Here is a 70,925-nt window from a genome sequence, read left to right as displayed (position 1 = left end):
AGAAGCTTTTTCTGCGCTTATCTTGGTTAGTTCGTGGCGTTCAGCTGCATTTGCCAGCACTGCTTGGGTCCATCACCAAAATGGGACTCTGGGGGTCGTGCAGACTGTGCTGCGTATGGTGCCCACCCCAGTATCCAAGGCAGGATCAGCAAGCAGGGAAGACAGCACCAGGGTTATGAGAATGTGTTTCTGCCATGGAAACCAAAAGCCACTGGGCAGGAGGAGGGCTTGAAGCAGCAGCTGCAGTTTGCTGAGGGTCATCATCCTCTGACTTGGAAGGTGAAGCAGTGCCCAGGGATCACTGGGCATCACTTGCACCACTGTTGCTTTTGGCAAGTGGGTCTGCAAGCAGTGGCAGGAGGGCAGTAGGATGGCCAGAAAGCCATGCCAGAAACAAATCTCTTGCAGCTCTGCGGGTTGGAACTGGATGATCTTAAGGCCCTTTCCAACCCGAACCATTCTATGATCCTGTGATGCCAGAGGCTGAGGTGCTGCAGCTCCAACTACTTTGCTTTCCCCGCAGCAGCAGAGCTAGTGCAGCAGCATCCTGCCCCAACTGGGGCAGACATCTCCATCACTCACCCTGAGCACCAAAACCCACCAGGCATCAATAACAGCAGCTACCAAACTCGTTATTAGTGCCCCTGTAGTGCTCGGCTCCCAAGACACCAGACACAGGAGAGCAGGAGGCAGTACAGGGGCCTCTGTTCCCACATCAAACACACAGAGGATCGCTCTGCGCAATGAGAGGAGCATCCGGTGCTTCCTCCCATCCATCCCTTGCTCCTCTGCCTCCTGCCTTAGCAAACACGCCCTGGCCTGGCCATGCAGCCAGGGCGTGAATTGGAGATGGAGAGGATGGCAGGGACAGGAGAGCCTGGGCTCGGCGGGGCACAGCCACCGTCATTAGCTCTGCATTGCATCGGCCACTTCCTCTCAGGGAGAAAGGCTTTAAAATGTCATCATTTAATGCTTTTGTGACCCAAGAGTCAGCCACGTGCTGAGCGCTGCTTGCATTGCAAGCTCAAGCGTGGGGAGGTTTCCAGCTCAGACCTTGCTTGTGGGGATTGCAGGAGCAGGATCATGTAATTCCAATACCCTGCCACAGGCAGGGACCCCTTCCACTAGAGCAGCTTGCTCCAAGCCCCTGTGTCCAACCTGCCCTTGAACACTGCCAGGGATGGGGCAGCCACAGCTTCTCTGGGCACCCTGTGCCAGCGCCTCAGCACCCTCACAGGGAAGAGCTTGTGCCTAAGAGCTCAGCTCAGTCTCCCCTCTGGCAGGTTAAAGCCATTCCCCTTGGCCTGTCCCTACATCCCTTGTCCCAAGCCCCTCTCCAGGTTTCCTGCAGCCCCTTCAGGCACTGGAGCTGCTCTCAGGTCTCCCCTTCAGGAGCCTTCTCTTCTCCAGGCTGCCCCAGCCCAGCTCTCTCAGCCTGACTCCAGAGCAGAGCTGCTCCAGCCCTCGCAGCATCTCCATGGCCTCCTCTGGCCTCACTCCAACAGCTCCACGTCCCTCTTGTACCGGGGACCCTGGAGTTGCCTCAGCCCTCCTCATGGCCTGGCTTTCTGGGCAGAAGCTGCTGAGTGCAGCCACAAGCCCTGGCCCTGCTGGGGATGGAGACCTCGGTGGCCCTTGGTGCAAGCAAACATGCAAGCAGACTGCTAATGCCAGAGGCTGCTGCAAGAACACATCCCTCGAGCAGTGATGGGGCCAGTCAACACAGTGGCTGCTCTTTAGCAGCCCCTGGCAGGGAGCAGCAGCTCTCCCAGTGCTATGTGCCAGGCAGGCAGCCCCTCATCTGCAGGACGGGTTAGGGGACAGACAGACAGGGTACCCCCCGCTGCCACCCCTGCATACCGATGGCAGCTCTGCTGCACAGCTGCAGCAGGGAAATAGATGGGGATGAGGCACAGGGACCAGGTCGCACATCCCACGCGTGCGGTTTAAACCCATTGTGCTGCTCAGGGGTGTGCTGGACGACAGAGTTGGCTTCCATAGGACCCCCCAGTTCCAAGGCCCCACAGGGTTCCACGTGCTCGCTGGACACTGCACAGCACAGTGGGACAACCCGCAGCTGGACCAGGGAGCAGCCCTGGGCACATGGCAGTGGGCTCATGGCATGATGCCACCAGCATCCATCCACACCAGTCATGTGCAATCCCACTGTCAGCAGGAGGCAGATGGACACCAGGGTGTAGGCATTGTGGTCAGGAGCAAGAAAAGGTTTCAGCTCAGCACCCTGGGTTTAAAGTTAATCTGTCTGGATGCAAAGCCCAAACCAACAAACCAAAGCTACCCAAATGGACCAGGGATTGCTCCCAGAAAGTCCCATGTCCATCCCATTGCACAGTGGATCAGGGTAACTCCAGCACTGGCTGCACCATAGTTCTTCAAAAAGCCCTTTGGGATGGTACCACCTCTCCACAGCATTTGCTCTTTGTCTACACACATCCCTCTTTGCAGCACCCATGCTTGGTACCCAGCTCTTCTCCACACAAAACCCCTGCATGGCACTGAGATGTGCTGGTCCAGGGATGTGGCCAGCAGCAGGGTCCTTAGGGACCACGCATGGGGAAGGGGAGCCCAAGCAGCCCAATAATGCTCCCATGGGCAAGATCTTCAAAGGGACCAAGGAAGACAGGGAAGAGGGACAGCAACATTTGTTAAGCAGATTAACTTTGTGCCAGAGTAGGAAGGCAGCTGCTGTGCCACAGCTGGAGCTGGGAGCCTGCCCTGAGCAACACAGACCTTACTGCCATACAGCAGGTATCATTTGACCCTCACTGTCTGGGTACCATGTCTCCCCCCATCCTTTCAAAGAGACAAAGAGAGGAGACCTGTCTCTTCTTCCTGAAAGATAAATGCCTCCAGATTGTAGCCACTCGACAGGTCCACTGAAATTCATCAGTTCTGACTTGAAATGAAAGCTGTAATAAATCTCCCCGTTGAATAGGAGATCAAAGGCAGATCATTAGAGCTCTTGGATTACCCAGTGAGAGCGCACTTCCATCAGCTGCTGTGCTGCTGGTTCCCCCGTGTCCAGAGCGACCCCTTCCACGGTGGAGCTTTGAATCTAAGGAACAGGACAATTTCCCCTTGAGGAGGTGTGCGTTGTGCCCTTCTCTGCCCTCCTCTTCCCTGACTGCCCCCACAGAGCTGCATGGCTCATGGCCACATCCTTGGCAACCACACTGGTACGAGCACAGCATGGAAGGGGACATTGCTCAACCAGAGAAGACCAAGCAGAAGAGCTTGGTGTTGGCCCAGCCCCCTGGGGAAGCTCTTCCCCACATTATAAACTTCCTGCATCTTCTTCCTAGAGAAGGAAAATCCACCCCAGGCTCTGGGAACGATCCCAGCTTGGTTGCCCTCCTTTAATTAAAGACAGACCTGAAGCTGCAAGGTAGAGCCCGGCAGCACTTCAGTGGGACCAAGCATCCACATCACCCCGGCTCTGAAGAGACCTGTAAGGATGCTGTGTTCACTTCCCACTACACTCTATGGCGAGTCTCAATGATAAGTTGGCTGATCTGTGCCCACCAGGGATCAGAAGCCACCTCTATCTCAGACCCAGTGGTTGGTAGTAGCCTATAGCATGACCATGGTCTTCATGGGCTGCACAGGGAAAGCCGTCCTTTCCTAAATCTGTGTGGGCTAACCCATTCGCTCTTCTTGGACCACGAGGTCAAACTCAGCCATGGCTTCTTACTCCCCTCATTTCAACCTCAGCAGCCACCTCCTCCATGACACATCCAAGTTGGCATCTGCTTGTGGGTGCAGGGGAAGGCTGGGTAGCAGGAGCAGAAGGTGAAGGAGGCTTTAAACTGCAGGTGGTGACATCCATAAAGCTGCTGGTCCACCCTTCCTGGCTCCTTGGTCCTGCTGGCGATGATCTCCCAGCCTAATGCTCATCTGGTGAGACAGGTGCCCCTGTGCCAGCTGGAGGGATGCTGGAGAGCAGACACCCCAGGGTCAAGCCTGATTCTCTAAAGTGCTTTATTTCTCTAACAGTGTAAGGCAAGTTGCTCTTTCCCAGTGCTCTGCCCTTTGGGACGTCAGGTTTTCACCAGAACAAGGTGGCAAACACCATCTGAACCCCTCACTCCAACAGTGCTTGGGGAGCCGAGGAGGACACTGGTGAGGGACAGGTCCATGCTCCATGCAGAAGCCAGCCAGAGGAGGGAGGTTTATCTCCGTGCAAAACTTGCCACACATGACAGAGTGAAATTCATTCCTGGAGAGATATTTCCCCTTGCTCTCCCCCCGCCCTGAGACCAGGTTTGCTGAGCTTAGCTCTGAAATGAGGGACCATAATAAGTCCATTAGCTTCAGAGGAGTTATCCTGAGCACACAGTTTGACCTGTGATCCCTCATTTTACAAAGGGCTAAAAGCAGAGAGGATGGAGCAGTGGAAGTAAGTGAGAGACCCTCGGCCGTACTGCACACAGGAGGACACGGCTGTGATGTGAAAATCAGTGCTGGGGTGAAAGCAAGGTTATGTGGGGCTTATTTCACCATCTGAAACGTGTGGTCCTGGCAATCGAGCTTCTCATGTTATAGCTGCCTCTGTGCTGCGGGATGGGGCATGGGGCATCTCACACTGAAGGGTGTCTGCAGACAGGGGGTACATGAGTCAGGGAGTCCCGCAGTTGGGTGCCTCTTATCTTCAAGGTGTCCTCAGCCGCAGGGCAGATTGGAGGGTCCACCCCCACAGCACGGGGTGTTCTGAGGATGTGGGTGTTACAGCATCCCAAAAAGAGCCCCTCTGGCTTCATTTTCACTAGGAACAAGCCTGGCTGGATGCAGGGAGAGGTCTGCAGGGGAGAAGAAAGCAATAACAAGGGTCCCAGCGCTGTGGCTCGGACGATGAAGAAACGACCCTGCAATTTGCAGCTGAGCCCACAGTTTTGGAAGCCCATCTCATGGCTTTTGAAGTGCAAACCAGCACAGCACCCTCCCCACTCACCGCGGACACAGCCCTTTGTGTCACCCCCATGGCAGGAGGTGTCCGGGACCCCCTGAGCAAAGCCCCCCACTCCTGCAGCCCAAGCTGCTGGGCAAGATCAAACACAACCCATTCCCCAGGCTCCCCCCGCCTCCTCCAGCTGCCCGGATAATCCCTTGGGCTGAAAGGGAACCTGAACCCTGAGTGGTTTCCTGCAATGGGAAACGGAGCTGAGCCCCCGAACCCCTCTTTGTGCCGGGATAATGGTCACGGTGCCTCACCACGTCCCGCGGCGCTTGGCTGGGAAGATGAGCTCCGGAGCATCCATCCAGCAGAACCCAAACTTTTGTGTTTAAGGTAAAAACCGAACCAAACCAAACCAAAAACCAAACCCCAAAAGCAGCAAAAGGCAGCGCCACGTCTTTGATCTTGAATAAAGCTTTTATCACGGAGCCTTCAGTCCCGCTGAGCAAAGGGGGATTATCTTTCTCTCACACAAAAGTTCACCTCCCCATGCAGGTCACAGGAGGAAGATTTCACTGGAGTTGGAGGCGTTTTCTCCGGGGCCTTCACCCCCAGCCCTGCAGGCAGCAGCTCCCAGGGAAAGCTCTTTATGAGCTCACCTATGGCTTCGCATCCTTTCAGCTGCAAAGGGAGGAGAGGGAAAAGCTTCCACAAGGAAGAAGTGGGTGCGAACAACCTGACAATCACCGCCGGCCTCACTTAGCAGGACAGACCCCAGCCCAGCATCCTGCCGGCTATCCCACCACCCAGAGAACAGCTGGGATTCGAAGGAGTCACTTGAGGCCATGTCCTGACCCAAACCCCAGCCTGGCTGAGGTTAGTATGGATAGGAATATGGTCCGGACCTGGCTGGGGCTGTCCCCGTGAAGCGGCTCCTCACACAGGGCAGGCTGGAGCCACAGGGTCATCCCTTTCCCCATTGATAGGGGAAAAGGTGCTCGCTGCCTGCACTGAGGGTAACTGCTTTCATTACCGGGCTCCCTGCCTTCATCTCCCTTGCCCACACATCACGCAGGCAAGTTATCCCGATGCCAGGATCCAGCAGGAGCAGGAGGCAGCATCACCACAACCTGTCCCAGGAGGGCACACAGGCGCCTGCAGCACCCATCTCCACACCCCTGTGACAGTGGGGAGCCGCAAGGAGCAGAGCTCCATCCCTGCCATGGCCGCAGCTAGGAAGGAAGGATGCGGGGAGGCCACATTCCCTCCCCGCTCTCGGGACATTAATCGAAGTGACAAATACGCCTTGACATCAATTACGTTGCTTTCTTGTTCAGCCAAGAAGTAATTAACTTAAGTGAAGCAATTAGGTAAACTTATCAAGTGAGGTTTGCCGTACCTTAAGCAAACAGCTAATTGGGCTGAGGGATAAAAGGGGATGGGGACAACACACACCCAAAGGGGATGAGGGCGTCCCCAGGGATTGAGGGTGCCACAGGCACCCGCTCAAGGGGTAGATCCTGCTGCAGGATCGTCTGGAGTGGAATATCTTTGTACACCCAGAGCAGGTCACATCCCCATCGCTGTCCCTCCTGCTTGTCTCAGGACATAGGCGAGAGGAAAAGACACAGCGATCGATGGGGACCCCCACCATGTACAAGGGATTCGGACAAATGGGTCTCAAAGTGTTTGCTGATAATAGCAGGTGAGGCAGAGGATGGAGACTGATGCTCAGTGATGCTGGATTCCTGCAGGGACAGCAAAGACACGGCTGTGTCTCACTCCCAGCCTCCCACACCAGAGGAGGAAGAGAAAGGGTTGGGATGCTCTGCTGGGACAGACATGTGTGCAGTGGCAGTGTCCCAACAGGGCAGTGACATGGAGAGAGATGCTGGGCTTGGAGCCCCCATGGCCCAGAAACACTGCTGGAAGCTCCCAGGACCCATCCCATTATAAAGAGACTCGAAACTCTGCAAAAACTGACTCAAGAAGAACCACCAAGGGTCAAAGCAGTCCCCCATGCACCAGCCTCCTGTCACGAGTGGACATGGATCCTGTGCTGCTGCTGTGGGTGCATCTGTGCCATGGTCTTGACTACGGTCACTTTTCAAAGACCCATTAAGGTTTTCTTCTCCATGGTGCATCCAGCCCCTTTCCCCACCTTTCAAGCCAGTGAACTACCACATGTTCAGGCTCAATTCCCAGACTTCAGCAGAACCCCCGGCACGAGTCGCTTTTACAGCTTGCTAAAGGTGTCGAATCAAAACGCAACCCTATAAATCATTAATGCACCCCCGTGTCGCAATGAGGCTGGAATATTTTAATCACTGAGTAATGAAGTCAATACTCACAAATCCCAGCTGTCATTAAAGGAGCTGCTTGCCTCTGTGCGCCCAGCACGAGAAGGAATTCTGCAAATGGACTGGATTTGCCCACTGGAAGGGCAGCCGGGAGTAGTGCAGGAGCAGTGGGACACAAGGGGATGGGGTTTGCATCCTTTGTGGCTCCTGATGCTGTGGGAGCAGCACGGTTCCTGAAAGAAATAAAGTTAAGCTTCACTGCTGCATGGTTCCTGGGTAGGAATAACGGTGACCTGAGCGCATTATGGCTTGGGTGAGCAATGGGTTCTCAGTGTGACCACCACCAGGCTGCTTGCCTTGGTACCACGAGAGATATCTCCAGCCCCAGTGAGGACAGACTGAAGCATGCCTAGAGTGAGAATGTTCCATTTAGAGCTGGAGAGGCCCTGGAGACCAGGCCAGGTACCAACCTAGAGCTGGACTGACCCTGGAGACTGCAGCATGGAGAGTATCAGCAAGGGCAGAGCTGGAAGGTGCTGAACAGAAGGCAAAAGGGCAAAGTTAAAACAACTCTGCAAACGCTGGGACGTGCCTGCAGGCAGCAAGAGCCACCGTGTCCCCGGCACAGATGGAGCATGTGGATTAGAGCCACAGCAACGGTGCGGGGGGGAGTACCACAGGGTTCCATCAGTACGGTTGGCTCTGCCAGAGGAAAGGGGGACGGGAGTCAAACATGACTGAGAAAACACGGCTTCCCCAAAGAGAGGAAACCCCTAGAAGGGCAGCATCAGGCTGGAAAACAGCCACAGCCAGCACGGATGCTGGACACAAAGAGAAGCAACTGTATGTCTGCCCGCCCCCAGTTAGGATGCTCAATGGGATGCACTGCTCAGGTGCAGCACACAGAGGCACAGCAGGACATCCAGCCAGTACTCTTCTATGGGTGATCATCAACAGGTCTCAACAGATGTGACTTCTGGTTCACTGTGTTTGAGGCCATGAGGGGCTCAAATTTAAACAGGGGAGATTTAGGTTAAATACAAGGCAGAAGCTCTTCACTGTGAGGGTGCTGAGGCACTGGCACAGGGTGCCCAGAGAAGCTGTGGCTGCCCCATCCCTGGCAGTGCTCAAGGCCAGGTTGGACACAGGGGCTTGGAGCAAGCTGCTCTAGTGGAAGGGGTCCCTGCTCGTGGCAGGGGTTGGAGCTGGATGGGCTTTAAGGTCCCTTCCAACCCCAACCAGGCTGGGACCCTGTGACTGTATTTCACAGGTGGAGCATCCTGTATGTCCAGAACTGGTCCCCTGAACACAAGGGGCCTGGACAACTGACCCCTAAATTCATTTCAACCTGGACAACACCCATAGGCTGCGCTGCACTGTGACAGTTCTGCCCTCCAGAAGGGATGACCAAACCACTCATTTAAAAGCTCAAGGGGGTACAACAATGTTCCAAAGGGATTTCTTTCCCCATCAGGCTGCTGCAGAAGTGTTTGCACGGGTGGCAGAAGATTTTCACCTCTGGGGCATGAGACTGGGCGCTTCTGAAGTGAGGACCCCGAGCGAGCTGGCCCAGCGTGGCAAATCCCATTTCCTCATCGATTTTCTTGAAGGATGCTCTGGAGGAAGCTGGGTGTATGCACTCATGTGAGCAAGGGATATTAGAGACTCATGCAGTGAGATTATAACCGACACCGAAGGTCGTTCTCTCCTAAACCCCTCGTTTCAGGCATTAACAACTTAAAAAATAATGGGAAAGGATTCTTTGTGCTGGAGCTGTCTCCGGCTTCATCACAGATGAAGGTTTTTGGGGGGAGAAAACCGAGATGAAATCTCCACGGATGTGTTCTGCATTATTTGAGCTTGGAAAAAAAAAAGGAAAGGGAGGGGAAGTGCTCCCTGGTAATTCTGTTTGTCGTAATCCTCTTCCTCCATCATCCTGCCCAGCAACAGCCTCTCTGTCCTGCCACTGCTCCAGCCACCGATGAGTAGAGCCAGGAGAATATGGATCAACCTATTGATGAGCAGAGACCTGCCCCAAACAAGACCAGAGGATGGGGACAGCTCCCCCCTACCCCAGCCCTCATCACAAAGACCCCAAGACAAACAATGTCTGCAGGTTAAACTGCCAGGCTCCAGCCCCCAAAGGCCTGCCTGGGGTCGCCAGAGCACCAGCATCATGTTTCCTCCTCCCAAGACACTTCCCATCAGTCCCACGACACAGTGCACTGGTTCATGGTGGTCTTGGCAGTGATGGGGTAATGGTTGGACTTGATGATCTGAAAGGTCTTGTCCAACCTGGTTGTGTCCATGATCCTCTGGGGGCACAAAGGGCCAGGGCAGCAGAGGAGCTCTTGGAAAGCAGAGGGCTCTGGAAGTTCCAATGTCTGAGCCCTAAGGGCCTGGGCAGTGTCCCCAAGGGTCAGGCAGACCCTACTGCCCCTGCTGCAGCCCATCATGAGCAAGGAGCTGCCTCCATCCCCCTGACTTGCAGCCACTGATCCCAGCTTCCTTCAGATTCTTTCCGCTTCCCATGGGGGAAACAGCTCAGCTCCTTTCACATTTAAACCAGCAGCAGTTAATTCCCCCACAGGTTACAGGTCCCCAGCCCAGGGAAAGGGATTGTTCCCAACAGGACACCTCTCCTTCAAAGCACCAGGTTTGAGCACAGCCCCAGGAACAGGCTTGGGACAGGGACAGAAGGAAACTGTGTTCGACGGCTTTGCCACAGTGAGCTGCAGCTCCCAGAGGGAAAGGGATGCTCCGGGTCCCTGTGGGCTGTGGAGCTTTGGCAGGGGGAAGCAGCCAGGCAAGGCTGCAGAGGAGCGCATGGAGGAGCACAGGGACCCTGATCCCTGCCCCAAGCAGCTCCAAGATGCTCAAAACAATCTCTTGGGCATTTGCAGTTCTCTGCCAAGTGCTGAATCATCCTCCTGCAGTGTTTGCATTAGGCATGCAGGAGCAGTAGAGCCTTTTGCAGCGAGAAACAGGGAGGGGGAACAGGTACCAACACACAAGTAGTAATGCTCTTTCAGTGCTACCTGCTCCATCAACCCCAGGCTGAGCAGAGGATGGCATCGCCTGTGCCTGTCCCATAGGGACATAGGCAAAGAGAGCAGGGCTGATGGTTTGCTCAGCCACTGTGAACCCCCAAAGCACGTCCTACCCATCCTCATCCTCCACCATGGCTGCAGGCAGCCCCAGCACCAACTGGGCAAAGCTCCTGGGATCCCCCATCACATCACCTACCACAGGGTCCCATCAGCTGCATCACCAGTACTCTCACTGAGTGCACCAGGTGAACAGCAATGCCTCACCTCTAAGAAAGAAAAGCCCTCTCCAGCCACTGAGTAAAAGGGGGTTATTTATTTAGGCTTTCAATAGAGGTTTGACAGTACCCTGCACTGGGGGATTGAAAATCTCACAACCTACCCTGGTTACGCACAAGGACACCAGAACTTTTGTGTGTTTAATAGATCTACAGAGATGTGGCAGATAGCTGAGGATTATCTGGGTTAGTCGATGAGAGAGGCTGTAGGGAGCTGCAGAGGGAATTCACTGCTAACAGAGACCAGATCTGCTGCGAGGGAAACGTACTGTTGATAAATGGAAGTTCACACACGCCACAGGGATCATCTGACCTACTCTTGTGTATCACCAAATTCACTGTCATCTACACCCTGCTGGAAGAAGCCCTGTGTGTCACCGGACAGCTCAATACCAACCGCTCGGAGCCAAAAGAAACAAGGTTTGCAGTGCAATGAGCTAAAACCAATGGCATTATTATGGCATTAAGTATCAGCTGACAGGGCAGCCCTGCTGTAGATACTGCCTCAGTTGTAGCCTCTGAGCTGGAAGGAATTAATACAAGTCGGATAAAGGGAACGACTCACACGGTTGTAATTGCCAAGGGGTCCTTCCATCCATCCCACCCAACTCAGAGCCCTCCTCACAACTCCTGCAGGAGGCCAGAATGGGAGTTATCTACCAGCAATTGGAGACTTCCCAGATGTGCATCCGCACGTAGTCCCTACAGAGAGCAAAGCCCTGTGTGGGGCTCATGGCAAGTGTACTTTGAGATGCACCATGTCCGTGGAATGGGCCTTGAGGAAGATGCTCTGAGTGATGACAGACCAGGTGAAGATGGTGGAGGGCTGGGGAGAACCTGCAGGGAGACCTTGTCCAGGTGAAGCACAGCAAAGGGCAGGGATGAAGGCAGCTGACAAGGACTGGAGCTCAACTCTTCCCTACCAAAGTGCTGGCCAAGGCAGCCAACACCATGAAGCTGGTGGCATATGGCCTTGGCCTCCTTGGGCAGAGAAAGCCAGATTCACATGTCAGGGAAAGCCATCATCATACCCAATAGCAGGCTCGGCACAGCTGGAGCGGCACGGATTATCTCCACAGGCAGTTTGAAACCTAAGGCAGGGCTCTGCTCACCTCCTTACAGCCAAGAGGAGGAGAGCAACCTCCATCAGCGGCAGGAAGCCTCCAGTGGCTGAAGACCTGTGGGCTGAGATGATTTTGCACAGCACGTAACTAGATCTAATCTATCTGCACAGACCCATTTGTTGGCAGCTGCTTTGTGCTCCGAGTGAGAATGTGTGCAGCAGACCCACCCTGGCCAGCCCTCCCCATCTGCAAGAGGCTCTGGGGCCAGTGGGAGAAGGTCTGGGTAGCACAAAGAAGAACACAAGCAGACAGCCTGCCCAGACCAGGCTGCCCATATGCTGCAGGGCTCTAAGGATCCCTGATCCAGGGGATGAAGGAAATACCAGCCAACAATTTGACCCTGAGCTCTCCAGGAAGAAGACAGGGACCGACTGCTCCTGTTAGAAGTGAAAAGGTCACTGCTTGAAAAGGACTGCCCTCAAAGCTGGGCACCTCCAAGGCATCCAAGAGGGGAAGGGACATAAGGCAAACCTAAGCATTTGTGCTGTGCACAGATGGACCCTTGCTAGCATTGATGCCCTTCAGCACTTTGCCTTTGCTGGAGTCCAGAGACAGGAATGAACACAGTCCCCAGTACAGGGGGTAAAGACTGCCCCAGGTCACTCCTTACCCACACCAAGCAATTACTGCTGCTTCGCTCTCATGCAATAAGGCAGATTTTCCAGCTCCTGACTCGTGCTGTCAGTTGTTTCCTCCACAGCCTCCAGTTTGTCATTCACTTGTCTTACACTGCTGTGGGTGAGCAGCTGTATGGGACTGGCATCGAGCCGCAGCGGTGCTCAGAGCAGGGGCAGCAGTAAACACTTCCTGACTCCTGCCAAAAGCAACTACTAAAGCCCCCAAACGTCACTTACAGCTCCAGTTACCTTGAGCACACCTAAGGATGCCTTCAGACGTGCTGGCCCTGATCCCCTCCCTCTTTCCATGCACCAGCATCACCTCTTCCCAGATACACAGCCTGACATGTAGTGATGGTAAGACACACACAGCTTGGCTGCGCCCGCGTGCCTGGCAGTTTGGATCCCCACTGCTCCTTATCACTCCTCCAGCCCCTGTCTCCTCAACACGCTTTGCCAACAAGGACTTTCTGTTTCCTTGCAGGTCATAGAAACAGGTGCCATGGTCTAACCCACGGGTGCTTCCCAACCCCATCCCATTTGTAGATGAAGGCTATATACAGCAATTTAACAGCAGGCACCATGCAGCATCCGTGTGCCTCATATTAAACAAACTAAGAGCTACACTTTATCAGGTTTGCTTAATATGATTAGAAACCTGGGCAGATTTCCTGCTTTCAGTGATCATACATGGTGCAGGGAAGGCAAAGTGAGAGCTTCTGCTTTTGCTCTCTGTGCGAAACACCGGCTGGAGACCTGATAAAAGGAATTGCTGCTTTAACACAGGAAATTAGGAATCGTGGCAACTGACTGCAAGGAAGCATCATACAGCTGACTGTGCCGGGGGATCAGACACATTAACTGATGCTGGAGAGACAGCCGAGCCCCTCCATCAGCAGCCTGCTCCTCCCCACTGCAAAGGTTACTGAGCCCAGCTCTCAGGGCAGCTCCTCGGCTCTCCCTGTGTGCAGCAAACCGCTGGGTTCAGGAGAGGGAATTGCCTCTGGCTGCTGAAGCATCTCATCCCTGCCCTGTGGAACACCGCATGGCGCTCACCGAGCTGGAGCCCATCGAAAACATTATTTCCTTCCTCCAGTGCTTGAATCCGCTGGGCATGTGCCAGCAGCCTGACAGATCCATCATGAAATCTGCCAGGAGCAGCATCAGTCAAGGGCTTGCCCTACTCACAGAGGGTTTCAGGCTGTTGGTACCTGCTCTCCTCCTCTTATCCCCCAGGAGGGGCCTTCAAGCACTGTGTCCCCCCCCATGCTCCTGCCACCTCCATCCCTTGCTCAGGGGCAAGGCAGCAGCACTGAGCTTGCACACACTGTGTTCAAATAACACCCTGCAAAAGTACATTTTGCATTGGGAAATGCCAAGGGAGGGCTGCTCACAGCCTGCTTTTTTCCAGAGGATCCTCCCATGAACAGGGCAGATGCCAGGTCAAAGTTGGGCATAGAAACAGACATTTCCTAACAGCCACAAGCTTAGTCCTGCACCCTAAACACTACCAATTAATGCATGGAGATAGAGAAATCATTAACTGATCTAATGTCCTCATGGATGTTACTCCCAAGGCTTCTGTTCCCAAAAGCATGTGGAGGGCAGGATGGCCCCATGCTTCAGTCTGAGAAGACATTAGCTCCTCTGCTCCCTTACAAGGGATGGCACCAAGGTCAAGAGGGCCACAGGACCTCACAAACCCCAGTGGGTCACTCAGCACCTAGGATCACATTCTCAGAAACAAGCCCTTTACCTTCCAACCAACTGCTTCACATGACAACCTGTAACCACATCTTCCCTTCCCCATCTTTTATTTTTACAGAGGAAAAAAAGAGAGGCAGCACAACCAGAAATCTCTAGCGATCAGCATCTTCAGTGTTACGCACATCAGACCAGGATGTGCCCTAGGAAACGCATCTTCCTCCCAGGTAGGACATAGGTGTTGCTAACACTGCAATTTGCTCTGATGTGCACATTTCATCCATCAAAAAGAAACTGGAATGGGGGAATCTGAGTTGTTATCTCCTCATAATGATATGGGAGATGCTTGATGGTGTCTGTACAGCTGCGGAGCGCTCACTGGGTGTTTACTGCTGGCAGGACTCTGCCAAGGACATGTCATCAGGGCAGGAGAAATGGCCCTAAATGAGACACATGAGCCTGAACTGTGCCTGATGTGCAGTTGACACAGTTCCCCTTCACCTGTGACAATGCTTGGTCAACAGGGACCAAATGGATCAAAGCCAAAATGCATCCCTAGCCAAGCTCCCTCTGCCTTATGAGAGGTCTATATATAAGGCAGCTTCTCCACAAGCCCTGCTAAACTTTTCCACTTCCTTCAGATTTTTTCAGGAACAAAGGCAAATCATCCTCCACCGTGCAGATACTGGCTCTCAAACGAAGGCCAGGACATCTGCAAAGCACTGCCTGGACAACTCATCCCTGCTTCAGAGCACTCATGCAGCCTGTGCAGGATTCCCACAGCTCCCAGCCCTAGGGTGACAGAAAAGGGGGAGCAGCTTCCACCTCCATCAGCCCACAGGACAAAATCCACTGTCAACATCCCAACACATCTGCTCTGAGACCATCAAGATGTACTTGCTCACCCTGTCATTACTCCCATGCTCATCCTAAGCACCACACAGAGCTCATCCGTGCTCAGGCATTAGATGGTCTTCAGCAGTTCCACCTCTGTTCTTCTCCTGGCCAAGGAGGGTCCCAGCCTTTAGCACTGCTTTGCCTCAGTAACAGATGTATTTCCCCCCCTCCACAGGTGGCCACAGCCCAGTTGCAGCCTCTCATTTAAACAGCAATATCCAGGGCTTGTAGGTGTCCTGCCCAGGGCTTGGAGCTGTCCTTCAGCTTTGCACTAGCTTAAGGACTCTCCCTGCCAGTCCAAGGAGCTGGGGAAGGCCTGGGAAGGCCAAGAGGAGCTTCAGCAAAGGTGCAGAGGCACCTGCCCATCAGCACTAATCCTCAAGACCTTGAGCACCATCTCCTGGTCATCCCTGGATTCAGTGGCAACTTAACCTCATGCTTCCTCCATTTCATTTCACCATCACTGCAAAGTCTGGGGGACAAACCGTGCATGCAACTGAGGAGGAGAAAGGTGGGAGCCCTTCAAGGCAAACGCAACACTTCACCAGTCATTTGCTGCCACGCACACACCCCAAATCGGCTCCACCAAGCCCTTCTCCTGGGAGCACCCCTTGCTGTTCACCTCTCCCCAGACTGTAACAGGAACAAACTCTCTCATAGCACAGCCAGCTCAGCAACCATCTCTGCCTGGTGCCTGTGAGCAGCCAGCACGAGAAGCTGCTGGAAAACTCCAATCTGTTCCTCTCCTGTGCTCCCGTGGCTCTGGGCAGTGCAATGGAACAGGGCTGCTCAGGGATCACTGCTCAGTATGTAAATACCACAGTGGCAGAGTTCAACCTTTTGGCATGAGGGAAAGGAAGATAAATGCTACCAGTCCCCTCAGAGCCACAGGAACCCTGCATCTATCTAATTGCACTTCATAATGGATTCAGCAAACCATTAATTATCAGATTATATTTTAGGAAACTGAAGATAAAAAAGCTTTATGAAATTTAGCCTTAAAGGGGCCAGTGTGCTACAATGAAGCTGTTGCATCGGGCTGGCACCAGAGAAGCAAACTTTACAGTAGGTATCTGAATGCATTTTACAAAGCACTGCCCTGCGTGCCAGGGGAACATCTGTGTGCAGTCACTGCAGCTACTGCACACTCAGACATAAATACCTTCACTAGTAGCAATCTATTGATAGCAGCAGCAAGGGGCCCTGCTCCTTTCTCAGATGTGGCAGCTTCAGCATGTCCTGGTGAATCAGAGGGGGTGGGAGGTCTCAGGGATGTTTGCCCTGAGAGGACATGGATGCCCAGACATGCCTGTGACCCTTCCTAACAGACAAATGCAAAACATGGATGGGATAAGACTTGTGCTACACAAGGTATTACCTGAACAGCTCCAGAGCCATTTAGCACAACTCAAAAGAAGTCTTTGCTTCAGCAGAGAGTCCCAAATGTCAGCTCTGCATGGTAGGGCTTCTCTAGCTGGCACAACAGATAGCACAGTGGCACAGGGGAGAGCAAGAGAAGAAACAAAGCAGCCCTTACACACCCTGCAGAGCAGCAGATACCTGCAGAGCACATCACTGCTTCAGCCATAAAAATCTCCACCCCAAATTCTCAGGACAGCTTTTTCTTCGGTTTCACATACTCACACCACCCCAACTTTGTCCTCATTAGTCTCCTCCTTCCACTCTTGTCCCCAGCAGTGCAGGAACACAGGTGAACACCCTCAATTTCCATCTTTTCCTCTGCTGCTTTATTTCTCTTGAGCTGGGAGAGATGAGTGGTCCAGCTCACCTGAGCTGCCAGGTGCTGACTGCAGAGAGACATCCCAAGCCCATGTGAATGTCTACAAACCTCTCCTGTCCTTGGCCATGCTGTACTTCCTGCATGCCATTTCTTTGCAATGTCACATCCCCAGGGAAACCCTGAATCTCCCTGCTGGAGCAGCACGTTGAGGCACAGCTCCTGAACGAGGCCGGTGGATACCAGGGGCCCTGCATGGGCACCCGCTGCTCACTCTCACTTGGTTTCTTCACAAATCAGCATGATTTTGTCATCAAACAAGTCCTCCATAGTCACTGCCACCAGCTCAGAGCCAGTTTGGCTCACTTGAGATTCAGGCAATGTCACAAAGACTTGGGAGCCAGCGAGCTGGGCGTCATCGAAAGAGATGATGTGCTGTGCTGCTCCTTGCTCCGACGTCTGAATCACCTGCGTGGAGGATGACCAGAGAGTCAGCCACTTCCAGCACAACTTCCCCCCATGCCCACTCTGCTGCTCACATCCTTCCCAGCCCCAGCTCTGGTAAGAACGTTTAGCTTCACACCAGAGGTCTGCAATTACAGTAGGTGTGAGACTAGTGGGAAACACTAAACCACACACACCGAGGATGCAAAAGAGAAGACAGGAGAGCAATTTAAATATTTCTCTCCATAAAATCGCTATTATTTAGCTCCATAAGCAATGGCTGACAATAAACACTCTGTGATTATCTGCTGGAGGAATGCCAGCCCAGGGAATCACTGGGCTCCCTCATCCAAGGAGCTACTCTTCACTGAAGGCTGAGACACAAAAGAATCTGGTTCAAGCCCAGCATTTGGCCTCCAACAAAACAGCTATAATGTCACAGGGTACGTCACTTGGATTTTAATAGCCTCTCAGTGACCAAGCACCTCTGCACACACTGGTGGTCCCTCTTCCTAAGCTCCTGAAAACCAGGACTAAGCTCCTTCTCCTTCAGTGAGCCCACCTCACACTAGCACAGAAATCCTAGAGCACTGTGGGCTGGAGAGTTCACACCCTGGACTCCTCCAGGAAGGGGGAATCAGGGAGCAGAAGGGGTGGATCTGGGAATGGATCTGGGAAGAAGAAGCAGGTTGGAGGTGGAGGATGGATAATAACTGTGGGGGCTGAGGCACACAGCAGTCTTTACCTGTACAATCTGGGCTGTGGTGGCATGGGAGAAGAGCACCTTGGGATGCTCAGCACTGCAGTGCTCTTCCAGCTCGCCCTGGGACGGGAAGAGCTCCCCACAGAGCTCGCAGGGGAAGGTGCTCTCCTTCTGCTTGAAGTGCTCGCTGGTGACGTGGTTCTGCAGGGCCCCTGGGAGGTGGAAGGATGCAGAGCAGTACAGACAACGGAAGGGCTGTGAGCCTGGGAGGAGAAGCAGCATCCTGAGCCTAGGATGGGAAGACCAGGACCAGCCCAAGGGCACAGGGAGCTGCAGATGCACAGCCAGGACATGCAGGGCTGAAACCCACCAGGGACTCAGGCACAGCATCTGCCAGCATCCCTTCTCCTGCTGCACACAGCTTGTGGCTGTTCAGGTCCACTTTAGCTCTAGCTCCCTGCAACACCATGTGCAGAAACAAGGCTGGTGTATCTGGCTGTAGCTGTGGCTGTCCCTTCTCACAGTAGTCTCTTCTCCCTATTTCCTGCACCACTCAGCACTGCTCTTTATCGGCCTAGCTTGCACCTCCTGATGCAGCTATTGCAAACCCAGTATCCACCCCAGGGGCTTTCTCCTCTCAGAGAGAGCTAGGGGCAAGTCTCCTTCTTCCCCACTCTCCTGGCTGCTGTTGGCTGCCTCCTCCAATGTCTCCTGATCCTGCTATCCCACGCACAGCCCTGGAGACCCACCTTTCATAGTGGTCTGGTCTGCCAGTTTACTGCCCTCACAGCCCAGGTCCCTCTCTGATCTTTCTGGTGCTCAAATCCCTTTTTCTTCAGTCCCTCACTACCTCCATCCTCTGCAAACTCCAATGCTCAGGGCTCAGGTCCTTGTTTCTCTGTGCTGCTGTCTCCTCACCTATACTTAGCTTTCTTCTATGCTGTAACAAGCAAACCCAGAACCCTCCTTGACTCCAGTGGCTCCAGAAGATTAACAAACATGCCAGCCTCACCAAAAGCGGTGCTTTTCCAGTTCATCCATGTTTTCTGTTTCCTCACACCCTGTTTCCTTACCATGTCCATCTTCACTCTTCTACTTAGAGCTTAGACATCACCTACTCAGTGAGAGGAGCAGTCATTGCCCACAAGATAACATGAACAACAGCAAATGCAACAGACCTGAGTGCCTGCACTTCACATGGACCTGCAGGAGGGCCAAGGTAGGGAACTGCTCCTTGCATGTCTCACACTCATGGAACTTCACATCTGCAAAGAAAGCGAAGAGCAGAAATGTGTGCTCCCAAGGTCTTCAACAAGAGACCTTCTGGACCAGAGCTCTGTTAATACTTCAGCAACACCACAAGCACATACAGAGAAGCATCTTTGGAGAGAAGGCAGGAAAAGGAGAGGCCAAGAGCAAGTGAGCTGCAAGGTGCCGAGGTGAGACTTGCCAGAAGAGACTGCTACAGTATACAAAGAATCTATTGTGATTTGCAAGGTAAAGGGGGGTGTGCAGCCTCGTCCTGTCACAGTTATTACTACACCTCTCCCAGCAGTCCCCATGTGGTTGTGTTTGCTGATGAATGGGTTGTTACCTGTGTGCTCTGCCTTGACGTGCTTTCGGTGAGCAGCAGTGCTGGAGAAAGTTTTGTCACAGGAGCTGCACTGCAGGGAGGAGAACTTGGAGGAGCGATGGTTCTGAGCTGCAAAGACATCAGGGTGGTGGGTCCGGTTGTGGTACCATAACCCTGACAATTGCTGCAATGACAAGGATCAAATCATGGTTACAAACCAAAGCTGCTCCAGGGGCATCATGACAGCAAGAAATTGCATGGGAAGCAACAGAATCAGTGGGGTTGTGTTCAGCAGCTACAAGACCTGCTCATCCTCCCACAGGAACAGACCCAACGCCTCACTTACGTTCTCCATTGCCCCTGAAGAGATGAACACAGCCCTTCAGTGAACAATCTCTCATCCTGATCTCACTTGCTGCAGATCTCCTTTTGGTGTGAATTTTTGTTCCCTACTAGGAACACGCTCCCACACTTACTCCCACTGAGGCATGCCATTTGCAAAACAAGCATTTTATTCCTACACTTCCTGGCAGCTAGAACCTTGGGTGAAAGAGATTCCTGAGGGTCCAGGTGGGCAGGGATGTAGCCCTTGGCAGCCACAGCCTATCTGTCATCATTGACTTGGCAGTCCTGGGGCAAAGGTTGGACTTGTATAATCCTTGAAGGTCTTTTCCAACCTAGTTGAGTCTACGACTCTATGGACCTACCTTTTCCCTATGGACTCTGCCTCCTCTGTGCAATCTTTCCCTCTGCTAACCCCAAACTGCTGCATGTAGCGTGCATGGAAGCAGCCTGGTGCACGAACAGGCAATGACAACCTCCAGCACACGAGACCAAACCCTCGCTGTCCCAGCTCACCTGGTAAGCTTTGTCACAGATCTCACAGCTAAAGGGCTTTCCCCCAACGTGGGTCACCATGTGGCGCTCCAGGAGTGATGGGGCACTGAAAACTTTGGAGCAGGTCGGGCAGGGGTGGTATTCCCGAGAGTGAGCTTCATGGACGTGCTTGCGGTGCTCCTGCAGGGTGGCAAAGCTCATCCGGCACTTCTTGCAGTCATAGGGATCTTCGATGTCTGCCGCCCAGAGACACAACAGAAAACACAGGGGGCAAAGAAATAAAGACAAAAAGAATTAAGAGAGGAATTCACAGAGGGAGGAAAGAAAAAGGGAAGAAACCCTTGTTACTTCCCAAATGAACGCTAACACTTTGCATACAGATGATGCTGCTCCCGCTCACCTACAGCTTCCTACGGTGGGTTGGCAGCAGCTTGCTGGAAGCCATTCCTCCCATTTTCTTTGGGATAACCCTACTCACAGCAACAAAACACTAAATTTTCCTGCTTTTCTTGGGTGGAAAAAAAATCCCATCACAAGACATGCAGCCAGCCTGCAGGCACCGTAACACTCACGTAAGCCTCCACTGGCACAGATGAGTGTGCCATGACTTGGTTTGCCCAAGCCAGGAAGGCCGCTGGCCACACTCACTGTGGAAGCTCCGGAGGTGGATGGAGAGCCCGTTGGCCTGGCGGAAGCCTTTCCCACATTCCCGGCAGACGTAGGGCTTGTCCCCGGTGTGCGTGCGGACGTGGCGGGACAGCTCGATGGACTGGGCGAACACGGCGTCGCAGTACTGGCAGGCGTACATCTTCCCTGCAGTGACACCAGGGTGAGAGCCTGCACCTAACGGGACAGGAGCTCTCTCTGGACTACGCCTAATTTCAAAGGGAGAGGGAAGAGACGATAAAGTGGACAATGTGGCTCTCCTGAGGCAGCCAGAGCATCTCAGTGCAGGGTCAAAAAGGTCCTAGAGGTGCTGGGGAAGACCACACCTGCACAGACAGTGTTAAATTACCACAGACCTTAAGTATCTGGAGGTATTACACACTTCCTGAGGTAGTACATGCTGGTGCGTCTCATAGAATCATAGAGTCAATAAGACCTTTAAGATCATCAAGTCCAATTGTTTCCCCCAGGACTGCCAAGTCCACCACTAAACCATGTCACTAAGGGCATGTTCAAAACTGCCCAGCTGCATCACACTTGAGCAACAGTGGGAAAGACACCCAAGTGTATTTATCACAAACATAGCAATGCACCCTCTGTGCCCATGAGCTGGAAGAGGCAAGACTAAGCACCAGTAGTGCATGGGGCTGAGTGTGGGGGCAGGAGAAGCACTGGCCTGAAGAACTGTGTGAAATTCAGCCAAAGGGAGGGACAGGAGAAAGAAAGTTAACCAGAAGGGAGGAGGAGGCATTGCAGGAGTAAGGGAACAGAGAGGAGCTACTGAGGAGAAAAACAAGGAAGAGAAGGACGAAGATCCTCTTAATGAAGAGTATACTGGGTAGCTATTTGGATGATACAGAGAAGGGGATGGGGGAAAGGCAGAGTGGGGAACTGCAAGCAAAATCATGCAGGTGAAGGAGATCTGGAAGCAACCTGCTGCCCAGGGCTGCCCAAAGGATGGAGAAGCAGCCTGGAGACAGATGGAGCAACAGGGCACAAGGGCATGGATGGAGCAAGCTAAGCCCATGGCTGGGTTCCATGGGGAAGGCTCACCTTCAGCATGTTTCTTCTTGGTGTGGTAGGCAAGGGCCGAGGCCTGCATGAAGGTCATCAGGCAGTGCTTGCACACGAAGGGCCGGTCCCCGGTGTGTAGCCGCAGGTGGTTCTTCAGCGTGGAGTTGGCTGCAAACTTGGCCCCACACTCCTTGCAGGAGAAGGGCTTCTCATCGAAGTGCTCCGTCAGCTTGTGGTACTGCATCCCTGTGGAGGCAGGCAGGACACTGAGATGGCACTGGTGGGACACACAGGGCCAGCCCTGCTTGCCCCTGTGCAAAGGCACCACTCCACCCAGCCTGGAGGCCCATCAGCCCACCCGTGACACCAGGGGTCCACCAGGATATCATGAGCTGCCACAGGGAGGGATAGAGACTCAACTCCTCTTACTCATCCAGCTAAACCAGTCACAGAGCTGGAACAGCTTGATTATTTTTGGAGGCTTTTAAATGTGCCAGTAGCCCCACTTTTCCTTGATGAGCCATGTGGAAAACCAATTAAGGAAGAGCTAATCGGAAAGCAGTTGTGCTCAGTGGGGCAGGAGAAATGAGCCAAGCTGCATTTCTCACACATGACGCTCACAGAGCCCAGGAAGGAGGAGATTTCCAGCTATCTCTTTACTATGTTGCCCAGGCTTCTGTCCAAATGCCCCTGCTTCCACCAACCCTACCTGAGGCGTGAGCAAACTCTCGGCCACAGATGTCACACGTCACAGGGAGCCGCTTCTTCTTCTTCTTGACCATCCCCACCACACCATGGACCTCCAGCTGATGCTTCTCCAGCTCCTTCTTTGTCAATTTGACTTCGCTGCACTCCTTACACTGGATCTGCTTCCCTCTGGCCACCCGACAACGTTTCATGTGCACCTTCAGGCGGCAGTAGAAATGGAAGGTCTTATCACAGGCTTTGCAGACAAAACTCTTCTTGGAAGAAGGTTTTTCATGGGGTTCCTTCGGTTCCTTGGCACCAGCACCTCCTGCCTTGTCCTCATCTTTGTCCAGAGCTTCAACTTGGGATTTACTGTTCACCTTCCACTTCCTAATCCCAGGCTTCTCCCCACTTCCCTCAGTCAAGAGACCTACAGGAATAGCAAGTCCTGTTTTGGTGGTGACCAGCAGGACTGGGCACCAGCCCCTTGGTCTCCTATCTCCTGAATGCTCTTACACTGACAGTTGTGCCTGCACAGCAATAACAGACACATATCAGACACACTGTCCCCATCACAGCAGTGGTGCATGCCTCTGCCCAAAAGCGGCCATGGCCATGCATGGTACAATGCATGAAATCACATCCTCGGTCCTTGAATTTCTTCATCCACAATACCAGGGGCCGGATGAGGTGGCAAGAGCCAGATTTTCCAAAGAGCTTGCTCCTCAAACACCAACAACTCTTGTTTCCAAGCATCTGCCTGCTAACATGAAGTTACAGAGGTGCTTAAAAGTCTGAAGGTCTGAGCCTCGGGGGTGATACTAAGTCTGCCACAGAGATTGGATACCTAGCCATTAATCACAAGAACTCTCAGGAACACTTCCCAAACACAAACTCTTGGAAAGAGAACAGATAATCTTGCTACAACCCGTTTGAATCTTCTGGTTAGGGCCCTGAGGTATTTTGAATCGCTCATTACATTCATTTCTTACAGAGCCTAACACTTTCCTGAGCCCCTGTAACATCATCATCTCAAAAAGCGAAAGCTGGAAAATTCACCTAGGATCTCAATCTACAGAAAAGACCCACAGGGAACGTACGTATGGAAGGAATCAAAATACAAACAGATATATTTGGCTCTTTTGCTCTAATGAGAACCATGCAACTGCGTGGCCATGGAAACCACTGCAGACTTCTCCTTTTGCCAACACACAGGAAATGAAGCCTGTGCCTGCAAAACTTCATTTCTGCCTTCCTCACTATGGGAAGAGCTCAGCAAAGTGTCCTCCCTGCACAGTGTTACTGCCCCGGATCTCCAGCCATGTAAAAACCAGGTCACACGGCCCAACAGACTTGGAAATCTTAATACTTAGGTGGTAGTGACCCACCAACCTGTGAACACATCAAGGGAGAAAAACAGACTGGATGTCAAGTTTCCAGTCTGCCCCGCTCTGTCAAGATAGCAACACACACCTTTCACCTCTGAGGTCTCTTCCCACATTCCCTACAACCAACAGTGCCAGTTTTTCTGACCCAAGTGAAGAAGTATCTTTAAACCTCCCAGAAATGTTAAACATCAGAAAGAGTCATCTTGCTGGGCAGGATGGATGTGGATGAAGAGATGAGCACTAAGGAAACCAACACTGGAAATGTCTAGAAGCAGTGCCATGGCGGCAGGGGTGTAATCTGAGGCAGATGAAACAGTTTTGCCACAGACCCCAGTGCACCAAGAGCCACCTCGAGGTCCTACTGCTCTTATGCATGTGAAAATGTTGTTCAGGATTACAAACCTTTAGCTTGGACACCAGCACAGGACTGTAATGGTATAAAAGCAGGGGCAGCTCTCAACTTGAGTCCACCTTCATGGGTGAAATGCATAAAGGGGCTCCAGGAACAGGTCTCCATCTTCAGGGGGATGCTACTACTCCCAGGGAATCATTTCGAAGGAAAGCTGAAGCAGATCACATGAAGAAAACCTTACTGTTAATTATGGTGTATTTCACACCAAGTTCTCTTTCCCTTTTGTAAGTGGCCTTCAGAGTCTGTAACCCTGGTGGCTGCCCTATCCTCCCTGCAGAACTCCAGAAACAGAAGATCTCTTGGTGTGTGATCATCCCATCTCCCACTTCTTCAGCTTAAGATGGAAGAAAATTCCACCTATCCCTTTACATCTTGAAGGTCATCCGGTGTTTCCTGACCTGTGTGGTGGCTTCTAATGCATAACTTTTACAGTTAATGGCATTTTGCCTGCAGACCCTCCAACTTAACAGTTCCAGAGGCTGACTGTGGCCTAAGTGAGGTGCTAAACACAAGACTATGCAGAGGAAAAGCTTTTCTGCTGGAGTTCTTTGCATCTCTGAGATATGAAAGCAAGATGTATCTTGACAAACATGATCTCCCCAGAAGTGACTCTATGGAGACCAGGAAAGCAGATGGCTAGAGAAGAGGTTACAGAGCTGGCTGGAAGAACCAAACCTCGTCCTTACATGCACCAGCTGCCAACAGGGAAGTGCTCTGGCTACTGAAGGAACCCAAGGAGAAGTTAACAGATTTCACATTGTACCTTCACCAAAGAAACCAACCCAGTACTTTGATAATGCTGAGTGTTGCTGGGGATGGGTGTAGGCAGTTTCCTCCACAGGGATGCCTTGTGCTTTCCAAGTGTTTCAGCTCACCCCTTTTTGGGTTTTGCATGGTAGAGATGTAAAAACTGTTGCTTTCAAGTGGAAATGCAAACTCTGAACAGCATGTATGCTCTTCAGAAACGTAAGATCCCTGTTTCAGGTGGAAGCTCACAGCCCTCAAACATGAGGCCCACAGTTATCATTCATATCGCATGCCAAGAGCCACCTGCAACAATTAGGTCTGGTAAGCAGCAATATCTGAGCTAAGGAGACTGACCTAGAAATTAAGATATGGAACCTCACTGTAGGATGCCAAAAAGGGGCCAGTAACTGGCAATTTTGCTCCAGACACTTCACACAGAATGTATCTTTTTGCCAAGTAAATACCATTTTTCCAGGGCTTTTGTTTTTGATATTGCTCCTTGCTTGATTTCATCTCAACCTTGGCTTGAAGCCCTGCAAATACACTTAGTAACAGCAGTCTGCTCTCTTTGATATTGGTGCCAGAGACACAGGCATCTGCCAGAGTGATGCAGCTGACTCCCCTGCTGCTGAGCACTGCAAGGTGTCCAGGAGCTAAGGTGGGCTGCACATTCACAGGCATGTGCAACTCTGCTTGTCTTAGCTCCTCTAGAATCACCAGGGAAACAGCCCTAGCACATCCCATGGCCAGAAAGGGTCAAGGGGAGTGGGACAAGTGCCTGCGGCATCAGAAGGAGACAGAGATGGAATGCAAGATAAGAACGAATCGCCTTTTCTCTGGAATTCCTCATCAGAGTCATGACATGGTGAAAAAGCCAGCTGGAATGGTGGCAGCTCCTGTTGGAGTTAGAAGAGAGGACCTAGATCTAAACTGGCCATGAATACTGGATGTACAGCACAGGACATCTCTCAGGGAGACCACTAAGGCCACTGAGTCAAGAAAGAGGAGCAGAGCATGTGCTATTAGCTTCTGAGACCTACAGCTAGGGCAGTAACACACATCCTTGGTTTCTTCTACACGTGCACTGGTCCCAGTCATCCAGTAGCATCCACCACCCCAAAAACATTCCCTCATTGCTCAAGAGCACAGGCAAGCCAACGAACCTTAAGGGACCTATGGGCAGGTCACCCTCTGTCCCTTCCCAGCACACAGGGAACACTGTCTTTGCCTGTCACTGTGAAACACAAAATGATGGCAAGTGTCAAAGCCACAAGCCTTGTGTTCATTCATACAGACCAGTCATGGACCAGACCCAAACATTCAGGCAAAGCAAATCAAACCCTCAACCCCTGAGAAGAGACATTAACAACAACCTGCTTGCTCTACCTATTTGCCAATCTGCTAGTATTTCTATCAGCTGAGAAGCTCTGGCCCGACAAGTAAATAGGGATGGACTGAACCAGTGCCTGTGCTTTGATAAAAATCCCACCACATACAACCCAGTGGACAATAGCCCGAATAATCTGGATACACTGGGAAATATGATGCCATAAAAATGTCTGTGAACAAACAGAATAAGCAAGTCCCATTTGCATCCTTTTCAAGAGAATGCAAACCTGCACTTAGCTTCCTGGCCCTCTGTTATCTTTTTCATTAAAGTACCAAATTATTCTGTTAAGCATTCTGCATTCAAATGTCAGATGCATAGATACAATCTGGCTCCGCTGAAAGCATCCCACAGCTCAGGGCAGGGTTTCACACATGGTTACTGCCATGCATTTGTTTTCTGAAGCTCACCAAATTGCTCTCGGCTATGTTTTGCTCATCCCTTTGCCAAACTAGTACAGAGTGTAACATTCCCCTACTGCTATGGGACCCTCCCAAGGGATCATTTGCTCTGTAAAGTGTATATATAGCAAGACCAAATTAAGGCACTATAAGAAAGTTAACACAGAAAATAGTCTGGGACTACAAACTGCACCATCATGTTCATCTTTGCACAAGACAAGCATGCCCTGATGTGACCTTTTTGCAATGAGTCTGTGAAGTATCTACACATAACACATATGAAGTCAAGGGACTGTAATACAAGCCCAAACTCACACAGATCCAACAGCACAGGAAGAGCAAAAGAAACCCCGCAGCTTAAGATAGTAATTCTGCAAAATAAGCCAATATAGATACAAATTACATAGGTAAGTGGCTTAAATGCCTCCAGAGCAAGGGCTGAGGTGTAGAAATGTAAACACAGGTAAGGAATACCAGTATGGGCCCAGTCACGGTCTCCACAACCCTTGTAAAGTACAAAACATTAATATGATGCATTTTGTCAGCAGGAGAAAAGCACTTTCCAGTGCTTGCATCCAAAGGGTCACCCCTGTGAATCCTCCTATAATTACAACCCCAACATCTGGCCAGGGGTAGCTCTGTGAAATGACAGGAAGGCCACTGAGGTCCACTATCAAACTGCCCATGACCCCTATAACCATGTCTAAAAGATCAGAGAAGGACAAAAACTTGTCCTTTACTTACCCACATGCCCCAGCTCCTGCATCACTGGCTGCAGGTCTGGGAAGGACTCGTGGACATTGCACAGCAGCTGACAGATCTTGATGGCCAGGACAGACTTCTCCTGGGCTGTGCTCAGGGCTGCTTTCAAGGAGGCCTCTGAACTTTCCTTCTGAGCAGAAATACTCAGCAGCTGGAGAAGTAAGAAGAAGAAAAAATAACATGATAGAGATTTTGAGCTGTAAAAGGTCGGGATGGGGGCACATCCTCTTTGTTTCATCTCTACTGCTGGGAACCTGCTTTGAGAAACCAGAAAAGAAACCCCTTTCCATACAGGTCTTTGCCCCTTCACTGATGCATGTGCATGAGCAGAGGGAATTTCAGGATTAAAAAAGTTACAACACATGAAACTTTCACACTCTGTTTTGTTATTAGCTCACTGAACAAGTCCAGAGGAGGCCACAAAGATGATCAGGGGCTGGAGCACCTCCTGTATGAAGACAGGCTGAGAAAGTTGGGGCTGTTCTAGAGAAGAGAAGCTGCATGGAGACCTCAGAGCAGCTTCCAGTGTCTGAAGGAGACCTATAGTGTTGCTGGGGATGGACTCTTCATTAGGGACTGTACTGATAGGACAAGGGGTAATGGGTTAAAACTGAAACAGGGGAAGTTTAGATTGGATATAAGGAAGAAGTTCTTTACTGTGAGGGTGGTAAGGCACTGGAATGGGTTGTCCAGGGAGGTTGTGAATGTTCCATCCCTGGTGGTGCTCAAGGCCAGGATGGACAGAGCCTTGGGTGCCATGGTTTAGTGTGAGGTGTCCCTGCCCATGGCAGGGGGGTTGGAACTGGATGATCTTAAGGTCCTTACCAACCCTAACTATTCTGTGATTCTGAAACCCACCTCCCTATGGAAAGAGCAGCTCCTCAATGCCTTAAAGCATTACAAGCTTCCCTAACTCATAAACCTGTGCTTCACACACAGCTTTCCTCTCTCTGGGCTTTACCTTCTAAACCCAAGCCTGCTTCAGCCAGGCACTGCAAGGAGACCCAAGGCAAGAATTTGTGCATGCCCATACGTATCTCACCCATCCAGATCTCCAGCAGCAGCTACTGGAGCAGGAATGAGGAACCAGAGACTGCTAGGTGGAAAAGGCTAGCTCCTTACCAACATAGCCCGTTTTCCTTGTCAAAGGGAAAAGAGGCAAAGCACTCTGGGCTGCTACACAATCATGGCATCCTCAGTGCACTTTCTAGGAGCATTTCATTCTCACATATCCTGGAATAGCCAACCGAAATGGACACCCACTCCTTGGCAGCTCTGCCTTCCCTTCGCACCCTTGCAGAGCTGAAACGGTTTTGCTGTGTTTGAACATCCACAATTTCACAAACTGAGAATCTCACTGGCAATTTCTTTTACCCCAAAACTCCCACAGGATTTATATAACACACCCAACACACACTCACTGCAGCAGAAGGGCACCTCCAACATTGGATGGCTTCCCCAACCCAAGTAATGTCCCTTGATTCGAGTGCACATGAGGGCCTATCCACCCACCCTTTGAGCTCTGAACCACGCCAGCATCTCCTTGTACCTCTTTTACTGCTTCAGTGAGTCCTGCCTCCTCCGGGGCCAAGCCCTCCAGGTCCCCTCTCTTCTGGATGGCCTCTGTGATCAGCTTGCTGTGCTGCAGGATGATCTCAACGGCTGTGCTCCCGCTGTTGGCCACTGAGAATGAAAAGTAAAGGTATTTAAAAACACAAAATGCAAGAACCTGAAAGCCTCAACTTTGCTTAGCTTTGTCCAGCCCACTCCTGAAGCTGAGCTCTTAACAGCAGGAATGACTCCTTTAGGGCACAGGAAACAGCAAATAAAGGCAGGCAAGCTTTGGTTATACTAAATGCAGCACTGACATCCAGCAGTAAACCCTAGCAGGCCTCACTTTTCACTGCTTGTCCAACTTTGGGTGAGAAAATCAGGTTTTCCAAGGCATGTTGCTGAAAGAGACAGTGACAACGTCAAGAAGCAGGCATGGTTCTCCCGAGACTCAGGATTTCTTCTCCCCCCCTTTCCTCTAGTCATAGAGGACCCACTCTGACTTTTGCAGACTTCAAGAAAGGGGAACAGTGTTTATACAGGATAACAGGAGACACAGGTAAAGTACACCATGTACCAAAAGTAATACACGATTGTACTTGTCACCAGATTATTTGAGAAATAAAACTGGAAATTGCCAAAGAGATGAATATGAAAAGGATTCTTTTCACTGTTGGAGTTACTAAATTGGAGAAGATGCATAGTTACACTTTTATAGAAGAAACCAAACCAAAAACCCGTAGTTCATCCAAGACATCTATGCATGTTTTCTGTGGGTGTTTACGTCTTTTCATCATTTTGGCTCAGTACCAAACAGAACAATCTACTGTTCACACAGCACAGCAGCTAAATACAGAAAGCTTGGTCAAAAGAAAATACAGGCTTGGGACCCAGAAGACACACAGTGCTGGGTAAGAGGACAAAGCTCTCCAGAATGGGGAAGGAGATAGTGGGAGGCTCTGGGACTTTTCAGTGCAAGATTTTAAGCCAATATGGAAAGACTCCCTGAAATCCAAAGATTTCTTGGAGACATGAGTTACTCCCCAGCAGAGCTAAAGGAAACTCATTAAGCACTTGAGCTCCATAGGGTTTTAGTATGACTTAGATGTGCCCCACAGGGATCAGAGGGTGGTTTACAAATGAAAACTATTTCCTCTTTTCTCCCATCAGAATGTTTCTGATTTCATTACCTAAATTTCATTTGTGAGGAAAGTGCTCTCAGCTCTGCTACTGTACCAAGGCGAGCTCCGCCAGCAAAGCATGCCCTGCACCGCTGTCAGGACGTCCTCCTTTCTGCTAGCAGGGCAGCACAGGACATCAAAAGATGCCACCAGTGGCTCAAATCATTCCCTCCCTCTTCATTTTCACGATAAGAAATATTTGTGCTTCTGTTTGCTCAAGCTGCAATTTGAGGAGATTCAGCTCTATGTAATTAAGGAATGCTCCTCCTTGCGTTGGGTATTACCACTGGATAATTAACCATGTTGGGAGTCTGGTGTTTTAAGAAAGCAATCGTGCTTAACAAATGACAAAGCAAACTGCCTGTCGGGACCGTTTGCTACAGAGGAAATTATCAGCATTATGAGCACAGTTTTGCTTTCTATTAAACACTCATTTACATTTCGCTGCATGTTAATTTAGTTTTTAATTTTTATGTGACTTCAGGGCTGGTGAAATTTGTCTCTCACCCAGAATTGCTCAGGGATGTGCCTAAAGCCAGAACTTGGAAAGCTGTCCCACTATGCATCCGAAAGGCCCCTGACCCACCACAGGCAGGCAATGAACAATAAACCCCCACCAAAACAAACAGGAGGGGACTGACTGTCCAAGATAACTATGTCTAATGGAGACAATATGTGTGGGTTTCCCATCAGCACATTCTGCTCCACACAGGAGACCACGAGTCAGCAACCACACTGTGCAGAAATGCGACCTGGATCGAGGACAGGAGCTCAGCCCAACTAATCTCAGCCCCACAATCTCCCTCAATCACAAGGAATTCACAAGGACAGCAGGCAGGTAAGACACTGTCTGTATTTAATGTCAAGACTGACTCTGGGGAATTTTTAGGTATTTGCTTTCAAAGCCACCAAGTACCACAAAGTCACCAATGGACCAGAGTTTGGTAAAGATACCTTCAACCTGCGAAGCATTTCTTCTGTGAAAATTGTTCTGTTTAATATGGAGACTCATGCTGCTGCTTTTAAATAACTCAAAACCAAAAATTAGTTTGACACTGGAGGGAACAGTTCTCCTGTTTTCCAGAGATGACATTCTAGTTTCTACCCCATCAGTGTCAAACTAAAAGGAAGGAGCCAACAGGCTCCTGCCCCAAACTGCTCATTACATTGCAAAGCAGGGGCCTTCTTCCTGGCATAGTGCTCCTACCCCAGTGCTCCCAGACCAGTTTTGTTTGAATATAATAGCCAACCCATCCCCTTAGATGAAAACAAGGCTATAAGAGCATGCTGAAGTCCAGACAAGCACGCAACCTTCCTGGCAATTCCCAGAACTGAGTGCCCAGGTTCTGAAGCTTAGTATACCCATACCTTTGCCATCAGAGACATTTGCTGTTGCCACTAAATTGTCTAGCAGAGGGTGGAGACCAGGGAATGATGTTTTCACAGCCCCAAGAAGTTTGACCAAACTTTCAACTTTTAGGGTTTTCTCTTCATCCACCTTCCTGAGGAGATTGTCCACGGCTTCCCTCTGAGAGGTGCCTCCACAGCAATCCAAAACCACCTGCAGCAAAGAAACAGCCAAAAACTTGTTTGTGAGAGCTTCCTACAAACTCTTGGGTCTGAACAGAGACCACAGAAACAGGAACAGTATCAACAGTACACGCAACTGCAGTGAATCCATACCTACTGCTTCCCCTAATTTAATTAACTGGGAAGTGTCATGAGGTCCTAGTTACAGGAACACCTAAGCACATCCCAGGTATATCCTGGGATGTGTGTCACCCTGAAAACTACCCTGGTGGGTTCTTCTGCTAAGTCTAGCTATTAGAAGTGGCTGACAAGCCACTTCTGTTTCTTTTCAAAAGGAAACAAAAAGAGACTTAAAGATGGGGTGAAAACAGCATTTCCTTCAATATTTGCAGGAAACACTTGGTCAATTGGCAGTCTTTTCCCTTGTCTCCCCAGTTTTTCTGCAGATGTCTCTGCTTCAACAGGAGTTCACTTTCTTTGAACAAAACTGGACCTGCACACAGAAATTCCTCATGAGGTCTCAATTCTTAGTTCTCATTAACTACACGCAAATACAGACCCTTCAACTTTAGACTACCACAACATTCAATTCTCACTACTTAGTTGTCCAGCCATGTAATTCTTCTCCCTCTTGCAGATCCTCCTCTGTGTGGACAAAAGATGCTGGTTTTGCTCATCAGCAAGTTCTCCTAAGCATACTTGGGTATTTTTGTGTCAATAACATTAGTGTTAATATTAAGTAAGTGTCAAGAATCCCACTAGTAACCTTGCTCCATCCTGTCAATCTTGCCCTCAGCACAATCTGCACTTTACTCCCAATAAGATTTATCCTTTTCGAGCATCACCACTTCCTCTAGTTGAACAAGTTCCTCAGATGAAATTCAAATGCTTTGCTCAAATCTAGACTGAGGCAGAAAAAAAAACCCCAAACATTTTCTCTCATCAAATGAAGATTCCATGTCAGGCAGAAGCAATTTGAGCATTTTTAGCTGCATTTTATCCTATTTTTTTTTTACTTACAAGCAGTGCCCTCCCACCTGTCCCAACACACACTCCCGTGCACACACAGGGCTGACTGCCTAAACAACTGCTTTTACATCTCTGTCCTGGCCATCAACAGTAGGGACCACTCAACTTGGAAAATACAGGAATAAACCTTGCTGTCACTCTCACAGCCATGTGCGTCAGCTCTTCCTGTCTTGAGCTGTGATCTCACTTCAGCTGCAGGAAATGTCTGTGTCTTTCTCCTAGATTGGGCACTAGGCTTAGCTGTGAGTTTACAGGGCATCTCCTCTCATTATCCTTTCTCTTCAGTTGGTCAGACAAATGCCTGTTGCTGTCATGCCTGATATGCCACAAGCCTCTCTTCATATCTCTAAAGTACATTTCTCTGTCTATTGGACATTTCAGCCATTCCTTGTAGGTCCTAATACTCTTCCTCGAGTTATCCATTCGCTCAGGTCTGTGACCCCCCATACAAATTCTCCTCTCTTGTTCAGGATGCAAACTTCAGACAGTTCTCCTACCTTTAACATAAAAGAAACTACTCCAACAGCTCCTCCTGTGCACTCACCACCACCTGATCTCACTAATTAGTTTCTCTCATTTCTAAAGAGCTGTCCTTTTGTAGCCAAAACTCTGTTAGTGAACCTGTTGACATATCCTCCCATCTAATTCTCACCGAGCTGACTCTGGATGACTCAGTCTGAAGTCCTCAACACAAAAACAGGTACAAAAGCAGCATCCTTTGGGGGATGTGCATGCTTTAACTTACCACTGCTCTCAGGCTAGTATCAACAGATGCAGAAGTGATTGCCATGGCAGTGGGAGATGCAGCGCTGACACTTTAAGACTTAGTTTGACACCAGTAGGTGGGACAGTCAGAAAACATCCCCCCATTCTGCCTGCAGCAGGATTTCCAGATCTTGATCTTTAAGGTCCTTGATATTTGAGATCCCTTCCAACCCAAACCATTCTATGATTCTCTGTCCCAGCTCTGAAGCAGTTTGGCTTAAGCATCAAGCTCCATAGACACTGGAGCCAAAGGGGAGGGGAAAGCACATAGCTCAAAATACCCACATCCCCTCTAGAACAGAGCCTGGACAGAAGGAAAGGATGAAGGTTTCTACCATCTACTCTGTTGCTCCAGGCTCAGGGCTGTGGACTGGTCGCTCTGAATTCTGCAACAACCTAAGCCATGGGACAACATGTGTGAGAGGCTACCTACTCTTCCTTTGTAACTAAGTTTATTCATTTTAAGTGATAATCTGCATCCAAGCCACCCCCCAAATCCTCCACCCTACCTCCCCCCACTACAGAAACACTGATAAAGCCACAAAGTTAAGCCACAAAACGCTAGGTAAACTCTCCCCCAAAACCCAAGGTTTTACAAAGAGGCTTCACAACTGATCATGTACTGGTTTTCCAGCAAAGAAAATCAGACTTACTCCATGCACAGCTTGGGCCAGGCACAGGAAGAACCCAGGTGCCTAGAAAAAAGGCTGTTACACTTAAAATTCCCTTGTCTTCCTTAATAAATGTGTAGCTAGTGTGAGAAGAAAAAGGAAAGCCTCATCTTTAGGAACCCTTGGAGAACTACATCCTCTCTCTGCCAGCCCAGAGCTCTAGCGCAACGCTGAATCAATCAGGTAAGGTGAAACTTTCAGAGGTGGCTGCTAATTCCATCTTTGTTTTCCCAGTGCTGCAGCTGAGACACCAGAGATCTCAAATGCACATATGCCACAGGCCCACTGCTTTAATCAGTTTAATTTCTAAACTAATTAAGCACTTTTTGCACTTGTCTGGGGGGCAAGAAAACCCCCCAAACCAATAAAGCAAGCCTGCAAAAAAGGACCCCCACCACCCTGAGGTCATTCTACACTTGGCAATTCTGCTGTATCTTCCTGTGCCACAGCAGAGACAGAGCTATGCACCCAGCCCCACTGGAGTGCTCCCGAAATATTATTACCTGGGGGCTAAAACAAGAGCATGAAGGGATCCAGTGGCGAGAAGGATTTTGTATTTGGAGCAGGTTTGAAGGCTCTGCAGCAAACAGAGCACACAGTGACTGAAGAGGCTAAGAAATAGCCAACATCACCCCTTCACCAAACGAGGCTGGAGTCTCTTAGTATACGATGATGCAATCCAAGGCTGTATCCTGTGCCCAAGGAGCACACCTATGGCAACAGAATGGTTTGGTGCATTGGTGGTTGGCATTTTTTGTTTGCTTGATTTTCAATGGAAGGGAGATTCAAAATGGCTGCATTTTAACTTCCTAATTTTATGAAGACAAAGAGTGCAGGGAAAGGGAACAGGGATATATGAAAAATCATCATCTCCCTGCTGCTGATGCAGCTGTCATGGCTCAGCGCTAGGCTCCAACGTGCAGGTCTCTGCTGATAGCCCCAGCAGACAATGAGCTCTTTCCTGCACACACACCTCACTCCATCCTCTCACATACCATTCCAGGCTCAATCATGCTGCTCTGGGAGGAGAAAATTCATCAGCTGCCAGTCACAGCCCAGCCCACCAGGAGAATCATAGAATCCCAGCCTGGTTTGGGTTGGAAGGGACCTTAAAGCTCATCCAGTTCCACAGGTAGGGACACCTTTCACTAGAGCAGGTTGCTTCAAGCCCTGTCCAACCTGGCCAGGGATGAGGCAGCCACAGCTTCTCTGGGCACCCTGTGCCAGCCCCTCACCATGCTCACAGTAAAGAACTTCCTCCTTATATTTAACCTGATCTTCCCCCGTTTCAGTTTGAATCCATTACCCCATATCCTATCACTACAGTCCCTGATGAAGAGCCCCTCTCCAGCATCCTCATAGGCCCCCTTCAGATACTAGAACCTGCTCTGAGGTCTCCATGCGACTTCTCCAGGCTGAACAGCCCCAGCATTCTCACCCTGTTTCCATACAGGAGCTGCTCCAGCCCCTGACCATCCTCGTGGCCTCCTCTGGACTTGTTCCAGCAGCTCCATGTCCTTCTTATGTTGACATGAAAACCAGGACAGGAGGTGTGCAGGCTGCATGCTGAACACAGCATGCCAGGGCACCTGGCAGGTTTTAGCTGCACAGGCAGGGTACAGCCAGCTCCCCACAAAACACAAAGGAAATCTTTTCTTCGTGGCTTCTGCAAATCAGTATCCATAAAGCAACTGCTTGCAGGAAAGCAACAGCTCTCCCACCAACTGCTGCATTCAACACATCAAAAACATATCTTTAAACATGCCAGGCAGTGGACGTGCTGCTCTTGCAGGCAACTGTGTGATAGGAGTTAAAGAGTTAACGCTGGGAGAGTCAGCTGAAAGGTAAGCTGATGACCCCCCTACACAAGGACTTCATTAGCAAGCAGGCAGCACAGAGGTCATTAGTGGTTCTGCTGAAACCAAACCACTACAGAGCCTTCTCTTGGCTCACAAAAAGGCATTTTCAGGGTCTATAGGAGCACCAGGCACATCCCCTACTTGCAGGGCAATCTCACACTGCACCAGGCTGTGATCATCCTGAGGCTGCCTTCACAGCTCAGCTCACCCCCACAGCTCAGGGCAGAAGGGAGATCCATGATGTGCAAAAGGGAGATGAAATTGCCAGGTGAGGCTAGCACATCACTTGGCAAACCGAGCGGTGAGATGCTGCCCCACAGATGCCCCCCCCACCCTCCCATCCACAGCTTTCCTTATTTCAGATTGGTTTACCCGCTTCTCTGAGGCAGTCAGGAATCCCTCTTCTGCTGCCTCCAAGAACTCTAGGATGGGGCTCAGCTGTGTCACGCTCTGGATCAGCTCCTCCCTGCATCCCAGCAAGCGAGCAGTCAGCGTCTCTCCCTCGTCTGTGCTCTCTAGGGGGAAAAAGGATTCAGAAACACAAAGTCAGTCTGAAGGAACTGACAGGCTCCCGAAGCGAGTGAGACTCTGTGAAAGATCTAAGTGAATAGCAAAGCTTATCCCAAGCACAAGCAGCAGAGGAAAAACACTTTACTATTCTCTTTAAACTCTATGAAAGGAAAACGTCTCATTTATCTAACAGAGCACAAAGCCATAAAGCAAGCTGGAGGTTAACACCAGGTTTGCAAGGCCACTGCTTTGTGTCAGACTCAAGTAAAAACGGAGCTTTCAATCCCGAGGCTCAGCTGTGCTCTGACCCGTGCAGCCATGGATCGATCCAGCCCTGCAGGCAGTGATGGGGAGAGCCCTGTGCTGCCCACACCCACTGCTGCAGGATGGAAATGCTCCAGGATCTTGGTCAGCATGAAAGAAACCTCCTGCATCTGAGTGAGGACACAGGGTTTCTGGAAACCCACTTTGCCTGTAAGGTTGCCCACTCGCTTTGCCAGTGGCTGCACTCAATTCCCTACCTCCTTGATGCAGGGCTTCTCCATTGCCCTGTTCCCTCTCCAGCAAAGCCGCTCTCAGCTTGGGATTTGTGTCTTGAAACAGCTTCAGTAAAGACACGAGGGTCTGAGCATCCAGGGGCTGAGCATCCTTCACCTTGCTCAGCAGCTTCTTCAACACTGACTGTTCCCCTGCCTCTGCCAGGCAGGAAACCAGAGCCTGCAACAGAACAGGGAAGGTTTTAACAATAGAATCAACTGCCCTGTACAAACTGAGACAAAAAGCAGAATCCTGGGGTTTTGTTCAGGGGACAAAAAATTAAACCAACAAAACAACCACATAGAAACCCACCACTGAACTCAAGCTCCAGTCTGTGGCCACCAGCCATGTGAAGGAAGGCAGCAAGCCCTGCCCTCCAGCCCTTACCTTTACAGCAAGTCCCACAGACTGGAGCAGGTTCCAGCACCAAACACCACTTCATCTCTTCCCTTAATAGCCTAATGCCAATAGGAGACTTAATAAAACATGCTTTAAACACCATTACTTTTGAAGCCCAAAGCCAGGGCAGGGGATACTGGTTTTCACTGCAGAACACTTGCACAGAAGGCATTTTAAATGGGACTTTCAGGAATCTCCATCCTCAAGTCACAGTGGAGCTGCATCTCCCAGAGAGAGCTTTGGAGAGAAGGCAGCAAACCTCGCATTGTGTGCTCTCTGCATGCCTGGCAATCATGCCCAGAGCTCTAAAACCCACTCCAGCGACCCGAAACAGCGACCAGAGGCAAACATGCCTGTGCAGTTATAGAAATAAAAGGAAAAGAAACAAGCTGGAACTCTTGCTCCCATTTCCCTGGAGCCCTTTAACGCCGTAAATATCGCCCCTAAAGACACACACTTCCCAACTCTCCAGGAGAGATGCCAGCCTTTCAGAGCAGGCTCCTTTATCAGAGACTCCAGGGATGCTACAGAAGTACCTTTGAAGTGGAGAGCTTAGCCCAGCTCCAGAGAGAGCGACCATTTTCTGCTGTCATTGTCATTTTCATTTCAGTGATAAAAAGACTGAATGCAACTGCTTGGGGCCGCACCAGGGGGATGGTGGACTTGCTTTTCCTAGCAGGTGTAAATGCTCATGTATTAGGGCAGCATGACAGTGCAATGACCTATTGCAAAGAGTATCCTCAGAGGGGAAGCTGCAGGAGTCCCAGCTCTTTACCCGTTAATGGCATTTTTGCTGCCAAACAGAAACATGGACATGAAGGGCTCTGCTATAAAGGAAGAAAGGAGATGTTGCAGGCATGCTGAAGAACCAGCTGAAAGGTATTTGTTAATGCAAACATGAATTTGTAATGAGACTTGATAACCAGATCATGTTTGTTCCCAAGGTTTGCATGCCTAGCCCCTTCCAGATCACAACGAAACACAAACCATTTTGACTCTCACCATCCCAAAGGGGCTCAGCACCCTGCCAAATTCCTGGTTTTACGACAGGGATGAAAAGTAACTTGCATTGTCGCAGTATTTTCTCCTTTGTTTTAATTAGTTTCTAATTCCAGTCAGCTCAGCATTGCTCAGGTACCACCCCTTCCTCAGTGCATGGATTTGCTTAATGGAAATGAGTTTTCAGAAACTGAAAGGCTCTGCTATTTATAGTCTTTTTCCAGAAGACCTTTCCTCAGACACGTTGCTCAGTGGGAACACAAGAGCCTCTTAGCATTGTTTTGAAAGAGCACACAGTGCATTTTAGACTTACTTTGAAGCATTAACAATTCCCAAAGATCCTGGAGAAAATGGAGAGATACTGATATTCACTGGAATCACGGCTACCACTTAGTCATAACGTGCTCTCACGATACAGTCTGACCCATTAGGCTTTCACTGTCTGGGACACTTGCAAGAGCCTTCCTGGCCAAACTGGCACAAATCAGCACACATCCAGCATCCAGACTGGAGCAAGAGACCGTCTCTCTGAGCAGGGAAACCAAAAGAGACCATTTCCCTATTCATAAACCTCAGCCCAAACTCCCCCACAAGTACACCAGAACAGGGGGGGAAAGTTCTCCAGCTCTGTGTCCACACACACACACACCCCCCCCAGAAGCCATCACACTCCTAATCAGGATGCAGAAGACAACAGGAAACTGTTTTATGCTGCATCCAGAAATGCAAACAAAGGATGACAATAGTTGGACAGGCCCATAGGCAATGGAAATGATCCACAAGAACAGTGACATTTATTCTATGCGGGAGTATCAGCACTCCTCCGCTTCATCTGAACCCGGTAGCAGAGGGAACAAATGAGCTGTGCAATAATTTGAATTGAGTTTCTCTAAGAGAGCACAGGAAGATAAGACTCGACACCAGCAAAGCTCTTCGACGCTTCCCCAAATTACTGCAATTTCAGCCTTGTTCTCATTTCCAAGCAGGTTTCATCCAAGCCAGAACCAAATTAGATAGGAATAGTTTGTGAGATACACAGAGAGACTCTAAAACAAAAACAACCCCCAAAAATCACATCTCCTTAAACAGAAAAGCAACTCACCCACGTTTTTCAGCCCAGAGAGCAGAATGCAACATCAAACTGGGAGAGAAGCAGTAATTCTCACAAAAGCAAGGTCTGCACAAACCTCCTTGGGGAAAAAAAACAGGCCCTAAGAAACCCCCTGGAGGTAGCAGGAAAGAAGGCAGCAACGCTGGAGGGGAGCAGGCAGCAGTGCTACAGGGAACAAGGCACCCAGACAGGGATGAGCTCACAAGCAAAGGACCAGAAATACAGGGGCTACGTCCAAGGCAAAATCCCACTGAAACCAGGAGCCTGAACACCAGGACAGCCCTGTAAAATCCCCACATTCCCAGGCTTTGCTGTCCATTGCTGCTTGCCTACACAGACCAGCCATCCACAAAAGGCTCCTAAGCTGAGGAAGGATGTGGAGGAGGGGAGTGGGAGATCTTCCCTAGAGCAGGGCAAAGGCACCCAGCAGCTTACTGCAAAGAAATGGCATCTCACCGGCTTCCAGACCTGCTGCTACTCGCCCTGAAGCACCAAAGAGATTGCAAGCAAATGAGCAGCAAAATAACACAGAAAAGTTGGGGGACAGAGAGTGGGGAAGAAAGGAGAGAGGAAAAAAACCCACAAATCCATTGATGTCTACCACTGGCACAAATCTCAGCCTTAATTACACATCCCAAGCTGGCCTCTTTGGAGCTGAACTTGCACTTTAAGCACGACTTTAGAAACACACAAGTGTGTTTCCCCCGAGGAAAACACCAGGCTATTGTGGAAAAAAGCTGCTCTGTCTGCTGAAAACAGAGCCCAGACTGAGTGCTGGTACCCACAGGTCCTGCTTATCCTAGAGGAGAGCTCAGAGAGGGACAGATCTAGCTGAGCCCCTGCTTACAAAAGGTTGCAGTTTGTTCCCCCACCCCGCTGCCCTGGGGCTGACACTTTTCATGCTTGTCACAGCTGAGAAGTGATTTTTCAGGCAGGCTTAAAGAAAATCCATTTCTCATTTATTCAGTGTTTATTTATAGCTGCAGAAAAATTGTCCAGCTGCTGTTCTGCGGTCAGACACCAAACTGCCTCTGAGCTCCACAACCCCTCACTTGGCTTCTGCTGCAACAGCTCATCTGGGAGCACAAAGGGCCGGGTACGGGCATGTGAACCTTACCTGCTGGTTCTTGGAGGTGCTGAAGAAGCAAGAAACAACACTTACTGGAAAGCAATAGGAAATGGGGCTGTTACACGGAGCAGAAGTCAGGCAGCATGGCAGTGAGGTTCTGCACTGCAACCCTGGAGCAGCATGAGCAGGCAGGGGAAGGCATGTGGCACAGGCATTGCCTGCCTGCATAGATGCATGGAGCTGCCAAATCCCTTCTGGCAGTGCCCATCCACATTGTACAGCACACTCCTGCCCTGCTCCAATTGCCAAGGTGCAGAATAAGTAAAACCTTAAACCTGACATATTTGTCTGATCAGGGTGATGAACAAACATAGGAAACCCTAATCCTCCCCAGGGCGTTCAGGCACACTGAGAGCTGAGCTCGCTCAAAGGTGCTTCTCAGTGCTTGGGCTTGCTGTTACAAACACAAATTGGGATCCACATCTTGCTCCTAAAGATGTTCAGTTCAGGACCATCAGGAGGGTCAGCCGCTAAGGGAACACAGGCTTCCCTCCTGCAACACTGAAAGGCTTATCAGAAAAGAAACCTGCACTCCCCAAACCAAGGGAATTCTCCTCCCTGCTGTCATAAGGTTTTTTTTTCCTAATAAACATGTTGCCTTGGGTTTTTAAAAGCAGGATGCCACCACAGCCCAGATGTCCTGTGGTTATACTGGTGTTGAAGGGACTAAGTGACTTAGTGACTTGAATCCAGACACCTTCCCAGCTAGCAAGGGCATGGAAACCTAGAGAGCATCACAGCCCCCCAACCTATGGAACAGCACTTCTTGCCTTCAAAATGTCAGCTAACCACAGAGCCACTGAAGAGCCAGTCATAACACAGTCACACTCCCATTCTTTCACATAAGAAAAGGCACACGGGGCAGTTCATGCAGCCTGGTGTGGAAAAAACTACCAGGGTGAAGAGAGCAAGCATGGTCCCAACCTCGCTCTGTAGTGGCTGCAGTTTTCTGCACAGAGCCTGCAATGACACAGCAGAGTGCAGCCTGCACCAGTGCTCACCAGACACATGCCAGCTCCGAGTCCTCCTGCACCACTGCCACCCCAGCATGGACTCATCTGCTGCTTCTGTGGTGGCTTCAAGCCAGTACAGCGGCTGGTATCATCACTCGGAGCCCAGAGCATCCTCCAGCATGAAGCAAGTACCAGACTCAGATAACCCCCCAGCAGTAACCTGAGCACCATTCATCAGTGATGACAGCTCTAAAGCACCACGGGGCAGCACCCACAGCCCCCCGCAACGCTCCCCATGAGCAGCCTGCCACATGCAGAACAGAGCAGATGCTCCACGGCCAACCCTCACCCAGGGCTCAGGAAGCTTATTTTGGGATCTCATATGTTGACGAGTTGATACAGTTCCCAAAGCAAATGGCTTAAAACAGGAGGAGAGAAATCAGTGGTGAAGCACTCCCACAACACAATGAAGATGTCTTCAGGGCAGGACACACACTTCTTTACCTACGTCCACAAGCAGCTTAATCTTACAGATGCTTCTGCCCAGGGTGTTGCTCAGGTGAGCACGTACTGCCCTTCAAACAACCAGGCACCAGAGCCCCAGTTTGTCATGAAACGATTTCCTAAACAGGGCACAAACTACTCTAGCCCTCAGCAGGGGATAGAAAAACTTGCATCATTTACCCAAGTCAACACACCTACCTCCTTCTGAGAGGCATCAATTTCTCTGCACTCTTCTAGCCTGTTCAGCACAGCCTGGGCATCAGAAAGGGCCTCAGAGAAAATGCTTTCATATCGAAGAAAGAAATCCAGTTTACAGCTTTCGCTGTCTGCTGCTGTGTGAGGGAAACAAGATGAGTTATTTGCTAATTGAAGGGATTCACAGAAAGCATGATGTGATTGAAAGGCACTGGTTTGTAACCAGCACATTGGTTATAATAGGGAAACTGTGACTCACAAATCCCTTCTGAAGATATCACACAGCCTGGAGGGAAAACCAACAGTTTATTTAACACCAGTTATAAATGGAACATTTATTTTAAACCCAGTACAGCCTCTGTTTTCCTCCCATGCTGAACAGGAGTTTAAAGGATAAAGTAGCATTAGCAGACAACTCTGTTCACTTACTGTTATACAGACTGCCTTATCAACCTGCACTAATGCAGATCCCTACTCTACATCAGATGCAATCACATGCACGAGTAAGAAAAGTTTTGCTCCCTACAGCTCTGGTAAATTGGTGAGTGTGAGGCAACTGCAAAGACCAAAGGAAAGTATTGCACAGTGCCAAAGGAATAAATCCCTGCAGGAAAGGGATTTGCTCCCAACCTAGGGCAAACTAAAACACAGAAGAAAAGATGCCCCATAACAGGAAAACATCAACATGGCTGCATACAAGAGGCAATGCTATGTCCAGACCTGTAAAGTCTCACCTAAATCCCTCCTCACTCCTCCTTTCTCCTCTGGAGGCTCAGGAAGCTCCTCTTCTGCACAGCCAACCTGCTTAGCACAGGCAGGCTGATCAGGATGAGAGCCTGGACCCTCATGGAGGGATCTGGTGTCACTTGATATCCCATCCTGGTGAACCCATGTGTGATTCACAGCAAGTTCCTGGCCAGGAGGAGAAACATCTGCTTCCACTTCTGCTTCTTCAGGGCCAAGAAAAGGGGAAAGTCTCTGTGGTATGAGGTTATCTGTTTTTCCTTCATCAGTTTTTTCAGACTGGGGCAGGTTATTAGCTTCAGCATGGTTTTCAGATGAGTCTGCTGCCTGGCTGGAGACTTCATTTACTACCTGGTCCTGAGTGGAACAGCTGATGAGGTCCCTGAGGAGGTTTTTGCAACTGACAGCCATATCACCCATCTGCAGACTATCTGCCACAGAGATAGTTTTGGTGAAATTGTGTTTCCCCAGTGGGAGTTTACCACTGTACATCATCTCCAGCAAGAGCGCAAACTCCTCAGGGGTCACCACAGAAGCATCGATGGAGATGGTGTCTGTACTGTCCAACAGGGATTTAAAAAGCAGGCTGGCAGCAGCCAAAACCACTTTGTGTGCCCTAAAGTGAACATTCCCGATGAAGATGGTGCAATCACAGAACTGCTGCTCTTTGCAGAGGGTATAGAGCTGCTGCAGCAGCTGCCTGCTGTAACCAGGAAGCTCCATGGTACCAGGACAGGGTCTACTGGCCTCCTCCTGCCGTGGTCTCCACAAAAGCCTGCTAGTGAAAAAAACAAGGATGCTGTTAGCACATTGCTCAGAGAGGAGCCAGACAGAAAGAGAGGAAGCAAAAATTACCTTTCAGTTTACACTTCCCAAAAGCTCACTACACTGCAGTTCAGTGGTTGCAGCAAGAGGCCCCATGGACTGAACTTGCAGTCCCCAGATTTAGCAACTTACCCTGCTAGAGTGAGTCTAGATACTGTTCAAATAGAAACACTTCAGAAAGAGCTTGGGAATGAATACTGAGCCCCAGGTGGCATAAAAAGGGAGAAGAGACTCCCTGATGTGCCTCCTAGCATAGAGCTCAAGGAGGTGCAAGTACTCTTCAAATGAGGCACTGCAGTGCCGGGCTTTGCCTGTATCCAGAAGCTGGACCTGGTTTCTGAAAGGGCAGGTGGGGAAGCAGTGCAGGAAGACCTGTTCAGATCATCTACCAAACACAGGAGAATCAGAGGTGTTAGCTTTGACCTGTAAAGCACCAAGTGGTTTGGGATCAGTTAATTTTCCCCCTGCATCACTGCGGAGCTCAGCAGGGGCACACAGGTGTTAGAGATGGAGATCTGCTTTCAGCCCAGAGCCTTCAGCACCTCGCTTCTCAGCACACCCCAGTCCTAACTCTTTGATTTAGAAGTCTTTTACCCCAAACTGTAACTTCTTGCAGAAGTCCACAGCCCTAATCCCATCTACCAGAGCCTCCCTTTTACTTCCCCCATATCACTGCAGGAGAGAGAACAGATAGAACATCTGCCAACAGAATTTTATCAGTGGGATATCTGGAGTTTTTATCTCCGACAGGATAACACTGTTACTGCCTTGTCGACACTCTAGGCTGCCTAACACTGGTGCTGGCAATGATGCTGAAACAAAGCAGCATGAGTGCTGGAGGAAGAGCACCCAGATGGACAGGATTTACATGACCTTCAACTGCTTAACATCTCTGCACTCAGCTTCCTACTGTCTTGTAGAGAACAGGAGTAATGTGGCCTATCATCAGGGCACAAAGTGTGACGATGCTCATACACCATCCTAAGCTCTGCCTCACACAAAAGCAGGCTCGGAGCTACTCCTAGCTTGCAATGAACTGCAAGTTGCAAGCAGACACTGGGTGGAGGTTGAGCTGGTGTCTCACAAGGTGCCAAGCCCTCTGGAGCACAGAGGCTGTGGGAAGCAGGACCTCCTGCCCAAAGCCACAGACATCTGAGCTGGTGGATAACACTCATGCATGAGAGCACTTCTGCTCAGCCAAGAACTCCCCCATGCTTTAAAGATGAAGTACTATAACTTGCTTTTCAACCATCAGGATAAGATCACAGATGGTTCTGGCATCACCTCAAAGCACAGGTGTCATGCTCCCCATCTGAATACCTTTAAAGTGAGAGCACTGGGTAGCTGGGGCCTTTCTGGAAGGCAGGGAACCTAAAGTAGTCCCTGATACCCCACCTCCTGCTTCCCAGGAACCATAGTTTCTCTGGGCACATTGCTACCAAAGACTGTCTGGTCTGCAGCTCATCCCTGCTGCTTTGCAAGTACCAGATCCAGGCCCTCACCCGTGCACAGGGCCGGTCACCTGCACTTCCAGCCCATTAACCACACAGGCCCTGCGATCCTCCCACACCGTTGTAAATCATGACAAACCAAGCTGCCATCAGTGGAGTTGCTGCTGGTCGTGGGAGAAGAAACAGATCTGTTTCTTTTGCCAGGCTCAATGTAATAGCAGATTTAGTCCACCCACTCCTTCTCTGGAACTGAAGAAATTCCAGTATCTAAGAAGAAACTGAATCTGCTGATTAAATAATAAGTTGTGGCTCTTCCTCCAAAAGGACAAGCAGGAAACATCAGTGTCCTGGACAAGATGTCTGCTCACTTTGCCATGAATAGCCTTCGACATAAAACCCATCGCTTCTACCATAGCAAGCTGGAAGAAGCTGCAGCACCATCTGCTCTCTCTATTCCTGGCAAGAACATAGAAGACATATTTGTCCATGACAGCTCAAAACGTGAAAGCTCTAAGCAGCCTAGCAGCACCTCCCCTTCTTCATTATAGGAACTCAGAGCACTAGAAAATGCAATCAGATCAGACATACTTGTTTAAATACGTATCACTTCTTTAATTATAGGGACCCAAAGATCCAGTACTGCCAGAGAGAACAAGTGTTTTTAATGAGGGCCAAGACCATCCTCAAGGCAATTGCCCCATACTTAGAACATGCTTCAGGCTTTTCTGCAAGGAGGAACCACCAACAGCAACCTGACTTCTCCCTCACTGCCTCCTACATCTCCAGACACAGTAAGCTGGGTTTGGCTAAAGCTGCTCTTCCAGCAAGGTCATGGTAAGAACTCTTAGGTTTTTAGGTGGAGGACCTTTCACTGCCATATTTATTCTGTTAAATTACATGCCTTGTTTCTCACCCAAATTTGTCTGGCTTCATCTCCCAGACACCTTCTAGACAGCTCCCAGGAGATCTGGCTGGGAGCCTGGGCTGAACTAGGAATCTCTCCGAGAGTAGGTAACACTTTAGCAGTGATGAGTGCTTTGCAGAACAAGAGCTATCTGCCTCTGCCAGCACCACTGGTCACTTTCCAGCTTGAAGATGCTTCTCAGCATCCTCTTTAGAGCCAGGCTCACTGGGAACTTCTTATGGATTTCAAACTTCAGGTAAAACATTGTTTAAGCTGCTTCTGGGGCTGCTGACACCAGAGCCACACCAGCACTGCCCTCTTCAGCAGTGCTGCCTCACTGGAGTCAGAAAAAGGGACAAAGGAGACAAGATACTCGCTCATCTCACCTGTATGACAAATGGGCCTTGCAAAATGAACCTTCTGAGGAACACTGGGGGACATCTTCAGCCTTGTCCTGCCAACTTCCCAGGGAGAACACCAAGGTGGCTGAGGAATTTTCATTGCACCCATTTCCAGTGAGACTGTGAATCAATTCGAGCCAAATTTTCAGAAGTGCCTAAAATTCCTAAGGCTGTACTTGCCCCACGTGTTGATAAAGGCTCTCCTGTCATCCTTAAGCAGAAGTTATCATCTGTGACTGCTCTCAGGACATCCATTTCAGCAAAGAAAATCCTTCTTCTGATCCTCCCAGGTACAAGGGGTCCAGAACGGGTCTGCAGCAAACATTATCCTCTGCTGTCCCATTTCAGCTACCTTTTCCTAGGCGTTTCCACCCTCACATACCTCCAGAGTTTGAGGGGATCATGTCTTTTTCTTTAAGCTACATTAAAATGGGAAAAGGATATGCTGAGAGCACCAATTCTTCTCCATAGAGGAGGGAACAGGAACACCCAATTCCACCTACAGAACTGAAATGGACTTTCCAAATTAAATTACTTCTCTTCATTATTCATACAATTACTCCAACCTAGATTCAACAGATTCCAAAGCCATCCACGTCACAAGGTTCATCAAAAGATAGTCTAAATTTAGGACTGAGTACTTTATCAATAAGACACAGCAGAGATGGGTGCTCCACAGATGCACAATGAGACCACCCCTCCCCTGCAGTTGTGAGGCTGCCACAGCACCCTCACACTATCAGAAAGCCCATCATAAAGCACAGAAAGAATTTTAATACCACCACCTTGGCAAAAGGATTCTATGTGCCCCTCACTGGCAAAATTAAGGGCTTTTACAATACAAGGTGCTGGTCTACACACCTGCTGGAGTTAGTGTAATGATGAGCCCAACACTCCTTGCTTCATTGATTAGTACCATCTCAGTGGCCAGCTTGAAGATGGGCTCCGTGCCTGACATTCTTCCTTGGGATGCACACGGAGCAGGTTTATTTTAACTTAAAATAATTAAAAACACCCCAAACCAACCACTATTGCTGCCCTGGCAGGGAATTAAGACCAGCACAGAGCTTTTTAAGGCACAAACCCGCAGCCTTGTGCTCCCTCTTGCTGCCAGCACAGTGCAGTGCAATGCCATGCACTGATGGATACAACCACCTGTGCACCCAGCGCAAAGCAGAAGCAATACCTACGTGAGCAATAAATAGCTAAACAAAGCAAGCAGGAAAAAAAAAAAAAAAAGTAGTTAAATAAATAAAGAGACAGAAAGAGAAAAGCAAAATGGAAAAATTTAACTTCTCTGCCTTAAGTAAATGTCACTTCTCTTAGAGCTGATCTGAGTGTCTCACAGGAGCAGCCCTCCTGTGCACTGCACTCACAGCTTTCTAAAATCATAGAATCCAGCCTGGTTTCGGTTGGAAGGGACCTTAAAGCTCATCCAGTTCCAACCCCTTCCACTGGAGCAGCTTGCTCCAAGCCCCTGTGTCCAACCTGCCCTTGAACACTGCCAGGGATGGGGCAGCCACAGCTTCTCTGGGCACCCTGGGCCAGCGCCTCAGCACCCTCACAGGGAAGAGCTTCTGCCTAAGAGCTCAGCTCAGTCTCCCCTCTGGCAGGTTAAAGCCATTCCCCTTGGCCTGTCCCTACATCCCTTGTCCCAAGCCCCTCTCCAGGTTTCCTGCAGCCCCTTCAGGCACTGGAGCTGCTCTAAGGTCTCCCCTTCCGGAGCCTTCTCTTCTCCTTGGCCCTGCAGCCCCTGGGGTACCACAGCAGCCTCCAAAAAAAACAGGCACCTTTCTGGTTTTCTCACTGAGGAGTTAAGGACAGTGACAGCCTTAAATCAGCATCAGAACACTCCATGTGTGTGTTTACCAGTTTCCTGTTTTCTCCTTACTAAAATGATGACCTTACAAAGAGTGGAAAGCCACAAAATCACATACTGCAATTCAATTCTCTTACCCCTCTCACCAAAAGTAATTCAGTCTTTGAAGCATTGAAAGATGCTGAGGGGTTATTACCTGCATCTGAGGTGTTCCAAAGGGCCAGAGTAGGCAGCTCTCCCAGAGGATAATGTAAAATCCAGTCCGAGGAGCTAGGGCACGCCAATTTGGTTTTCAATCTATTTTATTTCAGTTCAGAGCATCAGTGCAGACTGGTAACAGAGGAAAACAAGCAACGTTTTGACTCAAGTTCATCACACTGCAGTCTCTAAAGGCAGCAGAACAGCACACAACGCTTAGGTGAGCTCTCTGAATAGAAACATAATAGCTTGGGAAATGAAAAGTTCCACACCTACATTTCAGAGAACTTTCTGGAGCGGTTGACAGCTTCTGACCAGGCAGGGGATGGAGCTCAGACAGACCGAGATTCTATGAAAGACGCCCTGAAGTGCATCTAACGAGAAACACCTTCGGGGACAGGGGAATCCAGCTACAAGCTCAGAGCCAGGGCTCTGGTGGAAGCATCTTTCAGTGCAGTTTACAGAAGGAATACTGCCGTATTTTCCACGGCAATAATACAACCAACCAGCTCCCTCCGGCAGAAGAGACACGTCCATTGCTCGAACGAGCAGGACAGCGGCCCTTCAGTTCCCTGGCCACCCATGGAGCACCCACCAAGCACACCTCTATTTAACAAGCCTCTACCACAGGGACCCAGGCCCGGGCCCTCCTGCAAAGGCTCCGCAGGAGTCACTCCTTCCATAAGGGCGAAGCCAGACCCTCCCGTGCCGCTGCGCGGGGACGAGGCAAAACCTCCCCATCCCCGGCGCCGCAGAACCCGGCCCCCAGCGCGGGTTTGATGAGGAAGCGGCCGGAGGTCGGAAGCGGGGACGGAAGGGGAGCCCGCGGCGACAGGAGGAGGAGGCGGACGGGCCCGGCTCTCCCCGCAGCGCAGGCCCAGGCCCGGGCGGCGTCGCCATGGTTACCTTTATTGGTGGCGGCGCGGCGGACACGGAGCGCGCAGGCCGGAGCCGCGGGAACAATAAAGCTTCAACAACAACAACCGCCCCTCCCCTGCGCCCGCCGCCATCTTGAAGCGGCAGCGGACCACGTGACCCGGTGGGGCGGGTGTTATGTGTGGCGCATGCGCAGGGCTCTCTCTTTGCCTTCCCGCCGAGTCGTCAGGGAGCGGGCTGTCATGGCCGCCGGTCGTGGCCGCCCTTCGTCGTGTTCCGCTGTCTCAGGAGCCCTCGGAGCCGCCTCGGGCAGTTCAGCGTTCATTGCAGTGACCCCCACACCTCCTATCGGTGTACCCTGCCCTCCATCCCTCAGCCAGCCTGCGCCTCATGGGCTCTGCAGGCCGAAAAGGTGACTCGGGGATCACTGGCAACCCCAGCGGGGACTCCCGGTGAATGGCTGGGACCAGGAAGCGCAAAGGAGCCCTCAGGTGCTGAAAAGCCCCCACGGTGGTTTGCAAGGGCGTGTGTGCGTGTGGGAGGACGTGGGGTGGAATGGGCAGAGGTGGTGAGGCTTCCATGTGGGTCATGCTGAACATGAGCAGCCTGTGCCTGGGCAGCCAAGAAGCCCCCAGCATCCTGGCCTGGATCAGCACCAGTGGCAGGGATTGTGCCCCTGCACTGGGCACTGGTGAGGCTGCACCTCGAATCCTGTGTTCAGCTCTGGGCCCCTCACTACAAGAGAGACACTGGGGTGCTGGAGCGGGGCCAGAGAAGGGCAGTGGAGCTGGTGCAGGGCCTGGAGCACAAGTGTGATGGGGAAGGGCTGAGGGACCTGGGGGGTTCAGATGGAGAAGAGAAGGCTCAGGGGGGACCTGATGGCTCCCTACAACTGCCTGAGAGGAGTATGGAGCCAGGAGGGGCTGGGCTCTGCTCCCAAGGAACAAGGGATGGGACAAGAGGAACCGGCCTCAAGCTGCACCAGGGCAGGTTTAGATGGAGCTGAGGAACAATTTCTTCCCCAGAAGGTGCTCAGACATTGGAACAGGCTGCCCAGGGCAGGGCTGCAGTCACCGTCCCTGCAAGTGTTCACACATCGTGGAGACGAGGCCACAGTGCCATGGGTTAGTGCTGGCCTTGGCAGTGCTGGGAATGGTTGGACTTGACTGTAAAGGTCTTTTCCAACCTGGTCCATTCTGGCATGGCTGGGGTGCTCCATGTTTCTTCCCAAGACCTCGGTGTATTTCTCTTCTGTCTCTGCCAGTAACCTGGCCCAGCCCCAGCTCAGAGCGGGACTCTGGGTGTATTTCACCTCAGCAACTTTGAGAGCTTCCAGATGGCCCCAGCATGGAGCTGCCCCCAGCCATCAGTGTGCAGGGAGCAGCGAGGTGCCAAGTGTCCCTCCTGGCCTCGCCAAACCTCTGCAGGGTAGGAATTGTGCCCCCCCAGCAAAGATGTGGTCCCTCTTCTGTGTGTTAACTTGAGCCATGTCCTCTGCCCTCTACACTGTCACGGAAATAACTTGGCTGTATTTTGCATGAAAAAAAAAAGAATAAAATAAATTGCTAGAATGTGCATTGAGCAGCAGGCTCGGGCATTGCCATTTGTATTCCCAGACCTGGAAGGGGACAATCTGCTGCCATCTCTTGATGGATTGAGGGAGAGACCTAATGAGCCAGCTCATTTGCATAAACAAGTGCTAATTTCGGGATAAGTGCATGGTGGTGGGAAGAGCAATACCCTCGACTAGCTTTGAAACCAGACTCTGTGTGACCTGGCAGAGAGTGGCAGGGTCGGGGCAGTGGGTCCTGGTGATGGTCAGGCCCTTCCCACAGGGATGCAGATGAAATCCTGAGGCTGGCATGTGGTCGGGTAGATCAGCATGCAAACAAACGGGTATTAATTAGAAACCCACAGTGTCATGATGAGACCTGCTCTGCTCTGGGGCCACGGTGCTCTGCCAGGGAAATGCCTTTTGGCTGGGATCCTTGGCCACAATTCTGGCCATTAGAGCAGGAATGCCATCGCAGCAGCAGGTTTCAAGGTCACTTTTGGTGAATGGAAGAAAGCAGGACAGGAGATTTTCTTTTGGAGGTTTGGAGAGAGGCTCCTGGGGACCTGCTCACACCATGGTCCTTTGCTGGTCTCCAGCAGCTAGTTGTCTCCGTTAGAGATGCCAGTTCCCACTCCACCAGTTTTCTCCTAAGTGCTCCTATTTATGTGCCGAAGAGACCCCCATGAAAAAGTGTGGGATCCAGATTTGGTTATTTTTATCCCCAGACTGGTAACGATCAAAGCAAGTTGATGCTGGAGCCCTGAGAAGTGACTAGTGATTCTTACTGTGTGGCTGCTGATAGCTCCTGACCTGAAGGTGACAACCAGGCTGCACCAGATGAAAACCGTGCTCCCCATTTGCTGCAGGGAGGGGCTGGCACTGGCCAAAACATCATTGAGAGAAAGGGCAGCAAGTGCTGTCTGCTGCACTAGAAAGACAATCCCCATCACTGCGGGATCTGCTTTTGCTGGCAGGGTTGTGTGTTACAGTAGGTGCCTTCTCTGGAGCAGCAAAACCTTTCCTACCAAGTCTAGGGTGAGAGAATGACAGAGTCACAGAATGGTTTGGGTTGGAAGGGACCTTAAAGCTCATCCAGTTCCAGCCCCTGCCACGGGCAGGGACACCTTCCACTAGAGCAGGTTGCCAGCTGTAAATCGATGTCATGATCCAGGCTAAGAGCAGCTTCCCCAAATGAGGATGAGGAAACAGGACAAAACCAGTTTCCCAACGCACCATTGTCAATTCCCATAGTAACACACTGTTGTCCCTTAGAAACATCTTAATTTTCATATCGCAAGTACTGGTGAGGGAAGTATACCAAGTGTTTTCTCCCTGAGTGTAGGATTGTAGGATAAAGCTCCACCAAGTGACTCTCCAGGGAGCCCACAGGGGAAGATGAGACCAAGGTGAGCTGGTTTTGAGCTCAGCATCCTGCGAGGGGTCACTTGTGTCACAGAAGAGCCCAGAGAAGCATGTCCAGTGTCTCCTGCTCCTGGTGTCTCACTGAGAGCAGGCAGAGGTCCCACATTGGATTCCAAACAGGCCTTCTCTCTTGTTCCCTGAAAGAGCCCCTCTTCCTGAGGCAGAGCTCGCTGAAGGAGCGAGGACTGCTCTGCCTTGTTGTGCCAACATTATCCACACAGCTTGGAAAGCTCACGGCAGGGAGTCAAATGGGGTGAAACACAACCTCCTGTCCGAGCTGGGACACTAAAACTCAGTCCTCTCCTTTCCAGAGGAGGGCCCATCTTCTAAAGGGACATGTCCAGGTCTGGCTGGATGGGATCACGCCAGTGGTCAAGTCCAAACCATGCTGTTTTCACAAGCTTTTGACATGTTCATCTTTTCCAGGAACACAGAGCACAGATCTGCATTGAATGCTCTTGGAGCATCTCTTGGTGACAGCAGGGCTGTCACATGGTGCAGATCTGCCCACGAAGGGAAAAATAAGTCAGGGGGATGCAGCCATTTCATCTGAGCACAGGCTCGGTGAGCCATGCTCTAGGCCATACAGCCACATCTTTCCTCTCCTAGTTCATAATCTATTCTGCACTGCAGCCTGGGTGGTGACAAGCTCCATCCCTGCCCTGCGGCTTCTCCGTTGAGCACTTGAGGGCACTGTTGGAGTTCAGAAAGAGGCAGATTTGGGTTCTTGTACCGTTCAGAGGCACATCGGTTTGCAAGGACTCTGGTTTCCACTGAAAGCTTTGCTGTTCACATGGGTTTGTAGCTTTGGAATGAACCCCATCTCAGGCAAAAGCTTTCACAGAAAGTAAGTGATGGAGACTTATCTTCCCTTTACTGTAAGCATTTTCCCTTTCCATCTTTTCAACCCCAAAGCTTCTCTCTTGGGGGTCTGATTTCCGGGAAGAGGGTGGGCTGCACAGTCAGTTCTTGAGAGGAAGCAGTGAGTTGGTTCACATGGAAATATGCTTCACCTGCACAGATACTCTCTATGTTTCCAAAGTGCTGTTGATGCAAGGGACTTGCAGCTTGTCCATGTGCAAACACAGATCTCATTGCTCCTAGTGTCGGCCTCCAAGGGAGCTGGCAGAGCAGGCTGTGCTGCGGGGTCAATGCTACAAGGGCTTAGGAGGACTGCACACAGCACTGGGCTGGGAGGCTGTGCCAGAATAAGTATTTACATGTGCTGGCATAAAGTAATTACTAATGGAGCGGAACACCATGCCCAGCCCCTCCAAGCTGTCCCAGAGGAGACACTGGGAGTTACCAAGCAAAGTGCACTCTCCGTGTACCAAACTGCAGATTTCCTCTCACTTCTTCTCCCAAGGGAGCAGCTATTCCATGGCAGAGGAGTCTCTGTCCCTCCTTTTGCCCCATCCTCTTGCCTTTGCCAGCACAGTCTGAGGTTGTATTCAGACACTGTAAATTGCCTTGTTATTCCAGCTAAAATGCCCTCAAAACTGATTCTGATGAGGTCTTTTTTGGGAAGGGGACATTCGCATTAAGAAGCAGGGATTGGAAATGGGTTTGGAGTATGTCACTGCTGTGTTTCTCCAGCCAAACTGAATTTTCACTTAGGAGGTGACTGACTTCCTTATGCCCTCTTGTCGTTTTTGGTTCACCAGCTTCCTTGCCTCTTGACTTCACTGCTTTCCATTGCAGTGATTCCCAGGGTCCCCCCCTCCAAGGACCCTCTCCTTGGCATTTGCCATTCCTTCTCCCTTCTGTGGGGTATGTGGGGAAAGATCTCTTGTGTCCAGGTTCCCACAGGATGCAGTTTGGGTCCACTGTGTTGCTGAGTGTTGTGTCCCAGTGTCTGAGCAGAACACGTTGAGAACATCAGGCTTTCTGAATGTATCTTCAGTGCATCGTCTCCATCAGATTCTGACTTTAGTGTCCTGTAGAGACTCCAGTTCCTGGGCTCTGTGGCTGCTATTGTAGCGATTGCGTATCTGTGACCCATTACTAAATGTGATCAGGTTTCTTCCTGTCTTTTCACATATGGATTGGAGTTTCAGGAGGGTGCTGAGATTCCTTTCAGGATGGGGCACAGGGCTTGTCTTCAGCTGAGCATCAATATCCATCCCTGGCACCACTCCAGGCATGCCTTCATCCTCAACTCAGCATGCCTAGGCATCTGTTCATGATGTCAGTTCTTCAGTCCCCTGGTCTTAGTGCCTGGCCCCTTTTAAGCAAAATCCCACCCTAAATATGGTCCAGAGCTCACCCCTCACCTGCTGGTAGGAACTGCTGGTGTCTGTCACACTGATTTTCTGAGATCTCACCAACCTTGCTGTACACGTTATTGTCCTGTCTCAGTACCTGCTTCTATTGGGATCTTTGTAACTTCCCTTAAGCTTCTCCTTCCAAATGTGCCAGTGCTGTGGCAAGCTAAAAGACTGCAGATCCGCCTGCATGTGTGGAGTGCAAGGTAAGCCCAGCTCAACTTACTTGAACTCTTTTTTCTCAGAGCTGATCTCCAAACCTCCTCAGTAGGTGCTTCTTTGTGGTGACTGGGCATCACTCAGTGTGTGCACTGCAGAGCTGGAGGGTTCATCCCCTTCCAGAGGATGCAGTCAGCAACTTGTTTTCTGTCTGAGTGCAACCCCCTTCCTCTCCATAGATGCTCTGTTCACAAAGCAGCAAGCTTCTGCCTTGGCAGGATCCCTGCTCCTAGATCTGGAAGCTGCAAACTGCACTGGGCACTGAGCACAGAGCAGTTCCTCCACTGCTGCCCAGTGCCACACGTTATTTCTGGCCACACTATTCCCTTGTGTCCATTGTACATCACTCTGAGCCAGCGTGTCCCAAACTCTGGCAGCTACCTCTCATTAATAATCTCATAACTGTTGGTCTTGTGACATTTCTTCCGTATTAGATCTGCTTCTGTCAGCATCTCCCTTACAGGTTCTGCTGTGCCACCTCTGCAGGCCCGTGCTGATGCAGAGTTCCCTACTCCAGAATCAAGTATCTATTTCTTCTCCTGTGACTTGGCTTTAGGTAAAAACCAGTATCTCTGTGCTCTCATTTTTTCTGGTGACAGCACCCATCAACACCTCTCTCAGCTGTTGGAGTGCTTCAAACACCATTCCTGGGCTGAAGGGTCTGTTCTTCCAGAAATCATATCCCCACTTAGATAGTAAAGGGTTTTCCTTTAATTTTCCTCTCTTCTAGAAGCCAGCTCTGCTCAGAGCCTGTTTTTCCTTCCGTGCATGTGCATGGGTTTGTCTGCGCTCCAGCATCCCCGGTGGTCTGAGTCCCTCCATGTTGTCCGTTTGCTCCGTTTCTAGGTGCTGATTTGTTTTCCTATTAATCTCACTCCCTCCCTTGCTGCAACTCTCCCCAGACTGACCGCTGCCAACTCGCTTCATGTATCATGTGCTGCGTAACAACACAGGGGAAGAGGACTCCGTGCCTGCAGCCCATTCTCTGTAAGAGCTATTTCCAGAGGGGGCAGGTGCTGGCAGGGCTCCAGCCATGGCTTGCCGGCAGATTTAGCTGCTCTCCCTCCACGCTGCCCCTGGGGTACATGTCCCTCAGCACGTCCCATCCCAGTTGCTGCATGGACCATGTTCCTGCTGGGGCAGAGACTCCATCGAGTCCCCTTTTTGGCTCTCGGGAGCAGAAAGAACGCTTTGCTTTCCCACCACTGCTGGAGGAGCAAGGGATGGAGGCTCCTGCAGACCCCAGGTGGTGCCAAGGTAGTGCTATGGTTTGGATCGCGAGCTCCTCTTCAAGCAGCAGGGCAGAGAAGGGCTTGATGTTCTCCATCACTCAGCCGCACAGGTAGATCTGTGCCCCATGTTCCTGCCTGGGAAGCATCCTGCTTTCAGGCCTCCATCACAGAGGAGTAGTGCTCCAAGCACTTCAGAAGGGTCTTTTCTCATGGACTGGGACCTGTCCTGTGTGGTGGGATCACTGAAGGCTGAGTAGAAGAGGCCCTGATGGCTGGCATCCATCGAGGTGGAATCTCTCTCTAGCTGATGCAGGCAGAGCAACCTGCAGCCCGTATGCCATCTCACAGATACCCCAGTCCAAATACCAGGCAGGACATTTTGGGAAGTGCTGTCACAAAGGAGGCTTTTTTTTTGTCAGGGAAAATCAGTTTATGGAGTTGCTGGTAATCATCTCTCCATCCTCATGCCACAGCTTGTTGTCCCTGCCATCTGCTGACACATTTGTTTGTGCTAAAGATCAAGCTGTGGGGATGACTTGGGGGTTAAATATAACCCCCATCTGCTTTCTACAGCAGCCCACAGTCAGCTGGATAGGAACAGTGGAGGGAATGGCAAGGCATGAGAGAAAGGAGAGGCATTATTAAAGTCATCTTTGTCACCCATGAAAACATGCTGTGTTACTGCAGTTGTGGTGAGAGGGGGGCTGGTAGGAGAGGACCAGAGCTGTGTAAGGACTGTGTTTGCTGCCTGATTGTGGCCTGGAAAATTGCAATCCAGAAAACTCAATGCCCAGTTCATATTGTCCTAAAATAGTTATTTCATTGCAGCATTCCTTATTGGCTCTGTGAAAGCTGAGGCACTGACTTCAGACTCTCCTTCATGTGGGCAGGACGGGCTCCTGAGAAGAGGAAGGCTGATCTGGACCCTGAACAGGGGAGGATGGAGACAGTCTTCTGTGTCATGGGGGTGCCCCAACACTCCCTTTGCTGTGACAGAGCAGCCCCCAGCCCTTTCTGACATGGGAAAGCAGGTTACCATTGGCCAGTGCTACTTGGCAACTCCAACCCAACTGGGTCAGCATTGGCACTGAATATCCTCAAGGATTCATTATGTTTTCACATGGGAGGAAAAGTCATTCTCTGTGTGAGCTGCCCCTGCCCAGCAGCCTCCCTGTACAGCCCAGACCTCCTCCTCCCAGTCCCAGCCCATATTCCTGCTCTGGGGAACACGGAGGTGACTGACACTGTTAATGCATCAGCCCTGCCCGCCCTGAGTCCCATATGTATCACCAGGGCCTGGAAGTCGCGGCATTTATAAGTATTAGGAAACCTGGAGAGGGGCTTTGGACAAGGGCCTGTAGGGACAGGCCAAGGGGAATGGCTTTAACCTGCCAGAGGGGAGACTGAGATGAGCTCTTAGGCAGAAGCTCTTCCCTGGGAGGGTGCTGAGGCGCTGGCACAGGGTGCCCAGAGAAGCTGTGGCTGCCCCATCCCTGGCAGTGTTCAAGGCCAGGTTGGACACAGGGGCTTGGAGCAAGCTGCTCTAGTGGAAGGGGTCCCTGCCCGTGGCAGAGGTTGGAGCTGGATGAGCTTTAAGCTCCCTTCCATCCAAACCAGTCTGGGATTTCTATGACACAGCAGAGAGTTGGGTTTTACTCACTCACTCATCAGTGAGCATTTTGGGAGACCAGAATATTTACAAATTAATGTCTTCCTTCTCTGTCCCAAATCTCTTCTGATGGCCTGATGGAATATCGCAACCACAAACTGCATGCTGGTAGACCAGAGCTCTGTCCTTCAACTCTGACTCTGGAAAACCAGCTTCCTTTGATGCAGCTTAACCTTTGCAGTGAGCCATGATAAGAGACTTAAGCACAGCTACGCTTCTGCAAAGCAAAGAGTTGGGATCTCCAGACAGCTCTGGAAGAAGGGTGAGACCTACCAACCATTCCCTTGCAAATGCTCCATGACCACATGCAGCCCAGTGTTAACTAAATGAACGTTCATGGTAAGCCACCAGGGACATCAGCCTGGGAGACTTTTGACCTCAATCTGAGGTTGTCTTCACAGTTTTGCTGTTCCCCAGCCTGAGGTTAAGCCACAACAGCCTTTTGTTTCTTCAGAGCTGAAAGAGTTCCTGAGATTCGCTTTAGCAGTAGGGCACTTATGTCTTCAACTACCAGTACTGGTTGCTGGAGCAAGAGCAAGGCCCTGTAAATCCAGAAGGACTATAGCCAACACCGCAAACAAGCAATCCGATATTTTTAGGATGTATTTCCAAGCAGCTGAATGTTCTCTCACCACAATTACAGCCCCTAGAGAAGATCCTCCAGATCTTCTTCAGAGCTAAACGGATGATAGAAACAAACCTGGAGGCTTTAACTTCCATATAGGAAGGACAATTCCATTAAAAATTCAAATGAGCAAGGGGCTGGAGAGTTGTCTTGTGAAGCGGCACAGTAAAGGTTGGGAGTCATCATTTGGGAAAGGAGAAAACTGAGGGATGTGACAAAGTTTACAGAATCCCCAAGGTGGTGAATTAGGTGAAGATGAAATCAAATCCCAATGACAATAACTAGGGGCAGTCAGTGGAACTGGTAGGGTATCACTCTACAGCAGAGAAAGGGAAAGATTTCTTCATGCATTGAGGAATTTACTCAGGAGCTTACTGCCACAAGAGGCTGTGGAGAGAGATGCTGTCAGCATGGTCAGAAAGGGATTAGACCAGCTAGTGGACAGCAGGTCCATAAGGGAATATCAGAGGGAACAAGCAGGAATGTGCCTTCTACTGTTCCAAGCCCAGAGACTATGGATGCTAAAGAATGAGGTGCTTAGGTTGCAGAATGCTTACCCAAAACAGCATATCCTAGATGCAGGCTAGACAGGCTGTAGCTCTGACCCAGCAAGGCATCTCTTATATTCCTACTCCCTCTCCTGTTCCAATTTTCTCCTACAGGATTTTCCCATCAGTTAGCACTCAGCTACTGGAGTGTCTCAGCAATGGGACTGAGGGATGTACCCACAAGGTTCACCTCCAGTCTCACCATGGGGAGGGCAAGCTCTTACTGATAGGAAGCACAGTGCATGCTGTGTCCGTGTCCAGTCATTGAGACCATCCACATGCAGCTACAAACACTTTTGGCTGCATGGGTCCAATGGGGACTTGCTGGCGTCACACAAATCCTTTACACCCATCAACAGAGGTTGTGTATCACACAGAGACCCATGCAGGCCATTCAGGTTTAGTTCTTTCTCCTCTCTTTGCAGATAACCCATCTTCCTTTTCCAACCTATTTCCCCTAAATTATTGAGGCTGCTTTACAAATGAATCCCACCTGGACAGGAGGCATGGTATGAGGTTCAGGCAGAGCTGGATCATCATAATAATGAACCATCTTCCCAGCCAGCTCATACGGATCCTAGCTCAAGTCCCCCATTACAAGAAAGTGCTAATTAAAGATACACAGGAAGCAACTAGGGATGGGTAAAACGGGTTGGGCTGGGTTAGGAAGAAGGCTCCATCTCCGTTTCTCAGCTCCAAGCATATCCCCAGTTTCACAAATAAATCATTTAGAAGATCTAGAAACTAGTGCATAAGGGTACAGCTGTTTCTTCGTATCTGTATCAGCATCCAGGACTTCTCACAGCCTTGGTAACATGCTTGGATAAACCTTGTCTGCTCCAAGCCCTGTCCAACCATGTCAGCATGTGATGAAGCTGGAATATCTGTCTCTTGCCAACATGGGTCATTTGAAGTTTTCTTAGCTGAAAATTCATATTTCTAACTTCACCAAGACCAACAGCTTGAGTTTCAGTTCACATATTCACAGGAGAGTGGCCAGCCTGCATTTCAAGTCTTTATGGGATGGGTAATTCACCACATCTCTGGGTTCTTTGTTGCAATGATCAGTTATTCCCACTGTTAAAAATAGTGACTTTATCTCAATCCCAACGACCAGCTTTGCTCTCCAGTCCCTCTTTCTTTTTCTGTCTTTGTCTGCCCTCTTAAAGAGCCCTTTGCACTCAAACTATTCCCCCACATCAGTTCTCACAGACTATGATTAAATCACCTCTTAAAAACTAGATAAACTAAACAGATCATGTTCCATTCGTCTCTCACTGAGAATGATTTCTAGCCCTGGGATAATTTTCTAGTTCTTTCCTGAGTCCTGTCCAAGTTTTCAGTAGCACTCCCAAGCATAAGTCCTAGGCCTGAATGTGCCATTTTGGTGGTGATGTCACTAAAATCACAGGCAGGTGTAACGCCACCTCTGTGATATTCCCTGCTCGTGCGTATCAAGATCATATTCAGCCTTGCAGCAGCAGTGGGAGTTTCTGTTCTCTGGGTTTCAGACTCTCTCCAGAGTCCCTGCTTCCCCTGGTCCATCGAGGCAGTTGCACATCTGACACCAAGCAGTCATTAAATGTTGACTTGACATGTCCCTGGTTTTCTATATTCTGGTGCCTATGAACTGCTCATCCCTCCAGCTTGATTTCTTCCTGTGCCACCAAGTATTTGTCTGTGTTTTTCTTTAGATAAGATTTTATCCCATCCCAGACAGCCACTCTGTGCTGTCATTAATCCCATAAACAAGCTTTTCCCATGAAGTTCTTGTGGGCATACCAGTTGCTTCCAACAGGGAAAGAAAATCTTTGCCATCTCTTTGCACAGACCATTCCAGTTGTTTTCTATAGCATGAAATGACGCATTCAGTTCCCTCAGATTCTTGCTCCAGTATTCATGTATGTGCTTCTTAGCAGAGCTCAGCATCCTCACCTAGCCCCAGGAAGGATGGGAGCCAGGGCAGCAGTGTCCCCCTGCGTCCCAACTGCATGGTGAGCACTGCCCTTCTTTCCTCACAGCAGATGTTGGGTTCACACACTCCTCTGAATGCACTCACTGCCCGTCTCAAGGGGATACTTCCCATCTAGCTGTGAAGGCTCTTAGTGAGCAGAGTATTTAAGAGGTTATGGTGCCCTGTAATAAAGCACTTAGAAATATCTTTAATGCTACTTAACTTCAGCACCAGGAAAATGCACTGAGCCCTTTGTGTTTATTTGCCTGCACCAAAACACCCTGCATCTCCCACTGCTCCCACCCTTCCTCCATGGGAAACCAGCAACCACCAAGAAAAGGCAATAACCAACTGTGGAACAGCCGTGACTCGGGTGGCAAAGGCAGGTGAGAGGCTTCTTGAGCTTTTCTGGCTGCCTTTGTGTTTGTATTTCCTCCATTCATTTGCTAAGCACCAGTTTCTGAATCAGGACCTTCAGGGCCCATGGCATCCTGCAGCCCCCACACCAGCACTCACAAACCCTGCGAGAAGGAGGACCTGGCAGGGGGACTGGGAAATATTGTCACCAGCTGAGGTCACCGCACAGCCCATCTTTTACCCAGAGACCTCAAATGAAGAAACTGGAGAGTAACACTGGAACAAACTGACATGTTATTCTCAAGCCTGTCGTTACCCTGACTCAGACGGAGACGAGCAAAGAGCTTCTACCCGGGGTAGATTGTAATCGGAGTGATGGAAAAGACCATTAGGTCATCTGGGCCATCTGCCCCCGCCAACACACGCCTGTTCTCTGGTTCATGTTATCTAGTGCTTAGCTTGGACTGAGTCAAGTGATGCAGCTTCCAGTTTCCCACGGGAGACTTTTCCTAATAAAACTAATAGCTGACATGGAAATGTTTCCTGATATTCTGCCTAAATATGCTGTTGCTCACATACATCCCGTTACTCCTGCTGATCCTCCCATGGGGCACTCTGAAAGCATGTCTCCTTGGTGTTCATACCCATCACATCCCTGCTGACAGTTACTGTCATATTTTCCCTGGGTTGCCATCTAGACAAGCTACATTTTACAGTATGGTGGTAGTGGCTCTGGACCCAAGGCTGCAAAACTTCCACACTTATTTAGAGCTTGAAGTCCCAGCAGGACACATGATGCCACTTAGAGGAATGAATCAGGCACCAGGTGACTGAAAGGTTTGCAGCTTGTAGAGGCTTCAGTGTTTACTAGCAAGGTGAATGATGGAAAGGAAAGGAGACAGAATAGGTGATGTGTAGATTGAGGCCTTTAGGAGCAAGAGATGTAGCCATGACCTGGAAACTTTCTAGACTTGAAGCAGATACAGGCTGGTTCCCCTTCCCTTCTTTAATAAAAGGTTTATTAAAGTAAGTGATTTTCAGGGTTGTGCAAGCCCCTGTCAAGCAGTTCTCCAACATCACGTGCTGCAAGGGTGGGGAATCACCTTGGTTGTGGGATGCATAATGTGCTCCATGCTGAACCTACAGCCAAGCTGAGCACCCACCGCTCCTTGGGGCTTCGTCCAAGGGCATCACTGAGGAGCACATTGGTGGCAGTGAGGGGTATGGAGAGGACAGACCTGTTCCTTGAATGAGTTGGAGGGATACACAGAGTGTCCAAAACGGCAGGGTTTTAACTCAGAACTGAGACCTGGCTTTCAAAGCACTTCCTACCATTGGCTTTTTGGCCTCTGAGCTCTGTTTGCAGAAACCCTGCCATGCTTGATGCCATCAGCCTGGAGAAGCTGCAGTCCCCAAGGGGAAAAGAGTGTCTTGCACAGAGCAGAAGGAGCTGCAATCCAAGATGGAGCGCCTGCGTAGGTCAGATAAACAGAGCTGTGCCTGCCACAGGAAATTAATTCAGATGCAGAAGAAATAATTTCTTCCCTTGGTTGAATGAGATGGGAGATCCTCCTTCTGTTCTTCATTAAGCAACAAAGGGTGAAACCAACAGCAAATTGTGTGCAAACCACCCAACTGCGGCCCTGAACTCCTGAAACATCTTTATTCACTTAATCTGGGATTCAGGAAATTCTCGTCCAAGCCAGTTTTATTGGGTGGTTTGAATTGAGCTCTCAGCCTCCCAATCAGTAACAGATGAACAATTTTCATAACATTTTTCTCCTGTATTTTTGGCTCTGCTCCGTCCTTCCTAGTGGCTGAGCTGATGAAGCAGGCCTGTTTCTCATCCCTTTGGAGAGGCTCCACTTCTGGGAATGGCCACGGGCTGTCCTGGGTCCTCATCAAGTCCCACCTTTCTCAGTTCAACTCCGTTGGTGACTCATCTGCCCATCTCTTCTCTCACCACCTCCCTCTTTACTCCTTCCTCCAGCTGCTTCCAGGGCTGGCATCAAGTAATGAGCCCATGCAGATCAGCCAAAACCAAGGTCCCAGGTGCTGAAGGGCAGGCTGATGAGCTGCAGTGCAGCCTGGTTGAGATGTGTGGACATCTGCTGGTAAAACATATGGTGGGACAGGTCCCGCCTGTGGCTGGAGCTGCATGGGGAGAAAGGATGCTCTATGGGCTGACCTGCCCTTCAGAACCTCTCCAGGCAGGTCACTGTGGGCTTGTGTTCACGGTCTGCTCCTGAGCACAGTTTTTGTGACTGGGAGCAGAGCACAGATGGATTTCTGACCATTGGGATACAACAGTGTCCATGCTGGACCATCACGCAGCACGTGTGAGGTGCACCACGCTGTGCCAGCCCTGCACAATGTGTGGACACGTGTGCCAGAAGCAGTGTGCATGTGTGTGTTCGTGTGAGCTTGTGCATGATTGCATGCTCATCCCTATGACCAAGACAGGTACCAGTTCACAGAGCTCCTCCGCCTCACTGGGGATGCTGGGGAGGAAACAAAAGGAAAAGGGCAAAACCCTGGACAAAAGGGGGATGGAAAATGCTTGGAGAAATTCCAGCCCTCTGGCAAAGGGCTGTTCACATCCATGCCCCCATGCTCATGCATGTGTGAGTTACTTGTCAGCGCCAATCTGCCTCCACCCTTGCTGCCTCAGCTGCCTGGGGCTGCCAGGACTCATAGAAGGCCAGTCAGGAAATGAAATGGGTGCTGTGCGCCCACCATGTGTGAGCTCCCTCACCCTGCACACCCTCTGGCACCAGATTTCCATGGATGATGCTCCTGCCTTGATGTTTCAGCACTGCCAGTTCCCAGAATAACCTGTTCCCGTGGCTGGGGGAAGCCACACACTTGCTCAGGCGATGTGTTTGCTCAGACGCTTCAGCCCAGGCTCTCATTATTATAATGCCTTCGAGATCTGCGGCTTAGAGGAGGATTTGCTGCCATGTGCCTGACAAAGAGAAGTGACCTCAGCGACACCGGAGAGCGGAGAGCGTGTAAAACCTTCCCGGGCTCTGCGTAGGAGTGCTGCTTCCCTTCTTGGCTGCTTTCGGCTCCATCTGCTCTCTCCACACACAGGTCTCCCTGCGAGTCCCTCCTGGGTGGAGAGAGGACCAGGCAGGAGAGGAATGTTCACACAAACGGGTTTGACATTATTTGCAGAGCTCCCAGCTCAGCATGCCTGGAATTTTAAGCACAAGAGCAGTTCCCCTCTCTCTGGTGGGTCTGCAGCTTCTCCTCTCCATCCTTCTCCTTCTCCATCCTCCAGCCAACACATGGTCCCATCTGCACAAACTGCTTACCCCAAGGGTGAAGGATGCCCCTGCCCCATCTATCAGCTCGCCCACAGGGACTTGACCCTGACTCTCTGCTTTTCAACCCAGGTCTCTCCTGTGCGGACTGGCGGTCACCACCACGTGCTGCAGAGTTGGAGCCGAGTCAAACCGACATGTCGGAGATCGCCTTAGACGTTCCTTCACTCGCCCCGTGAAATATTGGCCATCTTTTCTGCCACATGGAGCAAAGTAAGTTGCAAACCCAATGGGAAAGGCAGGAAAAACAATCATTAATAACTGTGCTTAATTACAACCTAATTTCTTGAAAAATGTGTTTGAAAGCAGCTGGCAACAAGTTGAACTATGTGGAAAGTTTGAAGAATACCAGAGCAGACATTAATTAGTCAACAGCCTCCAGGAAAGGTCAGGCTCTGGAAATATTTAAAGGGCCCATAATAAAATGAATTTTAATTCCAATGCTGAATTAAAACTTCATTGCAAATCCCCAGAAAATAGAATCCTTCCCCACAGGCTGCACTGAACATGTCTGAGGGAGGCTTGCTCTCCACACACCATTATATTGGGTTTCCCAAACCATCTCTTCTAGTTACCTTCTTGTGTTGGAAACTCCACACAAGCACCTTCCTTTCCATCAAGGGGTAAGCCTGGTTACTGTAAGACCTCTAATACTAACCTCTCCAAATTGGCCTCTGTAATGCAGCATGACCTCTCTAGAAGCCTAGTGCCATCAGTAAAACCCGATCTCACGTCCACACTTGTACAAGGGGAGAGCCAATCTCTTGGGAGGACCTGCAGAGGTGTGGTGGCCATAAGCAGTGTGATCAGGGATGTTTTCTGTAAGTGACCATGCATCTCTTGCTGACCAACAGCATCACTGTTATGCTGTCCCTTGTTGGTTTAACTGAACTCTGTCTGAAACACAAGCATACAGACAGATATAGCCCATGGTTTGAGTCCCTGCAGTTCTGGCAGAAGCAACAGATCAGTCATCATGTGCTGGGGGTACAAGTTATTCACCAGACACAAAAGTCCCAAGAAGGAAATCTGCTGCTAAAGAAAAGCATCTACCAGTAAAGGATGACACTCACCCAAGTGGCATTTGACAGAAAGCCAATACCAGGAGACCTGTTCTGTGTCCCTGAGTCTGGAGTATTTCAGTCTGCCTAGCTTGTTGGTTCTCCAACCCTGTCCTTACCTTGGCCTTCTTCAAGGACACCCCTTGGCACCCTGCAGGGAAACCTGTGCAGGTTTCCTCTGTGTGAGGAAATGTCATGATACTTACAGTCAAAAGGGGCACATCTACCAGTCAGTGGGAGAGATCTCTGTGGGAAGAGAACTGGCCCATGCCACCAGCTGTCTAGTCTAACTATCCCACCACAGACACCATCAGGTTCCCATGTAAAGGAGCCACTGTTCAGGCTGTGTGGCATTGCCCCGAAAGCACAAACTCAAGGCTTGCGTGGGATGAAGAGCATTCCTGGTCCTACGGCATGGAAGCCACATGCTGAGCCATCACACGTAAGTGCCTGTTGCTTACCCATTCTGGCTGTTATGATATGTGTATTGGGAAGTGGGGCTGGGACAGGCTGGCAGCTCACTGTTGGATGGTTTTGGGCAGAATGCAGCATCATTGAACACGTGATGTGCAGGGTTTGGGTGAGTGCACACTGGTACCTCTAGGCTCTGCCTGCTCCTCTCCTGGCTCATCTGCCCACCCAGCTCTGAGGCAACCACAAGCCCCAGACCTCCCTGTGCTCGTCAGCCACGTCCAGAGCAGCTGGCAGGAAGCAGTGGCTTCCAGGTTTGCAAGGAGTTGTGAATAGTTTGGTTTCAGATATAGCAAACTGCTTGGACTGCAGGTGTTTCCAGGACAAAACATCTCGGGAGCTTTCCTTCTCTGAAAGGGTTCATGAAGGGCAGGACCCTGGGGCAGGATGGTGACTCAGCCTAGGGTCCTGCTGGGGACAGGGTGACAGATGACAAAGGTACCCTATGGTTGCAGCTCTTAGAGGGTTTTTCTTGCTGGGTCAGCTGGCTCGAGGCTTACTCCCGAGTCCAAAAATCAGAATTGATGGGAAACCCTGCAGACAGCCAGCAAGGAGCTCTGCAAGTCGCAGACAGCCCAGTCTGCAGGAAGGCATCGCTGACTCCAGATGATAGCAGGCAGAAAACTGCCTGGGCCCCACCTTCAGTGGTGGAAAGCAAATCCCCTCTCTGGGAAAGGAGGTAATCTCTGGGCTATGTCAAGGGACCTTGACATCAGCTAGGACACAGCACTGCTCCATCCCGTGGGCTACTACCCATAGAGACAAGCCAGTATGCCATGTCCCCACCTCCTTTACCCAGAGACCAATACAGAGCATCTGTGGGGCTGCCAAGCATCTCCTTCACCTTGACCCTGAAGCCCTCATTCCCCAGCGAGCAGCGAGTGCTATCAGAACAGAGCTGGGTCAGGAGTAAGTCAAGGGCTTGGGAGATTTCCCTGTGTGCGGTGATTCATGGCTCGTGTTTGTCAGTAGATGGGAGTGTTTGGAGAAGAGCCAGGTCATCGTGAAAACATTTACAAATCCCAGACGTTTTGAGGATTTCACCACAAATTATCTGCTGTCCTACGCAGCCAACCCACACGTTCATCGGCGTTTTTGAGCTGCAGTGCAGTAGTCCTCCATTTCCAGCAATGGTGTGAAGATGGCAATGGCCAGCAAGAAGGGACATGCTGTTAGGGGTGTACCAGCCAGCCAGGAGAATGGTGAGGAGTTGGAAACCAAATGACTTTTCACCATGGCTGCATCACCTTGCCCAGCAGTTAAAGAAATATGGATGCAAAGCTTCTCTGGGGGAGAAGAGAAAAATGACTGTTCCTAGGAACACAAAGGCTCTTACTGAGGGCCTTGCCAGCTTTCCACATGCAGAAGAAACCTACTGAAACCATTCTGGTACCCAAAGCTTTTGTCCTGTTTCAGAGTGTGAGGAGCTTGGTTGGAAAAGAGAAATCATGCCAGAACTGCCCATCATCACCAGCAGACATCAGACTGAAGGGCATGCAGAAGTCTTTGTATCCCCCTTGGCTGGGCCACAGTCCTCACAAGACTGCCCAGCAGTGGGGTATAGGAAAAGGTGAAAAGCTCTTGAAAGCAAACACCGTGCCTTATTGACACAACCTTTCCTGATCAGAGCAGAGGACAGGAGTAGACTGGGCTTCCTTCAGAAGACCTGTGTGTGCCTGTGCAGATGTGTAGTAGACACATAAAGCCTGAACGAGAGGTCAAAGCTCAGGAAGAGATGTCAAAAAGGGGCAAAAGAGTATCAGGCATTTGTGGCACCAAGGTCATTCAGATTACAGCACATCTGTGAGTAGCCTTTCAAGAGAGACTTGCTGCTGGCCTCCTTTCTCTTCTGTGTTGTGGCAAGGACTCACCGAGTAGAGCTATGTCTCAGCGCGTGAACACTGGACATTTGTCCTGGTGTTGTTTGTGTGTGTGTGAAAACAGTTCTGGTTGTGTGGAATAAAACCACCTTTTCCTTCTAAACCCTCTCTCACAGATATGGGGAAATACATGGGGAGATCTGAGGAAACATTTGCACATAATGGCAAAGTTTCAGCCTGCGATTCCAAAAGGAGGGCAGAAACCCTTTTTCATGGCATGTTGGGCTGATCCCCCAGAGAAGCTAGGTACCCTGGTTAACCTGATGGTTGGGGATGTAACTGAGTAGATGTTCTTCTCCCCATCCTTTACAGTGCAGGCTGCCCCCTTCATCACAAAGTGGAAAGGAAATTTGGCAGGAAGATTTCCTTCAGGGCCTCTCCACTTACAGTGACTCCCTGGGCAGGACACAGCTCAGCTTTCCTGCTTGTTAAGCATAGGAAACACAGATCCATGAAGGTCCTTGGAAGCTGTTCCTACCTCTTTGGCAAAATGAGGGCCTGGGGAGGTTTCTTCTTATTCACCAGGTAATGAAGGCAAGAAGTTGGACCCCTGAGGAGGACTGGTCCTGGAAAGGTTCCCTTGGAAAGGAGCAATCTCTTTCAGGGTGATGCTGGGATGCTCCTAATGCTCAGGGAACACTTGTCTCCACCATCAGCAGGGCTCTCCACTTGGTTCATTGTTCCCGATTCAGATTTTCCCTCCTGCAACAGCCAATGTAGCAGCAGCTGTGCCTAACACTGCCAAGACTTTCTGTCATGCACCCTTGTGGAGTGGCTCTTGGCTACCTCCAGTCTTGGAGCCAAAGTGGTATTTGTGGTATCTTAGTTTCTGTCAGCTCCTGCACCCCGCCAGTGTGGGTAGGCAGTGAAACGTGGCAGGGAGAAATCACCTGCCCCCCTTCCATGAGATCACATCATGACCAGGCAAGATGGTCCCCGAGCTCCCAAAGCCAGACAGAACGCACATGGTGGGAGGTACAAAGCCTGGTCCTTTATGGACTTGCAGAGGTTGGTGTTAGCTTGCTTTGGCCGTCCCTCCTCTCCAGACACCCGTCCTTCCCCTCACCCTCCGTGGCCGTGCCAGGTTTGACACCTATGGAGTGGAAGTGCTGCCAGCACCCAGTGTTCCTCTTCCCTCTGTGAAGGAGCAGCGGGTCACGCTGCATTGATGCCAACCAGTCTGAGGAATGACCACACAAACCAGTGGCCGAGGTGTCCCCGTGTGTTAAACAACCAGGACCAGACCCAGAGCCAAGACCTCCAGCCTGCAGCCACGCTCTCCCCTGCCTGCTATCTGCCAGGACCATTGTAAGATCATGTTGATTTCTGCTAACAAAGCTATGCAGATCACAAGAGAAGTAGTAAATCCCCTAATTCAACCTCCTAGGTATCTCAAGCCTTTGATCTTTACCTTGATTTTTCTGTGTTAGGGCTCATAATTTGGCTAAAGCATCTCTTCAAGACAGCAATGTCACTTGATTGCGCCAGCACTGCTTCATTAAAGAGAACCTTTCCTCCCTGTTCAGTCAGGATTTTGTGGTGCTGGCAGCAGGGCCATTAATAATGTACTCATTTTCTGATGTATTTTTTAACATGGAATAATTTTCTGGGACTTTCACAACTGTTTTGAGAATTGGCTTCCCTCGGGGCAGTGTGGGAAGCTGCAGGATGAAGCAAGTTCCAAAAGAGGCAGGAGGAGATGGGGCAACCTCATGGAGCCCATTCAAGACAGAGGACTGCCAGGTCATGGGGGATAGGGTGAGGTACAAGGTAGCCTGGTCCCTCAGGGAAGGGACAGCACATCTGGAAGAGAAACTGCAATGGTGGTGTTCCCTCAGCACAAGTCTCAGGGTGTCCTTCCCAGATGAAGGACCCAGACTGGATGTTTCTCTATAGACCATATCTCTAGCAGAGTAATCATAGTAAAACTAGGCAGGAAGCATTGGCCAAGGGATAAAATCTCCTGATCCAGGCTTTAAACTGGCTCTTTGGGGTTAGCAGGAAAGCAGCTTGCTTGCACTGGTGATGGGTTTTCTTTAGCCTTCCTCCAACTTGACTGTGCTGGGGGGTCCAACACAGCATCTCTGCCTCTCACCACCCCAGCACCAGCGTGAGCCCAGCCTCCGCCTCCGCAGTGAGTGAACTCAAAGCAACTTAAAGCTCTGTTATTCCTTTTCTCCCATTCTGAGTCCTTCTAAATATCCCTTCTCTCTTCTCCAGCTCCACAGGCTTCAGGGATTTGGCTCTGGCAAATAGTCTCAGGCAAGCAGGAGCTGACTGTTACATGACCCTTCTTGTAATTTGCTGGAAATCTCGTCCATAGGATAAACAGACCAATGTTAACCTTTATATAGTAAATAAAACTGCAGTGAATGTGGCCACTTTACATGTCTAAAAGCTTCATTTTTACTTCTAATATTAACACATTTTAAAAGAAATCTTTCTTTTGGCAAAAGCCAAAACAAATATTTGTTTCCTGTTTCAGTGAAGAGCCGGCATGGCAGATCAGCTCCATCTGATACTTACTCCCTGCTCCATACAGCTGATCCCCCTTTATCCCTGT

General features: G+C 50.4%; 1 protein-coding gene across 5 annotated transcripts; it reads right to left on the bottom strand.

Annotated features, from left to right (window-relative positions):
• Window positions 1-16,610: 16,610 nt before the first annotated feature.
• Window positions 16,611-49,926, bottom strand: ZBTB40 (zinc finger and BTB domain containing 40). 5 transcript variants are annotated; one of them, XM_061450045.1, is made up of 16 exons: window positions 49,810-49,926; window positions 43,296-44,083; window positions 42,565-42,698; window positions 37,256-37,451; window positions 36,597-36,739; window positions 31,739-31,931; window positions 29,188-29,321; window positions 27,621-27,789; window positions 22,564-22,971; window positions 21,894-22,100; window positions 20,823-20,987; window positions 20,196-20,410; window positions 19,359-19,521; window positions 18,943-19,029; window positions 17,807-18,027; window positions 16,611-17,085 (listed from the first exon to the last, which is right to left on the bottom strand). In XM_061450045.1, exons 2-16 carry the CDS (start codon window positions 44,026-44,028, stop codon window positions 16,894-16,896), a joined length of 3,360 nt encoding a protein of 1,119 aa, XP_061306029.1. In that variant the 5' UTR covers window positions 44,029-44,083; window positions 49,810-49,926; the 3' UTR covers window positions 16,611-16,893. The 5 variants fall into 5 exon arrangements, 4 of the variants coding, with proteins under 4 accessions (XP_061306029.1, XP_061306031.1, XP_061306030.1 ...); XM_061450047.1 differs by having other exon boundaries at window positions 42,565-42,695; XM_061450046.1 differs by having other exon boundaries at window positions 43,296-44,080.
• Window positions 49,927-70,925: the final 20,999 nt, after the last annotated feature.

The sequence above is a fragment of the Pezoporus flaviventris genome, unplaced genomic scaffold (genome assembly GCF_033815535.1).
Source record: "Pezoporus flaviventris isolate CSIRO_AGI_PZ_B2104156 unplaced genomic scaffold, CSIRO_AGI_Pfla_v1 ptg000009l, whole genome shotgun sequence".
Lineage (NCBI taxonomy): Eukaryota > Metazoa > Chordata > Aves > Psittaciformes > Psittacidae > Pezoporus > Pezoporus flaviventris.
The sequence above is the reverse complement of the archived record's forward strand: the minus strand, read 5'-3'. Positions and strand labels throughout refer to the sequence as shown.

Excerpts from the sequence above, each read along its gene's own strand:
- ZBTB40 (XM_061450045.1), bottom strand. The coding sequence starts at position 44,028 with ATGGAGCTTCCTGGTTACAGCAGGCAGCTGCTGCAGCAGCTCTATACC. Across the intron at positions 22,972-27,620 it reads GCAGGAGCTGGGGCATGTGG|GTCTCTTGACTGAGGGAAGT; the intron begins GTAAGTAAAGGA and ends CTATTCCTGTAG. Across the intron at positions 22,101-22,563 it reads AGAGTTTGCTCACGCCTCAG|GGATGCAGTACCACAAGCTG; the intron begins GTAGGGTTGGTG and ends CTGCCTCCACAG.